This window comes from Rutidosis leptorrhynchoides, chromosome 1 (genome assembly GCF_046630445.1).
Source record: "Rutidosis leptorrhynchoides isolate AG116_Rl617_1_P2 chromosome 1, CSIRO_AGI_Rlap_v1, whole genome shotgun sequence".
NCBI classification, from domain to species: Eukaryota; Viridiplantae; Streptophyta; class Magnoliopsida; order Asterales; family Asteraceae; genus Rutidosis; species Rutidosis leptorrhynchoides.
Window position 1 is genome coordinate 257,945,434 of NC_092333.1, and position 72,089 is coordinate 258,017,522.

The 72,089-nt window shown below is 34.3% G+C and overlaps 2 protein-coding genes across 2 annotated transcripts; both read left to right on the forward strand.

Moving 5' to 3' along the window:
• The first annotated feature begins 6,872 nt into the window (after nucleotides 1-6,872).
• LOC139897275 (probable serine/threonine-protein kinase At1g01540) lies at nucleotides 6,873-9,304 on the forward strand. Its single transcript, XM_071879974.1, has 3 exons — nucleotides 6,873-6,972; nucleotides 8,739-8,986; nucleotides 9,080-9,304. Exons 1-3 carry the CDS (start codon nucleotides 6,873-6,875, stop codon nucleotides 9,302-9,304), a joined length of 573 nt encoding a protein of 190 aa, XP_071736075.1.
• A 192-nt stretch (nucleotides 9,305-9,496) lies between these two features.
• LOC139897284 (receptor-like protein kinase FERONIA) lies at nucleotides 9,497-10,498 on the forward strand. The gene is made up of 2 exons (XM_071879983.1): nucleotides 9,497-9,926; nucleotides 10,146-10,498. Exons 1-2 carry the CDS (start codon nucleotides 9,497-9,499, stop codon nucleotides 10,496-10,498), a joined length of 783 nt encoding a protein of 260 aa, XP_071736084.1.
• The last annotated feature ends 61,591 nt before the right edge of the window (nucleotides 10,499-72,089 follow it).

A 72,089-nucleotide genomic window follows, 5' to 3' on the forward strand; every position in this document is an offset into this window, starting at 1 on the left:
CTTGTCGAAAACGTTAATCATACAAGATTAAGTTTAAATTTGGTCAGAATTTTCCGGGTCATCACACATAGTGAATAAAGAAGGTATTCAGGTGGATCCAGAAGGTTCATCCAAGATTTTTCCAGAATAGCAAAACCCTTGACTGCATTAACGCATAAAGGGAGGAAATTTGAATGGAAGGATGAACAAGAGAAAACGTTTCAATTGTTAAAGAAAAAGTTAACTACGGCACCTATATTTTCATTACCTGAAGGGAATGATGATTTTGTAATATATTGTGACATCTCAAAGCAAGGTCTCGATTGTGTATTAATGCAACGAACGAAGGTGATTGTTTATGCATCTAGACAATTGAAGATTCACGAGCAGAATTATACGACGCATGATTTAGAATTAGGCGCGGTTGTTTTTGCATTAAAGACTTGGAGGCACTACTTATATGGGGTCAAAAGTATTATATATACCGACCACGGAAGTCTTCAACACATATTTAATCAGAAACAACTGAACATGAGGCAGCGCAGGTGGATTGAATTGTTGAATGATTATGACCTTGAGATTCGTTACCACCCTGGGAAGGCAAATGTGGTAGCCGACGCCTTGAGCAGAAAGGACAGAGAACCCATTCGAGTAAAAGCTATGAATATAATGATTCACACTAACCTTACTACTCAAATAAAGGAGGCGCAACAAGGAGTTTTAAAAGAGGGAAATTTAAAGGATTAAATACCCAAAGGATCGGAGAAGCATTTTAATATTCGGGAAGACGGAACCCGGTATAGGGCTGAAAGAATTTGGGTACCAAAATTTGGAGATATGAGAGAAATGGTACTTAGAGAAGCTCATAAAACCAGATACTCAATACATCCTAGAGCGGGGAAGATGTACAAGGATCTCAAGAAACATTTTTGGTGGCCGGGTATGAAAGCCGATATTGCTAAATACGTAGGAGAATGTTTGATGTGTTCTAAGGTCAAAGCTGAGCATCAGAAACCATCAGGTCTACTTCAACAACCTGAAATCCCGGAATGGAAATGGGAAAACATTACCATGGATTTCATCACTAAATTGCAAAGGACTGCAAGTGGTTTTGATACTATTTGGGTAATAGTTGATCGTCTCACCAAATCAGCACACTTCCTGACAATAAGAGAAGATGACAAGATGGAGAAGTTATCACGACTGTATTTGAAGGAAGTTGTCTCCAGACATTGAATACCAATCTCTATTATCTCTGATAGGGATGGCAGATTTATTTCAAGATTCTGGCAAACATTACAGCAAGCATTAGGAACTCGTCTAGACATGAGTACTGTCTATCATCCACAAACTAATGGGCAGAGCGAAAGGACGATACAAATTCTTAAAGACATGCTACGAGCATGTGTTATTGATTTCGGAAACAGTTGGGATCGACACTTACCGTTAGCAGAATTTTTCTACAACAACAGCTACCATTCCAGCATTGAGATGGCGCCGTTTGAAGCACTTTATGGTAGAAAGTGTAGGTCTCTGATTTGTTGGAGTGAAGTGGGAGATAGACAGATTACGGGTCCGGAGATAATACAAGAAAATTCCGAGAAGATCATCCAAATTCAACAACGGTTGAAAACTGCCCAAAGTCGACAAAAGAGCTACGCTGACATTAAAAGAAAAGATATAGAGTTTGAAATTGGAGAGATGATCATGCTTAAAGTTGCACCTTGGAAAGGCATTGTTCGATTTGGTAAACGAGGGAAATTAAATCCAAGGTATATTGGACCATTCAAGATTATTGATCGTGTAGGGCCAGTAGCTTACCGACTTGAGTTACCTCAACAACTCGCTGCTGTACATAACACTTTCCACGTCTCGAATTTGAAGAAATGTTTTGCTAAAGAAGATCTCACTATTCCATTAGACGAAAACCAAATCAACGAAAAACTTCAATTCATCGAAGAACCCGTCGAAATAATGGATCGTGAGGTTAAAAGGCTTAAGCAAAACAAGATACCAATTGTTAAGGTTCGGTGGAATGCTCGTAGAGGACCCTAGTTCACCTGGGAATGAGAAGAACAGATGAAGAAGAAATACCCGCACATATTTCCAAAAGATACGTCAACACCTCCAACTGCTTAAAATTTCGGTACGAAATTTATTTAACGTGTAGGTACTGTAGTGACCCGAACTTTTCCATGTTTATATATATATATATATATATATATATATATATATATATATATATATATATATATATATATATTAAATTAAATTGATATTTGCATGATTAAGTGTTTCCAATATGTTAAGAAATCAAACTTGTTATGACTTGATTAATTGAAATAGGTTTCATATAGACATATATGTAACGATTACGAACGTTAAAACTAGTAAAAAAAACTATATGATGACATATATGTAACGATTATCGTTGTAACGACATTTAATTGTATATATATATCATATTAATATATATTAATACATCATAATATCATGATAATGTAATAATTTAACATCTCATTAGACATAATAAACAATGGGTTAACAACATTTAACAAGATCGTTAACTTAAATGTTTCAAAACAACACTTACATGTAACGACTAACGATGACTTAACGACTCAGTTAAAATGTATATACATGTAGTGTTTTAATATGTATTCATACACCTTTGAAAGACTTTAAGACACTTATCAAAGTACTTCTACTTAACAAAAATGCTTACAATTACATCCTCGTTCATTTTCATCAACAATTCTACTCATATGCACCCGTATTCGTACTCGTACAATACCCAGCTTCTAAATATATTTACTATTGGTATATACACTCCAATGATCATCTCTTAGCAGCCCTTATGAGTCACCTAACACATGTGGGAACCATTATTTGGCAACTAGCATGAAATATCTAACAAAACAACAAAGTAATGGAGCCTAGATTGACTCCATTTTCACGCCTAACTACACCTACCACAAACACACTTTGATTTCCATTTTTATGCATAAAATTACTCTTTATCAATTAATCTCTTAGTTTTCTAAGTGTTCTTCATCATTTCCTTCATAATCTAGCTCAATCTAGGTAACCTAGATCAACATACAAAACAACTACTCAAGAACACACCAACAACACTTCCAAGTTTGCTAGCTTACTTTTAATCTTGCAAATCCATTTCAAGTGATCATCCAATCTCAAGAAATATTTCTTATTTACAGTAAGATATCTTTCTAATTCAAGGTAATACTCATACTCAAACTTTGATTCAATTTCTATAACTATAACAATCTTAATTCGAGTGGAAATCTTACTTGAACTTGTTTTCGTGTCATGATTTTGCTTCAAGAACTCTCAAGCCATCCAAGGATCCTTTGAAGCTAGATCTATTTTTCTCATTTCCAGTAGATTTATCCACAAAACTTGAGGTATTAATAATGTTCATAACATCATTCGAATCATATATATAAAACTATCTTATTCGAAGGTTTAAACTTGTAATCACTAGAACATAGTTTAGTTAATTCTAAACTTGTTCGCAAACAAAAGTTAATCCTTCTAACTTGACTTTTAAAATCAACTAGACACATATTCTATATCGATATGATATGCTAACTTAATGATTTAAAATCTGAAAACACGAAAAACACTGTAAAACCGGATATACGCCGTCGTAGTAACACCGCGGGCTGTTTTGGGTTAGTTAATTAAAAACTATGATAAACTTTGATTTAAAAGTTGTTCGTCTGGGAAAATTATTTTTATTATGAACATGAAACTATATCCAAAAATCATGGTTAAACTCAAAGTGGAAGTATGTTTTTCAAAATGGTCATCAAGACGTCGTTCTTTCGACTGAAATGACTACCTCTTATAATATTGAATTGTAACCTGTATTATTGACTATAAACTTATACTTTTTCTATTTAGATTCATAAACTTAAGTTCAATATGAAACCATAGCAACTTGAATCACTCAAAACGGATTTAAAACGAAGAAGTTATTGGTAAAACAAGATTAGATAATTTTGCTTGTTGTAGCTACGTGAAAATTGGTAACAAATCTATATTAACCATATCCTAGCTAACTTATATTGTATAATACATGTATTCTAATATATTATGTAATCTTGGGATACCATAGACACGTATACAAATGTTTTGACATATCATATCGACCAATGTATATATATTATTTGGAACAACCATAGACACTCTATATGCAGTAATGTTTGAGTTAGCTATACAGGGTTGAGGTTGATTCCAAAAATGTATATACTTTGAGTTGTGATCTAGCCTGAGATGTGTATACACTGGGTCGTGGATTGATTCAAGATAATTGATATCAATTTATTTATGTACATCTAACCGTGGACAACTAGTTGTAGGTTACTAACGAGAACAGCTGACTTAATAAACTCAAATTATTAAAACATATAAAAAATATTGTAAATATATTTTGAACATACTTTGATATATATTTACATATTTTTTATAGGTTCGTGAATCGACCAGTGACCAAGCCTTACTCCTCGACTAAGTAAAAATCTGTGAAAGTGAGTTATAGTCCCATTTTTTTAAATCTAATATTTTTGGGATGAGAATACATGCAGGTTTATAAATGTTTTACAAAATAGACACAAGTACGTGAAACTACATTCTATGGTTAAATTATTAAACCGAATATGCCCCTTTTTAGTCTGGTAATCTAATAATTAGGGAACAGGCACCCTAATTGACGCGAATCCTAAAGATAGATCTATTGGGCCCAACAAGCCCCATCCAAAGTACCGGATGCTTTAGTACTTCGAATTTATTATATCCGAAGGGAGTCCCGGAATGATAGGGTATATTCTATATGCATCTTTTTAAGGTCGGTTACCAGGTGTTCACCATATGAATGATTTTTATCTCTATGTATGGGATGTATATTGAAATATGAAATCATGTGGTCTATTATTATGATTTGATAAATATATAGGTTAAACCTATAACTCACCAACATTTTTTTTGACGTTTAAAACATGTTTATTCTCAGGTGATTATTAAAAGCTTCCGCTGTTGCATGCTAAAATATGGACAAGACTTGGTGTCAGCATGCTTGTATAATATTGTTTAAAACTGCATTCGAGATTTACTTTGTTGTAACATATTAATATTTTAAACCAATATGTATTGGTAGTGTGTAAGTGTAATATTTTTAGATTATCATTTCTGGATAATCTAGGTGGTGTCCTTTTAACTTTGTCAATAAAATAAAGGTTATGGTTTGTTTTAAAAACGAATGCAGTTTTTGAAAAACGTCTCATATATAGGTCAAAACCTGACAACGAAATCAATTAATATGGAACGTTTATAATCAATATGAACGGGACATTTCACATTCGACGTGAATTCGGTTATTGTAAATGTTGAATTTGATTGATGAAATGTGTTTAGTTGTATTCCTCGTTAAATTACCTTTCCAACGATGTATAATTACCTTTCCAACGATGTATGGTATGCGTTTTAAGTGTTTACGGTTCATTAGTTATGCTTAAATGAAGTTTGGTTCGAGACTTGTCAAATTTTTAGCATTTCCACTGGATTCAGGTAGTGATGCAGCGCATCACTATTGGATGCGACGCATCATTGGATTGATGTGGCGCATCACTAAGGGATGCGGCGCATCAGAAGTGAGCTGTCCAAAAATTTCTCTTTTTTTTTCGTTTAATTTCCGCTATGCTATACATGTCCGATTAACATGAAACTTGGCCAACATACTTATATATGCTTATCTTTCATAGAAAAATTGTCGAATACCCGACCCGAACCCGTTGACTTTGACTTTGACTTTGACTTTGACCAAGTTTGACTTTTAGTCAAACTTAACCAAATACTTATGCAATCATTCTAACGTGCTTTTATACTTGTATCTTGCATGAAACCAGACAACCTGACTAACATGCTATATAATCGAGTCGTAGCGAGCCATATGACTAATTGAACAACTTTGACCGACTTCATGCTTTACCGATATTGATACAACCTATTGTTTAGGTCGAGACTAGCATTCTTTCTTGCACACGTTTACTTTGTGAAGTACTTTTACATACGTGCACTCAAGGTGAGATCATAGTCCCACTTTTACTCTTTTATACTTATACTTGGGATGAGAAAACATAAACGTTTTGTTTTACAAACTGAACACAAGTACGAAAACAAACATTTCACGTACGAGTTAGAACAAAAATCCTCAATTCAATTATCATTAGTTACACTTGCAGGGTGTAAGCGAGTAATTATGTTGTGTGGCCATACGGGTTTGACGAACCCTCATTTGGACGGTTCGCTACCGTTAGCGAATGAAATATAATTTTATCGCGTATAGTGTAAGTTCTAACACTATGGATTCAGATGTACTATTCAGTTAAGCTTTGATAATTGGGTGCTCGTGATACAAATAACATCTTTTGGAATGTAAACAATTCAGATAATCAATTTATACTAAATATTGTGGTTCAATGCAATATACTTACTAAACCTATGATTTCACCAACGTTTTTCGTTGACAGATTTTCTATGTTTTTCTCAGGTCCTTGAATACTAAGTGATACATGCTTCCGCACTCTTTTTTGATACTTGTTTGGATGTCGAGTATACTTGCATACATGGAGCGTCTTTTGGCTTTACTTAAATTGTGTCGCATAGGTTTCATTTGTAATTAAAACGTTGTAATGTAACTAGCCGTTGAACTACTTTTGTAAACCTTGAAACATCCTCACATTTGAAATGAATGCGACATATTTTGGTCAAATTGTTTTAAAGACTTATGACCACGTAACGGGACCTAAGTAGACGGCGCCGTCAATGATGATTTTGTCGGGTTACTACAATTGAAGCGTTGATTTGTGCTCATGTCACTAGTAGAAGAAGGAGAGAAGAAGAATGCTTGGTCCTCGGCAATTGTAAAGGTTTTGGAGTTCATTCTAGCCAATGAAGTGCTCATTCTTGGAGGTATCACTTGTTGCCTAATCATTGCACTTTGGCTTTAATCTTTGAACGTTAATTTTCTCCAAGCCTTGTTCTATTGTTTTGCTTGCTTGAGGACAAGCAAGGTTCAAATGTAGGGGGTTTGATATTGCTCCATTTATATATCTTTTACTACACAATATCGACCTCATTTCATTCGGTTTTGATGTTCGTTGGGCCCCAAAAGTTGTTTTCCTGTGCCAAAGTGTCAACTCAAGGCAAAATACCTAACTTGGTGTAAAATTGACCAAGAAATGCTCAAAAAGTGCAAAGAAAATGACAAGTGCAGAAAACAGCTCAAAAAGCACCGCTCCTGTAGAGGAACGCCGCTCTTGAAGGCCCAAAAGCGCCGCTCCAAAAGAAAAAGCGGCGCTCTTATGCATGATTTGTCTCCATTTTTCATCAGTGAGCAGAAGCGCCGTTCTTCAAGCCAAAAGCGTCGCTCCTTTCAAGCCAAAAGCATCGCTCCTTTCAAGCCAAAAGCGACGTACCAAAGTCAAAAGCGTCGCTCCTGTATTAAGCCAAAAGCACCGCTCCTGAAGGAAAAGCGTCGCTCCTGACGCTGTTTTAGCCCGAATTTTCACCACTATAAAAGGAAAGAGATAGGTCATTTTTCAAGAGAGCTGCAGTTTTTACTCCGAATTTCACACACAAAACCCTAATTTCATCATCCATTATAGTTTTAAGTTGAATTGAAAAGCAAGCTCAAGTTTCATCATCATTAGCTCTAGATATTTCTCTTTTATTCATTTTGGGTTGTAATCCCTACTTTACTTTATCTATTTTGCACTAATTAGTTGTAATCTTCACTTTATCTTCATCTAGCTTTGAATCTTTGCTTGTAATCACTCAAGATGATGTTTATTGATGCTTTTATGATTATTGCTAGTGTAATCTTTGCTATGTTTGGCTAAATCACTTGTGTTTGCTTATCTATGAATCTCTAATGCATAAGATGTGCCCTTAATCTATTGAATGAAGTTGTTTTGAATGAAAATGCATGAGCTAGTGTTATTGAGTTAGCTATGAGGTCCATTGCTATGTTTGTTATTGGTTTTACTTTGATTACATAGGTTGAGTAGCTCTCTAAGTGATTTGAGAAGTGAATCAATTTGTGCTTCAACACTTTAGGTGATCTAGACAACTAGAATAGGGATTTCAAGTGATTTTCTTTCTAGTCTAGTTTGGTTTTCAATTGACATTTGTTCATCATAGTGGTGTTTGACTATCTTAGGTGACTTTGATAGTTGAAGGGTTTTAAGTGATTTCAACCCAAGCATAATCTCAATAATCAACTCCTACATTACTTGATCTTAGGATACCATGCTTATGTGAATTTGCTAAAGTATAATTTGATTAAGAATATTTACTAGTTCAAACAACTTAAGTGATATCAAATTGGGCAAAACAGGGGCCATCCAAGCATAGAGATGATTAGATAAGTAAACACTCTTTGTCTTATTGATTAAATCTCATTTTGTAATCACTTGTTACTTGTTGCTAGTTAAGTTTTAGTTTCTTTAATTGCAAAGTTTAGTTGTTAGTTAAAATCTCTCGCAAAACCCCACAATCAAACAAAACCCTAGGATAACTATTAGTTTCAAGTATTCAACTTACACCGCTCTCACGGGACGAACTTGATAAGAATACTTACATTAAGTGCTATAATAACCGGGTTTTAAGTGCTCGATAGTTGTGCGTGCTTATTTGTAATATTTGCATCTTGTATAAATTTTGAGAGTTATGTATAGTATCCCCACGTCACATCAGCTACCTACACGATTACAACGACACACATCAAAGAATCCTTCATCGAGATATAAAAAGTGTAAACATCATATTGGATGATGAATGGAATGCGAAAGTTGATGACATGGGACTGTCTAAAGTGGGACCCGCCAATCAGCAACACACTGCTTTTGTCACAGGGGTTGTAGGTACCATTAAGTACCTAAATCCGGTGTATTTGCAAATGGGTATACTAACAAAAGAGTCGGACGTATAATCATTCGGTGTTGTTTTAATGGAAGTATTGAGTGGAAAGCTATGCTTTCAGAAAGATATAAACGGTAAGTTCTTAACTTTGGTGCAGACGTGGAAAAAGATTTGTAAAACGGGACGTTTACACGAGATTGTGTTTCAAGATGTCATGCAACCTTTGGATCTGGATTCTTTGGAAATATTTTCAAGAATTTCCTTCAAGTGTTTGAACAAGGACCGTGAAAACAGACCATTAATGTATCATGTTGTTAAAGAACTTGAGGCCGCACTTGAGCTTCAGGAGCCTCATGATCTCAAACCGCCAAAGGATTATTAAGAGATCAAACACAACTCCATTGAAGACTCCGAAGAGCATCAGTGGAGAGACAGTGGCACAACGGTAATTAGTCACATCATGTTCTTTTATCTTTTGTGAAAAAGTTTTTTTTTTTTTTTTTATTTTCATCCTGTGAACAGGAAGAAGTGATCAATATCTCTCATAATCTGTTTTTCTCTTTCCCAAATTAAAATGCAGTACTCTGGTATAAATATCCAAGGCTCGTTGACATCATCATCTTACAAGTGTTTCACACTTGAAGAGATGAAAATGGCAACCAACGCATTTTCAGATCAAACACTTTTAGAAGGGCTAATTGGGAAAATCTTCTGTGGCCACATTTCCGGGAGTAGGTACAATGGACTAGTTGTGGTGAAGCAATGGAAGGAAAGTTTTAATCCACGACAACACGAGTTCCAAAAGGAAATTGAAATATTATCTGCCTGCAATCACCCTAACATTATTTCTCTAATTGGATGTTGTGAAGAAGAATCTGAAAAGATTCTCATATACGACTTCATGAAAAATGGTTCACTTTATGATTGTCTTCACAGTAATAGTGAAGTCACACCTCGATTAAGTGTTGAGCAACGCCTAGAGATATGCCTAGGAGTGGCTAAAGGTCTAAGTTACCCTCATTATGGGAGCCAATCTTATATCATTCATATTGGATGGTGATTTGGTTCCAAAAATCTCAAACTTTCGTTTGTCCAAAACTCATGCTGCAGGGAAATCAAGTTCAGATATTGTAGTTACAAATTCTATTTCTATTGAAAGTATATATCGTCACCATCATTATGTCTTTAAATTTTACAAGTATCTAAAAACAAATTATTGACAGGTACAGAAGAATATAATATAGCTCCTGAATGTTACGAGCCCATCTACAAAGTAAGTAGAAAAGCCGAAGTATACGCTTTTGGTGTGGTGTTGTTGGAAGTTTTATGTGAGAGGCCAGCCTGGGAGAGACTAGTTATGTTGGCACTTCCATACATTTGGAGAAGACAACTTCCAGACTTCACCCCTGAATATGTTGCAACGAATATCTCTCTAGGGTGCTCACGAGTATGTGTATATGTTATTAAGGATTGCTTGGACAATAACCCCGATAATCGTCCTACCATTAATCAAGTTGTCAATAACCTAAAATCTGCGTTGAAACTGCAAAAACAGGAAAGGCAAGCTAATAGTTAGCAGACTCCAAAAATTAGATTCATCATTGCAGCTGATCCTTTCCAGCCCTAATTTTAATCGTTTCAAGAGCTCATCTACATCACCAAATATGTATGTGCCTCCTGCACCCTGAAGGCAGCCTCGACTTTTCTTTTTAACCTTCCTTCTCCTGCATGAAATGTTCGAGTATTAACAATGAACCACCAAAACAAACCATAAAACACATAATAATACAACAATAGTTCCTAAAGGATATGTCCTTGATATTGTGTCTGATGGTTTCCAGCCATACACCAACTTCACCTTCTAGATGCCGTAATCAAGATTTGTTTCTAGATATTCAAAGTAGGCAACCTTAACAAGTCATATGGAAGTAGCAAATTTGATAACGATGACGGGCGCCAACCTTCTCCGCTCACACGACACCTTCCTCATTCACACCATTCCACCGCCACTAAAGTTTTAGTATAAATAGAGATTGAAACCTCAATTGTAAATCATCCCAAAATCACTCAGAGAAGTGTAATCACAACCTAGATAGTGTGTGTGAGTTTGAGAGTTTTTTTTTTAGTTTTGTAATACTCTGTAATCTATTCTTGTGAGTAATAGAGTTATTTTCTCTCAAATTTATATCTCCCAACGTCCAGGCGATCCTCTCTTCCTAACAAGTGGTATCAAGAGCTTGTTAGAGACGTTGGTTGAGTTTTTGGGTCTTCTGAAGTTTCCTCAAAATCCAATTTTGAGTGTACCATTGGATTCCTCTCGTCGAACCGAGTCCAACGCAAAAAACAGTGACTTAAACGGAGTTATAACGAGCCCAGAAAACACGGTCAAAGTTTGGTCAACTCGCGGGAATCTCGCCGGAGAAGACGACCGGTGCCGGAATTTTCGCCGGAGAAGAAAGTCCTGTAGCAATTCACTGTAGCAGTCCTGTAGCAATTCACTGTAGCAGCTGGCGGCACTGTAGCAAGTTCATGTATCAGTAATGTAGCAAGTTCCTGTAGCAGTACTGTAGCGGTACTGTAGCAATTCTGAAATTTTACAATTTGGTCCCTGAAATTTTCAGAATTTCATTTTTAGTCCCTGAAGTTTATAACAAATTATAATTTTGCCCCGTAAGTGAAATTTGAGCCGCGAAGTGTCTATTCCACCATTTTCAAACGTTCCGGACGTAATGGTGATATTTGTTTTCTAAAATTCAACCCCGTTAGTGTTGAAAAATCATTTGTAAGGTGATAATGTCCACAGAAGAGTCAACATCATCTTCCGGAGCTATGATTATGCTCACAGCCACAAACTACACGCTGTGAAAACCTCGAATGGAAGATCTCCTCAGCTGTAAAGATTTGTGCGATCCTATTGAATTGAAGGGTATAAACCCTGATTCCTCCAAAGAGATAGATTGGAAGAAATCAAACCGAAAAACTATTAGTCAGATCTGTCAATGGATTGATCATAGTGTCTTCCACCATGTTGCACAAGATACAGACGCATATGTCCTCTGGAAAAAGTTGAAGGACATGTACCAGGCCAAGACTGCTCGGAATAAAGCCCTGTTGATGAGGCGTTTAGTCAACATGAAGCTTAAAAGTGGAACTTCAGTTGCCGAGCATACCAGTGAGTTCCAGAGCTTGGTCAACCAGTTATCGTCTGTAGAGATGCCGCTTGGCGCTGAAGTTCAGGCGCTATTGCTACTTAGTTCTCTTCCTGATAGTTGGGAAACGCTGGTAGTAACACTCAACAACTCAGCCCCGAATGGCAAACTTACCATGTCAATGGTCAAGGATGCCCTATTCAGTGAAGAGGCAAGGAGAAAGGACATGGGCACAGATCAGACCCATGCCTTTGTCACAGAGAATCGGGAGAGACAGCGAATGAGTAGCAAAAATAAATGGAGAGGCAGAAGCAAGAGCAGGGGCAGGTATGCTGATGATAGAAAACCATTATATAAATGTCATCATTGTGGATTAGAGGGACATATGAAGAAGAACTGCTACAAATTGAAAGAGGAACAACATCAGAGCAGTTCACAGCCGAAGAATAAGAGTGGAGAAACATTAGTGACTGTCTCTGGTGAGGTAGCTTATTGTTCAACCCATGATGAGACATGCCTTCACGTCTCACGAGAAGAAACGGAATGGGTGGTAGATACTGCAGCTTCCTACCACGTGACTCCATATAAGGAATACTTCACAAAATACAAAGCTGGTGACTTTGGAGCGGTGAAGATGAGAAATTCCAGTTTCGCTGAGATTGTTGGAATTGGTGATGTCAAGATAAAGACAAGTTCTGGAAGCACAATCACTCTGAAGGATGTCCGCCATGTGCCAGATCTTCGGCTGAATTTACTTTCTGGAGTAGCTCTCGACAAACAGGGCTATGATAGTCATTTTAGTAAAGGCACATGGAAATTGTCAAGAGGCGCTATGATAGTCGCTCGAGGACACATTTGTGGCACACTATACAAAACTCATGTGAAGATCTGCACAGACAGCCTTAATGTTGCAGAAAAGGAGGCTTCACAAAATTTATGGCACCAGAGACTCGGTCACAGGAGTGAGAAAGGGTTGTCTACCCTAATAAAGAAGGAGCTTATCAATGTAGACAAGGATGCTGCACTAGATCCATGCAATCATTGTTTTTTTGGTAAGCAGCATAGAGTCTCGTTTAATTCCTCTTCAACGAAAAGATCAGAGTTACTCAGTCTGGTACACTCTGATGTTTGCGGTCCCTTGAAGGTTGAATCAATTGGCGGCAACCGATACTTTCTAACGTTTATCGATGATGCTTCTCGAAAGGTGTGGGTATATTTCTTGCGGATGAAGGACCAGGTTTTCGATTACTTCCAACAGTTCCATGTCATGGTAGATCATGAGACAGGAAAGAAGTTAAAGTGTCTTCGATCCGACAACGGCGGTGAATACTCTTCCTGGCAGTTCGATGCCTATTGCAGATCATATGGCATCCGACATGAGAAGACAGTTCCACGTACCCCTCAACACAATGGTACATCAGAAATAATGAACCGAACAATCATGGAACGTGTTCGGAGCATGCTCAGTATGGCTATGCTGCCAAAGCCATTCTGGGGAGAAGCAGTCAGAGCCGCATGTTACTTGATCAACCGATCTCCATCAGTACCACTGAATTTTGAATTTCCGGAGAAACTTTGGTCTGGAAAGGATCCATCATACTCTCACTTAAGAGTATTTGGATGTTTGGCGTACGCACATGTATCCAAGGAGCTCAGGCAGAAGCTAGATGCAAGGACCACTCCATGCATATTCATAGGCTATGGAGATGAAGAATTTGGATACAAATTATGAGATCTAAAGGAGAAAAAGGTGATTAGAAGTAGGGACGTGGTGTTCCATGAAAACCAGACAATAGAAGATATTGAAAAGCCCTCAATATCTCAGAAGTCAAATGTTGCTGCTCAGGTGCCAGAGGCAACAACGGAATCATTTATGAGAAATGAACATACAGTGCAAGATGAAATACCGGAAGTAGAAGATAATGAGGAAAATGACGGTGCTGAGCAGGGGGAGCCACAACCCCATCTGCCAGATGTTCCAGAACCATCACAAGGCGAAGATGATGGTGGATCTCCTCAGTATATTACAGAAGTTCGTAGATCTGAACGAGGACGGATTCCATCGAGATATCCGGAATCCGAGTACCTTCTACTTACTGAAGATAGAGAACCAGAGAGTTTTCACGAAGCAGTATCTCATAAGGACAAAGAAAAATGGTTACTCGCAATGCAGGATGAGATGGATTCTCTGCAGAAAAATCAAACTTATGAGATTTTAGAACTTCCACGTGGGAAGAAGGCACTGAAAAATAAATGAGTGTTCAAGCTGAAAAAGGATGGCAGCGGAAAAGTGGTGAAATAAAAAGCACGACTTGTAGTCAAAGGATTCCAACAGAAGAAAGGGATTGATTTTGACGAGATATTTTCACCAGTAGTCAAGATGACTTCAATTACAGTCATACTTGGATTGGTCGCAAGTATGAACTTGGAGCTTGAACAGATGGATGTAAAGACAGCTTTTCTTCATGGAGATTTACATGAAGAAATTTACATGGAGCAGCCGGAAGGTTTTGAGATTTCAGGAGATAACCTCGTATGCAAGCTGAAGAAAAGTTTATATAGTTTAAAGCAGGCACCTAGGCAGTGGTACAAGAAGTTTGACTCGTGCATGGTGAGTCAAGGGTACAAGAAAACTACAGCAGATGAGTGTGTCTACATTCAGAAGTTTTCTGAAGGAGATTTCGTTGCTCTTCTACTATATGTAGACGATATTTTGATCGTAGGGAAAGACGCAACGAAGATCAACCATCTGAAGAAGGAACTCTCGAAGTGTTTTGACATGAAAGACTTAGGACAGGCTCAACAGATTTTGGGAATGCATATAACTCGAGACAGGAAGAATAGAAGGTTGTGGTTATCTCAGGAGAAGTATATTGAACGAGTGCTTGAACGATTCAATATGAGCAATGCCAAACCTGTTAGCATTCCATTAGCTAACCATTTCAAGTTAAGCAAGAGTTCTTGTCCCTCATCCAAGGAAGAGATCGGGGAAATGTCTTCAGTACCATATTCTTCAGTAGTTGAAAGTTTGATGTATGCAATGGTGTGTACAAGGCCCGATATTGCTCACGCAGTGGAAACAGTGAGTCGTTTTCTCTCCAACCCGGGAAAGAGCATTGGAATGCGGTAAAATGGATTCTCAGATATTTTAAAGGTACAACGAAGATATGTCTTTGTTACGGGGTAGCTGATCCAATCTTGGAAGGCTATACGGATGCAGATATGGCTGGAGATCTTGATAGTAGGAAATCTACTTCAGGATTCATTTACACTTTTGCAGGGGGAGCTGTTTCATGGCAGTCAAGACTACAGAAGTGTGTTGCATTATCCACAACTGAAGTAGAGTTATCTCCAAGAATTTGGAATCAAGTAAAAGGAGTACAAGGTACATTGTGACAGTCAGAGTGCTCTAGATTTGAGCAAGAACTCCATGTACCATTCCCGTACAAAACATATTGATATTCGCTATCATTGGATACGCGAGGTAATTGATCGACAACTGTAGAGACTAGTGAAGATCCATACAAAGGAGAATCCTGCGGATATGTTGACAAAGGTGGTAACTCGAGAGAAATTGGAGTTATGCAGAGACATAACTGGAATGTTCATGGATTCGGCTGGAGGGGGAGAATTGATGGTTTTCAGCCATACACCAACTTCACCTTCTAGATGTCATAATCAAGATTTGTTTCTAGATATTCAAAGTAGGCAACCTTGACAAGTCATATGAAAGTAGCAAATTTGATAACGATGACGGCCGCCAACCTTCTCCGTTCACACGACACTTTCCTCGTTCACACCATTCCACCGCCACCAAAGTTTTAGTATATATAGAGGTTGAAACCTCAATTGTAAATCATCCCAAAATCACTCAGAGAAGTGTAATCACAACCTAGATAGTGTGTGTGAGTTTGAGAGTTTCTTTGTAAGAGTTTTGTAATACTCTGTAATCTATTCTTATGAGTAATAGAGTTATTTTCTCTCAAATTTATATCTCCCAACGTCCAGGCGATCCTCTCTTCCTAACATTGTCCGTAATCTTTTCTATATCTAAACCAGTTGAGCTAGTTCAGTCAGCCAACTGATGCATGCAACTAACCTCCAATGGCTTCATAACAGTAACTGAAGATGATGTGTAAATATATATACTTCAGATTAGTACATAAATTCGGTATATTTAAATATTTGCTCACTTATCATTGACTTCTTATACTATCTTATTTTTCTTCTTTGGTATCCGGGCTAGTTTCACGATCACCAGTAGGCATCGTATTCAGTAGGCATCGTATTCAGAGGCGCCTTCTTTATAGGCGTCGTAGTAACAGAAATTCTTTTCTGCTGCTTATCAGGGCTTTTATCGGTCGTTGTCATCCTAGATCAAACCTGTTATGACTTTCACTCGCTTAAGCTTATACCACCTGAAGTTTTTCCTCGGAACTTTGTTTCCTGATTCCCCAACAAACTAGATTTATTATTTCAACCTACTTGAAACATGCTGGCTTTACACATGTACATTCAACGTAATACAAAACATAAATAAACCAGGCTTCTTTTGTTCTCAACATTATTTCTGTGCGTAGTATTAAATTCATAAATAAACAAATCTGAATGTTATCATGGCGTCAAGGTTTTATTTATAAAATATGATAGATGGATGATGATGTTAGTTAATCATCATACTCTGATTTGTAATAATAATATTTTATATTATACTACATCTGTCTCACTACAAATATCCATGTTGACTTTTCAAAGTCTTTCTTTGTCAACGTTGACTTTAGATATTTTTATGTGTTATATAATATTTGATGAAAATTATATGAATGAAGTGAGTTTTCAATGTGTTTTCGTTCATAATTTTCATCAAATATTATATAGAAGGTATAAAAATATTTACAGTCAAAAGTTAACAAAATAAGACTTTAAAAGTCAACAGATAACACTTGTAGTGAGACGGAGGGATTATATATATATATATATATATATATATATATATATATATATTGGTACGATTAAGGGGGAAGTAACAATTCGGGGGAAAGCGGGGGAAGCAAAAATAAATAAAAAAATTTTATTTTTGAAAAAAATTTATTCACGAACATTATAGATTGATGAAAATATGAACATTTAGGTGTTTGTTTTCCTGTCTGCAGACCTTATTATGTCTTATGTTTGCGCGCCCGCGGACGTTTTTACTGCAGACAGTTTGTTTTTCTGAAGACATAAGATAAAATTATGTCTTATTATGTCTGCAGCCTCGCAGACTTAGAAATGTGCTTCTAAGTGCTGCAGACAGAATTAAGTTATATTGCAAACCTAAAAACAAACAGTCTTCATTATTCTTAATACAGACCTTCAGACCACATCTTCTTTACAGACATGGTCCGCAGATCTTCAGACAAAAACATCTTAAAAAACAAACAGCACCTTAATAAAGACACTTTGTGATATATGTTTTTATTTTGGCGGGAAAATGCTCGAAAAAGTAATATATAACAGTTATCGTGTTTTTCGAGCGTATGTTGAGGTTTTAGATATTAGGGTTTACATATTAGGGTTTATAGGGTTTAGATATTAGGGTTTAGAAATTTAGGGTTTAGGGTTTATATTTAGGGTTTAGATTTAGGATTTAGATTGAATTTTTAACACGAACGGTTTAGAGTTTAGGGTATAGGGTTTTGGGTTTAGGGTTTAGGATTTAAGGTTTAGGGTTTGGGGTTTTGGGTTTTGGGACTAAACCCAAAACCCTAAACTCTAAATCGGGCTAAATTTTACTTCATAAAACATAAAAAAAACAAAAAAAACGTTAACATTCTTCACGATCAATATTATCTTGAATGTTATTTTTGTCGATCGTTTTCCCGCCTAAATAATAACATTCATCACGAAATGTGTTTTTTAAATGTTCATATTTTCGTGTGATCTTGATGCCTGAAAAAAAATTTCCAAAAAACGAAAAAAAATAAAAAAATTTGCTTCCCCCCCGCTTCTCCCCGATTGGTTACTTCCCCATTGATCATGCCCATATATATATATATATATATATATATATATATATATATATATATATATATATATATATATATATATATATATATATATATATATATATATATATATATATATGTATATATATATATGTATATATATATATATATACTGTGACGACCCGGAGATTTTCGACCAAATTTAAACTTAATCTTTATATGATTTCGAAATGATAAACAAAGTCTGTTAAACCGAGTCTTAAAATTCTTGAACTGTTTACATGAATTCATTTAACCTTTGACTATTCCGGATGACTCACGATACGAATATTTGAAAATAGAGATGCACGTATTTAAATATATATAAATGTAAATACATATATAATAAGATAAAATATTATATATTGTAATTGATAGAATTAATTATGTAAAATAATAATAATATATAATAAATATTATTCAAAAAGTATATATATGACTTATGACTTTTGTGACTTACGACTTTTGTAACTAACCATTGCAACTATTTGCAACAACCATTCATAAGAGTTATGACTTTTTCCCTAAATAACTAACAATTAATAACCAACAATAACTACCGTTTTTTAACTTATAACTTCTTGCATATTGAGCTTGTAACCCATCTAACGAATTTAATACATTACGTGTATCCATCTAAGTTTAATTCCAACAGGTAATATATAGTATATCTTATTTGCAAATAGTATAATATGTTTGTATGTGTATGTGTTCCCACTTTCGGTACTGTGGAGTGTGGTTGAGTACGAGATCAACTAAGCCAACTTGATTTTTAATATTGTTTATGATTAAGATCGATGAACTAATACACAACAAGATGAGTTTGAAAATTTTGTATTTGGTTAATAGTGATTACATCTTTGATATTTTGTCGACAAAAGTAGAGAGTGAGCTGTAAAGGTGGGACACATCAAATTGAAATTTGACTATAAACTCCAATGATTTCTGCTGCTACGTTAAATTATTTTCTTCTTTCTTTTGTCAAACTCCAACATCCACAAATGGAAACCATCTTCTACAACCATCGTGAACCACTTATCACACTTCTTCCTTGTTATCTTGTTATAACGACTTCCACCGCCATATTTGTTATTTTCTTCTAGTTCGAACCACAACATAACATTCGAGATTTGCTGCTACTATATTCTGTTTTCTATTTCAATCTTCATCGAACCTCACTGTTGATTCCACCACTCTCACCATAATTGTTGCTGTAAATGATTTCTGTTTGTAAACCTAAGATCCCACGATATTTTTACAGCTTCTATTACTCCTTGTTCCAAACGAAATCACAAACCAACTCCAATTGAACACCCATTTATCTCGATACCGAATTCATCGTTTATTCCTCTTATCACCACTCGAAACCTGCTTCTAAACTGATTCTATTTTTTTTTGTCTCAATTAAATTCCAACCCAAGACCATTGAACATCAACCCGACACTGCATCCCTATTGCTATGCTCGAACTGTACTGCAACAGCAGCTTATTTTTCTGTTTTTATAAAAATGCTGAGTTCGATTTAATAAGGATGGTAGTAGAACAGGTTATGATCATACTTAATTATTAATTGCTATATAAAGCATTCCAATATGCTTGTGGGGCAAGGAGGAAAGTCATGGCCGACCAAAAGGAAGTGTATATATTGATAAGGTGATAGTGGCACAATAAACTACCGCTTTTATTTATTTAATTGTGTTTTCGATCGAGCATATCGTGGGAATAGAACAAGGCCACACGTAAATAACCATCAAATATATTATTATTATTTTTTTTGTCGTGGCCACAGCCTTCAACCACAACCCCACAATCTTGTTTGAGCTTTTGTTTTCGGATATAAAGACACAGATCCATTTAATCTTGCATGTTGGACCAGCTCTTGACTGTTGGGCCATTAATGTACCAGATGGGCTTGTAAGACAACTTGGATTTGTGAAGGAATATTGGGCCACGAGTTTACAGTTCCTTTATTCTGTTTTCCTGGTTCACGATCAACAACTCAAAACACATACATCATTTAATTGTGATGATAATGGCTATGTTGTTGGGAGAGTAATCGAATGATATGATAATATTACTATTATGATGATGTATCATGATAATGATACGATGACGTTTTAAATAATGATCGATTAGATTATAATCATGATGATCACAATGAGCGTGATGATCATGATGAATGATTAGGATGTTAAATTCATGAAGTTTAGATGATGACTAGGTTTTGGTTAGATGTTAATTAAATGAGGATGATTATGATTAAAAATGGTGCGAGAAAGATAATAAATATGATGTTAGGAGATGATAAAGATGATAATGATATAATATTGGAATGATGAAGATCATGATACAATGATGATGATGTTTGGGTTTTGGTTTTTGAAAAAGGAAAAAGAAAACAGTTATTAACGGTTTATCTAGTTTTAGTCCGCAAATAAATCATGTAAACATGATCAGAGAAATGGTTTAGGAATGATTCGGGTTAGCGGGACGTCGCGGGTTCAAACCCGGACTAGGGCATTTTTTTTAAGAGTTACTTCTTTAAGGTAGTTATTTATTTATTTATTTATTATCATTATTATTATCATTATTATTATTATTATTATTATTATTATTATTATTATTATTATTATTATTATTATTATTATTATTATTATTATTATTATTAGTATCATTTTTATTAAAAACTATCATTTTTATTAAAAGTATCATTTTTTTATTATTCTTATCATTATTAGAAAAATTATCATTTTTATCAAAATTATTATTATTACTATCATTATTATTATTTTAACATTAATAATATTATATCATTATTACTATTATTAATACTAGTATCAATATTATTATCATAATAACCAGTATTATTATTGTAAAATAAAACAACATTTTTTATTATTATTTATGATTATCAATATTATTTTATCAAATAACTATCAGTTATATAAAACCATATTTACTACATATAACATAACTATGTTAATACTTTTAATAAATATTAATAAATATAATTAATTAGATTATTAATGAAACACCTAATTAAGATAACATTTATATCACTGATAAATTATAAATCTGTTCGATTACAATTATATGTGTTAATATATATATAAATGATATAGGTTTGTGAATCTGAGGCCAACCTTACATTTGTTTAATGTCGTCATATGTATTTTTACTACAAAATACAGTATGGTGAGTTTCATTTGCTCCCTTTTTAATTGCTTTTGCAATATATTTTTTTGGGCTGAGAATACATGCGCTGCTTTTATGTTTGATGAAATAGACATAAGTACTTAAAATATATTCTACGTTGAGTTGTACCACCTTGCATATCTTCCCTAATAGCTTGGTAACTAATATTTACATGTTGGAAGAACATGTAAGCGCGAATCCTATTGATAGATCTATCGGGTTTGACCACCCCAACCGGGCTAGTCGCTCTAGTATCGTAAACGGTTGCATAGTACTTCGTTTTTACTACACTTGGTACAATGTAGGTAGATTTCATAATAAAGGGAATATGCCACATTAATTGTTAAGTATGGTTACCGAAGCGCTCAACATCTTATAGAATACTTTTATACACTTGCGAGTGTACATATATTTATAAACGGAAATCTTGTGCTCTATTAACATATTGAAATGATTGCTATGATAAACCTATGAACTCACCAACCTTTTGGTTGACACGTTTAAGCATGTTTATTCTCAGGTATGAAAGAAATCTTCCGCTGTGCATTTGCTCATTTTAAAGATATTACTTGGAGTCATTCATGGCATAATTAGGTCAGTACCTCGCAATGAGACCAGATGTTAATGACTTCGTCCAGGTGGATTAGGACAGGTCGTTTCATATATTCCCTCCGTTCCAAATCTATTGTCCTCGGACAAAAAACACGCAGTTTTAGGAAATCCCACTAACTTCATTCTCCACCAATAATATATCTTCTCTCTCCAGAATAACCTTTTTTGATTGGTTGAAAAGGAATCTGGACAATTAATTTGAGACATCCTAAAATGGAACAATGGACAATAGATTTTGGACGGAGGGAGTATATATATATATATACACACACACACACACACATGTATGTATGTATATTATATAATCAAATTCATAAATAAACAAATTCATAAATAATATTGTTGGTTAGTGATCCAATGACAATATTCAAATGTTAACCACTTTATTTTCATGATGACATCAAGTCGTATGTGCTTAAAAAGCGTATAGAACAACATAAGTTTACGAGCCTACACAATCTTTAGCAAACGACCAATGCACATAATAAACAAGTCAAAATGGTCATTTGATAAACTTTGGATGAGCACGGCTGGGTCCACGGCCGGCCGCAGGTCTGATCGTTGATGTCTTGTACCTTGGTTCTGAGGAACAAGGTGCACGGTTGACTCCACAGTCAACCGTGGACCGACCGCAGTTTGTTCTGTGCAAATTTTCTTGACCAAATAAAGTTTGACTACTTCGGGGCATCTATAATTTACGAAACCTTTTTCAACATGCTTAGAATATGTGCCATCTTCATATCCAAAAGAGTTTTCGTCACTAGAATGCTAATCTTGGTTAATCACACCTAATGACATCTTAATGAAGTTTTAACCTTGGCCAAGAATAACACATAAGTGTTATAAAATATTTTATGGTCTTAAAATACGTTTTGGTCACTAGAACACTAATCTTGATTAATCTCATGTAATGATGTCATTTAGCTTAGAATTAAGTTCAAACACATAAGTGTTGCTAGAATATATTTTTGAACTTAAAATATATCTAGACACATTAAGGATGGTCATTAAGTCCCAAATAAAGAGATGCTCTCCTCTTAACCCTGAAGCATTACTTACATGCTTAAGTATGATTAATCTTGGTAATTAGTGCAACTTTCAAAAAGTCTTTGCAAGGTTCAAATTAGTCTCATTTGGCTTGTTGCAAGTAACCAATGACGTTAGATGCTTCCATCCAAGCATAGACAAATTGTATGAAGACATGGAATTTGGGGTTTGGCTTGTTGTGGCTTGTCAATGGACAAAAATTAGCATTTTCCATTATAGGAAATCAATGATACAATACAAGGACAAGAGACTTTCTCCTTTTGCAAGCATCTATGAATGCATCTAGAATATAAGATGAAGGTTAAGGACTTCCAGGTGTATTAAGTATCTTTTGAAGACTCTATATTGAGTAAAGAAGCCAAAAATTCAAAGTCAAAAGAGCTTCAACGGATATATTGAAAAGTTGTCCAGAGGCTGCACGGTCTAGGTCTCGGTCGACTGTGGATCGACCGCAATTTTGTCTGTCAAGTTTTTCTTGGAATATAAATACACCAATTTGCCAAACTAGAAGACCACATCTTTCCAACACACTTTCAAAGCCATATCAACTAATATCTCAAGCCTCAAGCACATATCTATGAAGAGATTATAAGAGAGAAAGAGATATTCGACTTACACTAAGTAGAATTACATTGTAAACTTTATGCTTATCATTTGTATCTAAAAGTTTACTTTGTGAGATACTTCCTTAGGGGGTCAAGGAAGTTAAATAGTTCTTGTGATAAGAAACACCATCTTACTTAGTGATTCAACTTCCTTAAAGGGATCTAAGAAGTTGATTAATTCCATTGAGAATTACTACTTGTCCAAGATGAAGACAAGTTTGAACTAAATAAGGTTGGTGTGACCTATTAAAGAACTATGAGAGATTGAGTTACTAGAATTGATCTTGTGGTTAGAGCATCACTTGACTTAGTGATTCTTCTTCCTTAAAGGGATCTAGGAAGATGATTAATTTCATTAGGAATTAATACTTGTTCAAGATGAAGACAAGTCTAATCTAAGTAAGTTGGTGTGGCTTATTAAAGATCTTTTGGTGTAAACGGATCTCCACCGGGTTTGGAGAAATGCTTAATGAAGCTAACTCCCGATTAGTGAATCGGGGAGTGGATTAGTTAACATCCACCCAAACCACTATAAATCCTTGTGTTTTTGCACTTAACATTGTTTAAGTACTTGCATTAACAAACACAAATGCTTCCACAGTTAAAACTTATGATTTGATTTCGAAAAAGTTTTAAAAAACCATTAAGTAACTATTAACCCCTTTAGTTACTTACAAATATATATATATATATATATATACGTGTATATAAATATAAATTCTATAAAATCTTATTATTACATATATCTGAATTTGATGATTAAGTAATGTCATCATCTATCATATTTTATAAATAAAACCTAGACGTCATGATAATATTTAAATATGTTAAGTTTTAAATTTGATTCTACGCACATGAATAACTTTGAGAACAAAATTAGTCTAGTTGACTCTGAGAAAAAGAAGAGGTATGTTTTGGATTACATTTAATGTTCATATGCAAAGCCAACATGTTTTAAATATGTTGAGAAAATAAATCAGTTTGTTGTGCGTAGTATTGAATTATCTGTACCTTGTACCTTCTAACAGCAGTCCCCTTATGCCTCTTTTTTTATGGAAAAAAAATATAAACACTGCTAACATCAATAGGCATACAAGTATTACAGTTGCGGTAACAATGTTCTGTTAGGAAATTACGGTCTCACTAATTTCCACCACCCAGCCCAACAATAATAGTAAAGAAATAAGAACAATACACAACACAAGATTTAACGTGAAAACTCCAAAACAGGAGAAAAACCACCGGCCCCCAAAGAGAGAAAATACACTATATCACAAATTGTTACAATGATATAGACGACTCTCTTAAGCCAACTACACTCTCCAAAATATTTAACTAATACAACTCTCAAACAAGGGTAAGAAAGAAAGAAATAATCAAATACTTAAAGTGTATTGATTGGTGCGATTTGGAATGAAGACTTAGCCCCTCTTATATAACCAAGTCACTCACCCCTCACATCTTCCTCCCACCAATGTGGGATAAACATATCTTCTACTAGCCAAAATAAACCAACAAATCTCCACCTTTTGGATAGAAGAAGATAACCATGCTTCCACATTGCAAGGATAACCGATGTAGACGCTTCCTCGACGACAACTTCAAGATCCTCATCTTCATGCCGTTGACATTATCTCCCAAGAGACAAAACTTGCATCTTCATCGAACATTGTCTAAACCGACAATCATTGTCATCACAGACAATCATAACTCTTAACAAGAATTATCATACTTCACCATTAAGAGTATAGCACTTAGAATATCACATTCCAAGCATTTCACCTCGGCACATGTTGTATAACCAGCTGAACAGTTATGGTGCAACTTCCTGTTTGGCTTTCCCTGAAAGTTTCATCAGCTACAACATCAGTTTCCACCACACACCTTGCATCAACGCCAAACCAATGCCCATGTACAATTTGTGGAACCGCTAACGAATATCCCTTTCCATGGTGGCGCGGACACACCATGAGGATGACGTGACTTCAGAGGAATTCGTCACTCTCCGTAACAACGGAGACAATGTTAGCGTCTTTGGAGCCATTTGCCGGATTAGCTCCACCGGGACAATTAACCCTTACATGTCCAGTCTTCCCGCACCTCCAGCATACCAGATTCTTCCCAGAGTTTCTCTTTCGCCTATCCGAACACAACACTATCGTATCTCCTGATGACGAGACCCCGTTACCTTCCAGTCTTTTCTCCTCGGATAGGAGCTTGCTAGTAACGTCTTCAAACTTCAGAGTTTCTTTCCCATACATCAAAATAGGTTTCATGTGTTCATAAGACGATGATAAAGATAATATCAACCTCAAAGCTTTATCTTCATCATCCGTTTTAACTCCAATAGCCTCCAGTTCCGAAACAATACCGTTAAGAATACTTAGATGATCTGAAATCTTTGAACCCCCATCCATACGCAGAGTATGAAATTGTTCTTTAAGACACAACTGATTTGAGATGCCCTTGCCCTGGTACAACTGTTCTAGTTTAACCCAAAGCTCCTTTGCCGTTGATAACACGTGCACATTTGCAAGCACGTTCTTTGCAAGACACAAACGAATCGCACTTGCTGCCCTCAAATCCATATCATCCCATTCTTCTTCATCGAACTTACTGCTAGAATCACTGCCGGAAACAAAGATGGGTTTACCTTTCAATGCCTTGTGTAACCCGGACTGAATCAACACATCCTTGACTTGAACCTGCCATAAGCCAAAATTGATCCTCCCATCAAATTTCTCTACATCAAACCTCATTGGACTGAACTTTGACATCGTATACGTATCCTATAAACAACACTTTCTCTGATTTTGTTCACGTTTCGAATAGCCAAAAGATGTAGCAGGTAGCCAGGACCCTTTAAATCGGAAATTCACAACTCGCCACTAACAAATCCAACTATTACTACGAATCAGAAAAAATATTGTCTAACCAGATACCCTATACGATCAATAGAACTCGTTTCTGATGTGGACGATCCACTCCCGTGGCAACCACAGAGCATACTCCGACTCCTATAACCGAGACCCCCGTCAAACCTGATGCTCTGATACCAGTTGTTAGGAAATTACGGTCTCACTAATTCCCACCACCCAGCCCAACAATAATAGTAAAGAAATAAGAACAATACACAACACAAGATTTAACGTGGAAACTCCAAAACAGGAGAAAAACCACCGGCCCCCAAAGAGAGAAAATACACTATATCACAAATTGTTACAATGATATAGACGACTCTCTTAAGCCAACTACACTCTCCAAAATATTTAACTAATACAACTCTCAAACAAGGGTAAGAAAGAAAGAAATAATCAAATACTTAAAGTGTATTGATTGGTGTGATTTGGAATGAAGACTTAGTCCCTCTTATATAACCAAGTCACTCACCCCTCACATCTTCCTCCCACCAATGTGGGATAAACATATCTTCTACTAGCCAAAATAAACCAACATGTTCTAATTCCATCTCCCCGAAAATGCAGCTTTGATGACTTTCTAACCCTTCTTGATGACCACGTATGTCAAACAGATCATATTCCCGTAATAGTTCTTAGAAAGTAGGTTCATCTTGATATTGCGTTCGTAATCTTTTCCATATCAGCATGAAACAGCTTAGCTAGTCTGATCAGCAAACCGATGTAGGCAATTAAACTCTAACGGCTTCATAACAATAATAGAGGATGCTAATGATGTGTGAATATATACTTCAGGTTAATACAAAAATTCGGTATATTTAAATATTTGCTCACTTATCATTAACCTTTTTTACTATCTTCTTTATTTCTTTCTTCTTTGGTACTAGAGATTCCGGATCAAGATCCGGGCAAGATCCACGATCACTGGAAGGCCCCGTATTCACATGCGCCGTCTTTGTGATTTTGAAACTTTTCCGGGATAATTGATCCGGAGTTTTAGTACTAAAGAAAAAAAGTCAATAATAAACGAGAAAATATTTAAATATAGCGAATTTTTGTACTAACTTAAAGTATATATTCACATATCATCGTCATCCTTTCTTATGTAGAAAAAGTTATTTGCTATAAATGAGAAGTGTAGGAAATGACATGAGATGATGTAACCTTAAAATGTAATGTGTAATGTGTAATGTGTAATCAATCAAAGGTACATAAATGGTTACAAGTAGTCTTGCTTAAATACAAGATGAAACACAAACATAATGATCAAGACACTAACTAGGCACACTAGTAAAGCTAGTACACCTAACACACTCATAAAAGCAAACCTTAGAACATGAATAAAGGTTTGCCACCAAATCAATAATACACAAAATAATAATACAAGTTCAATCATTTTGCATTACTTTATTGTAACATGTTATTGTTATGAAACCATTGGAGTTTGGTTGCCCGCATCGGTTTGCTGATTGAACTAGCACGGCTACTTTAGATGAAAGCAATATCAAGAACAACCTACCTTATAGAAATTATTGCAATAATGATCACTTTGACATATGTTGTCATCAAGAAAGGATGGAAAGTCATTAAAGCTACATTTTTGAAGGATGATATTGGGAAACTGTTACTGAAACTGTAATAGTTGTATGCCTCTTGATATTAGCAGTGTTTATACCTTTATTTCACAAAAAAAATAAATAAATAAATAAATAAAAAATAAAAAAAGACGGAGGCATAAGGGGACTGTTGTTAGAAGGTATATATAATTAATAGTTAAATGGGTCAATTACATTACGTGGACACACTAACATGTAATGTGTGTATTCAAATTGGATCGAAAATAAAAATGGATCAAAATTTAATACAGGGGAACACCAAATATATATAGTAATATAGTAATTTGGGTACACCATACCTTTCAACCCAACTTACTAATATCAAGAAATAGAGCAGAATCGATCAGTTTTAACATATTGTTTAAACTAACTATTCTGATCCCAATTTAACGATATAAATCGAAATTTCAAATTAGGCTAATATTATTGTAATAGAGAAATTAAACATCTACTACATTCCCATTATGGCCATTTTACCAGCTTTCTGTGCCATTACTTATTACAATTATAGGGTGTTTGTTAACATATGCAACTAGCATATACATCAACGTAGTATGTTGATGTTGATAGTTTTAGTTGAAGCATATAATATTTAACAGTTTCCAACTATATGTAAAGTATGTGATCTTTATATGTGAACTGAATGTACCTCTGTATTCATGAACTCGAGGAGGTTGAATAGCACTCTCGCTTTTCAAGTGAGGCATACATCTCCATCTCAAAATTTATTGCTTTTTCATTCTATAGAGTTAGTTGTACGACATTGTCACTGCATATGAAGAATATTTGTTCATTGAAACTCTAGTAATGATTGATTACGAGTTGCGAGGTGTAATATCACTTTATGGTATTATCAAATAGAAGTGTGAATGTTTATAGATTATACTTTGTTACTAATTATACAGAGCTTACGTATTCGTCAAGTAATATGCAACAAATATGCAGTGGTTTCTGGATTGGAAGGGTCTTTAGCTATCGATCTTTGATAAACTCTGGCTTCAATTGCTTTGTATCTGATGCTCGACGGTGGAAAGAGGGACTACTTGTTTTATCCTGTAGAATATAAAACACATCAAATTTCAAATATCATTTCTATATCTATTCTATATGTTCTATCTTGTTTCAGGATAATCTTCACACAGTTCAGTACCCATAACATACCCTCGAGGTCAATCTGGAGCTCCATATTTTAGGAAGATTAATTAAGAGGGTGAGCTGAGCGAGGCTCGTACTCATGACCTTAACCTGAGCCCCAAACACAAGGACTGGGGATACCACTTAGCTAGAAACGTGGTGGCATAGTTTTTACTAATTAAGAATATAATATCAAAGCATATAACAAATGAACAAACTAACCATGGGGTTGACGTTCAAGCTCAATAATTTCATCAAGAACAGCTGTATAGCCAAACCATAAATTCTGCAGATTATCAAAAGTGAATTACCAAAAAACATAGTCAGTAGTCGGTGTGTGCAAAGTTAGTACGATCCCTAAACCATCTCGAGGGGAAGGCCGACCGAGTTTGAATCCTGAATAGATCCTGGAGAAAACCCCCTCGAGGTCAATCTGGAGCTCCATATTTTAGGCAGATTAATTAAGAGGGTGAGCAGAGTGAGGCTCGTACTCATTACCTTAACCTGAGCCCCAAACACAAGGACTGGAGATACCACTTAGCTCGGTGGCATAGTTTTTACTAATTACGAATAGACAAAATTGCATGGGGGTCCATGTGGTATGTTTGAAATAACAAGCGGGGTCCAAAAGAATTTTTTCACCTTGGGGGTTACTGTGGTTTGCAATAGTTTCATGGGGGGTCCATTATGCTAACGTCCGTCTAATCCTAACGTTTTAGTGCCTCACATGCTTTGCACACGAGGGTAAAATTGTCATTTTAAGAAAATCTCATCCAATTCTTTCCCCTTTTCTTTTCTTTCTCTTTTATACACCCTAACCTTAATTCAAGATCTATAACATTTCTTCAGATACTTCATCACATCACGATCACATACACAAAAATAAACAAATACATATAGATTTAAGAAAAGATTCGAAATCATATAACTCTCAGTTCTTCAATTAGAACAAAATCCCATATAGACATCAAACCCTAACTCTCAATTTTCTCCAGTATTCTCCACCACTGCAGTCACCATAACTGTAACATCCCGCATTTTTCCGTTAAATTTATTTTAACGCACGTCTTTTTATTTTAAATAATATCCTTCGTATCTAGATTCGTACCCTCCGTTAGCTAACGTTCTTAATATTTTCATTATCGGATTATAACATCTTCCGTACTCTCGTATAATTCAAATAATTCGTTCGGTTAATTCCCGCCCCCGATTCAAACTTGAGGGACTAAGGTTGTCAAATGGGCAAAGAGGTGACTAGGTCAAAGAGTCAACACTCTTCCTCATCCATTCATTTCATCTCCTTCTCTTTCAATACTTTAACTTTTCTCTCAAACTCAAATTCATACATTCATCATCCAAATCCGATTTAGCAAGTGTTTTACAAAACAAATTACATATTTGGAATCCCCTCTTCATCCTCTACAACTTGATACCAATTTCATCTCATTTGGGTAACTTTCTAAAATCACTAGATTTTGTGTTCTTGATGTTTTTAACTTATAGAAGTGTTAATTAGTGTCTACGGCTCATGTCTAACATGAATATATGATTTGTATGCTCAATCTTGTTGTTTTGAAGTTACTAGCATGAACTTAAATTTTGGTGTGTTGTTCTTGAGATTTAGTTGCTTAAAAGTTGTTAGATGTTAAAAGTTCATGTTTTAATTGTGTTACTAGTATCACTAGCTTCAATTTGATGTGTAGGTTGCTTTAGAAAACATGATTATTGATTTGGTAAACTTTGGGTTAGGGTTTGATGAACTTGAAATGAACTTTTGATGCCTTGAATGACATGAGATGATGTTAACAAGTGTTTAGTTGGATTGTATGCTTGATTACCTTCGAAACGGCATATCATACATGTAAATTGGTTGCCCGAATCATGAAATGAGATTTATGAACTTGGATACAATTAAGGATGAGCATTTAATGCGGATTTGGTTGTTGTAAGTGGTAGATTGATTGATGAAATATGCTTAGTTGTTTTCCTCGTCAAAATACCTTTCCGATGATATAAGATACATGTTTTGATTGCTTGCGGGTTATAAATTGGGATTGTTTGGGTTTTGGTTCGTGCATTTGTGGGTTGCAGCAAAACAGGACCTGCATACTGATCTGGACGCCGTCCAGATTCTTGGACACCGTCCAGTCCTTCAATGCTGGACGCCGTCCAGCAAATTTGGACGCCGTCCAGATGAACTACCAGGGACTGTTTTGCTTGGTCGTTTTACGAAAAATGTTTTCTATGCTATGGACCTCTGATTCACATGTGACTTGTTCTAACATACTTATATATGATTAAAAACCTCATAAAAATAGTTCGGGACCCGACCCGAACGTGTTGACTTTTTCGTTGACTTTGACCCGACCCAAGTTGACTTTTAATCAAACTTAACCAAATATTTGTGCAATCGTTCTAACATGCTTTTATAATTGTATCTTGCATGAAACGTGACAACTTGACTCACATGCTATAGTAATCGAGTCGTAACGAGCCATAGGACTAATTGAACAACTTTGACCAATCGTGTTTACCGTTATTGATATAACTTACTTGTTTAGGTCAAGACTAGCGTTTGTTCTTTGCACGTTACTTGTTGAAGTACCTTTTTACTCTTGCACTCAAGGTGAGATCATAGTCCCACTTTTACTCTTTTGAACTTACATTTGGGATGAGAAAACATAAACTGTAACGACCCTGGATTTTCCAACGTTTAATTAATAATAATTATTATTAATACTTGTGTTTTATTGAATGTATTGTTTATATACATTTACTTGTTATCGCGATTAACTTTTGAATGCCCGAAACGTCTTTGTGACACACGAAACTTTCACGAATAATATTTTTAGAATATTATTTACATTCATGATTAAGTTTTATTAATCATTTTAATTAACTAAGGTTATTAGTTAATTACTTGGGCTTTAATTGGATTAACTTCGGAATTACTTGAACTTGGGCTTTTATTAGTATTAATGGACTTAAGAGCCCACCCTACACACTAATTGGATTAATAAGCCCATTTTTAAATGCAAGTATTACTTAAGGTTTGACTAGATGAATTAACTTGGTGGAATCTAGTTACTTACACCTTTCTCATGCAAACACCCTTTTTAACCATCTTTTTAGCAAATACTTATAAGAAACTTGTGGGTAAATCTCCTCCCCCCTTCCCCTTGTTTGACCGTGGCCCTCCAAGGCCTTTAGAGGAGTATGGTTCATATTTTTTTTTACTTACTTGCTCACTTGCTTTCTCATTTCTCACACACACACAAATAATACTTGCAATTTTCTCTCATTTCTCTCTCTAATTGTAAGCAACAAGACTTTTTTTTCTTCCTTTTCTTTTGGCCAAAACCGTAGCACACTCTCATAATCATCATCATTACTTATTGTTATTGTTGATTAATTACTTACTTGTTAGTTGTTGTTATTTACTTACTAGTTTTCAAGAACCAAACTTGTTAGTTTGTTCTTCATTTATCTGGTATTTACAAGAACACACAAGAACATTAACTTTCTAGTTTATGTTCTACACTTAATATGTTAAAAGATTTTAAGTTCATGGTTGTAGAATCATTACTTGTAAGTCATGCTTGTAAACTTAAAGTTTACATTCTTAAAGATCAAACTTTAGTTTGAATCTTTAAAGTATGAACAACCCATGAACTAGTTACTTGTTTACTTAGTTTATTTCTTTATATTATGTACTTTAATTTCATATTTGTTGGTTAAAATGGTCAAGTATTACAAGTTAGTCTTGATCTCATACTTTCTTGAACTAAAATTAACTTTAAAAGTTCAAGAACATGTAAATAAGCTTTCTTTAATTATAACTTGGTACACTTATGTTAGATCTAGACTTTTGGGTCTAGGATCTTCAAGATCTAACTAAGAACCATGTTCTACAACTTAAGATCTTGATTTTATAAGTTTATTTTCAAGTTGTAACTTAATATTAGTTTTAAAGTTCATGAATGTGTTGGATCTAAGACTTTGATGTAACTTTGGTTCATCAAACTTCATACAACTCTTAAGTGAGTTGTGCTACATGTCTTAGACCTACACTTGTGTCATAATAGTCAAAACTTGGTTAATATAACTTCTATATTTCATGTATGCGTTAAATCTAAGACTTTGATGTAACTTTGGTTCATCAAAACACTTGCAACACTTAAATGAGTTGTGCTATATGTCTTGGACTTACACAAGTGTTATTATGGTGAAACATTGGTTAATATGATGCAAACACATCAACGAGTTGTACACTTGAAGCTATATGCATCAAGGATGAGAACCGTGATAAGCATCGAACCCAAGAACCCAGCGGAACCTACTGTTTTATTGTTTATGTGTCTGACCCGTATGACCTGGGCTACTGTAAAGATGATTTTCAGATATCTCTGTTCGAGTAGATAACTTTTCATATAGGACTCGTCTTAATCCGAGTTACGGTTTAGGACTTATGGCCCTCCGATCGTCACTATGTCCATTTAACGTTGTGCTGAAAATTCTGACCTACTCGCACATAGACCGTCGCCACGGTCAAACGAAGACGAGTTTGCTTCTGGAATTTTTACCACAACTAGAGGACTCATTTACGGATCCATGGCCACTGGTTTCACCTTATTTCAGTAGGTATAGAGGCCGTGGTGACTGACCGAACTCAGCCTTTTTTTAAAACTCTTTTCATGAACGAAACTTACTTTACACCTTTTGTTTGATGATGAATGATGATGACCTTTAAGACCTTATTTACATACTTTTAAACCTATTCGGACGATTTACTGACTTAGTACTATTTGACTTAGGTTGAGGACTTCCCGAGCCTACGTACTTGCTTATTTCCCGACTCGACTTTACCGCTACTTTATCATTGTGAGTTATAGCATTCCCTTTTTACTTTAACTTATTTTGGGAACTGAGAATACATGCGGATTTTATGTTTTACATACTAGGCACGAGTACTTAAACTTATATATGTGTGGGTTATACAACGGCATAAACATTCCCTTTAGCTCGGTAACGTTTAATCATTGGTTTTTGAACCGTGAACGCAAATCTTAGATATGGATCCATAGGGTTTGACATCCCCACTCGGGCTAGTCAAGCTAGCATTTAACGAGTGTTTAATACTTCGTATACATACGCACTTGCCAAGTGTACTTTCAGGGGGGTGATATATTATTAAACGTTAAGTTAGTTACCGAGTGCCCACGGTTGAGCATATACTTAAACATACTGATTTGGATTACTGTTTTGAAACGCTCTTTGTAGCACTGAAATCTCGTGGCCTACCTTACATTACTGCTATACTTAAACTATAGCTCACCAACCTTTGTGTTGACGTTTTTAAGCATATTTTTCTCAGGTGCTTAAGGTTGCTTTCGCTGTTGTACTAGTCTTGCTGTAGACAACCCGCTGCTTTAGAGATGTCCTGCATGAACGTTTACTTTTGCATACAAACTTTATTACAATTAATATTTGCTTCTACTTAGTGGAGCATGCTTTTGGGTTGTAAAACATTCGATGTTGGTTATGACATCACTTTTAATATGAATGCAAACTTCTTTTGAAATCTCATATAGTACTTAACCTTGTAATGATCCTGTTGTTGATGGTCCGTACATGATGATTTAGTACGGGGCATCACATTTGGTATCAGAGCATTGGTTGTAGGGAATTAGGTTGCATTAGTGAGTCTAAGACCGACCCGAGTAGGATTCACTAATAGGACTAATCTACAACTTGCTAGTTTACTTGTTTTCGCTGAACTTACTGCATACTGCTGCTTGCTTTTACTACTATATATCGTATGCTGCTACTTGTTTACACTACTGCATGATATTACCTACTTTCGATTGCATGCTACTGTGTTATATTACTGCATGCTACTATCTGCCTTTAGCATGTTACCTCGGTATGATACTGTTACTATTGCCGTGCTACGTGCTGCTGTAAACGATCTAGGCTGCTGTAGTTGTTATGCCTGATTACGCTCTTGCTACCTGCCTACTATCCGCTATACCGACTTGGAGAACTTATCCTTCCCAGTTCAGATGTTTTCCTGAACTACTTTCCTACTCGTCTAACCCTAGGAACTAGTAGTGTAACCCACCTGTTACTACTGTTCCACCGTTCCAGAGATCGAAACATTACTTCACGCAATCTAGAAGATTGTTCACATACACTGTACGCTTTCATGACCATCACTTAACTCTCTCATTCTTCACGACTACTCAACGATCTAACGACACTTCTGCACTTAGGTCCCTACCACTCCTAGACATTGGAGAAGTCGGGAAGGCATTCCCTTTAATGAGGTCATAGTGTCTTCTACTAATACTCAGCCATACCCAAAGACTTGCGAGTCGCCTCGAGACATATCGTATCACTACTTGCTACACGTACAACCCGACGCGAAACCCGAAATGAATATCTAAAAGGAACCTAACAACGTTACCTGAATCTGAACCTTTGAAGAAACTTCAGGACACTTAGGCATTAATACATAATCTACGGAACCTACGCACCCACATCGAGAAACTGTGAGATTAATTATATAGATTTTATTTTGAGACAACACAGATAAAGCACCGTTAGATGAAATTGAGGAGAACTTGAAGTGATCACGTTACATTGACCATATGAAGTGATATTGGAATGAACGTACGATTTGGTACAATATAATGACGCCAGGCCAGTGTGATTATATTGAAGTAAATCATGCAGAAGTTCCATTGTTACTACATGAGGAATATGGGGTGATCCAGGGAAAATTTTGGCAGGGATCATTTGAGCATACACATTATAGCCTGTTAAAGGTAGGGAAGGGATAACCACGTAGCCCAGATACTGTACAAGAAGGGCCTTGATTGCAGAACTGATAACCCGAAAATTTGTTATAGATATCGACACCCTGGACATTTAAGGAAAAAGTTCCCATATAGGGAAAACTTAAAACTTACCTGCGGTAAAGCAATCGTTATCTTAGTTATGGAAACTCACATGGATCCTGATTTTAGTTAGGGTACGTTTCATCACAACGTTTTATTGTCTCAAGGCTGTTTAATACTGGAGCGATAGAAACCTTATATTTAAGCACTTTAGTGTTATGACTGATAAGCCATTAACAACCATGAGAGTTAAGTATTTTATAGGACCAGCAACTGGTAAGCTGGCAGAGATAGAGGAATAATTTAAGGTAGTACTTTAAGATTAACAGGTGGGTCATTTGGAGATGACCTCATATTAACCAAACTTGGGAGTTTTAATGTAGTAGTTGAAAAGGATTAGTTACCTACGTACAGGCATATGTTATTTGAGAAGATTGATAGAACTTTTCACAGTAGTACAGTAAGATTTGATTTGGGATGAACTTTAAGATTAACCTAATACTCATCAAGCTAGGAAGCTTTGATGAAATTGTTGGAACGAACTGACTTTCAAGGATGAAAGCGGAATTTATTTATAATGGGAAAATTTATTTGTATACCTCGCAAGAATGGTGAAACTATTATGGGGAGAGATGTAGCCTGAAAACTGAACCTTATTAGTTACATGACAACAACCCGAAATCCCACAATGGAAATGAGAAGAAATTCATCATTAACTACCAGAGACGGTATGCGGTTAGGACATCATCTGGGTTATTATTGACCATCTCGCCAAAACTGCTCACTTTCTAGCCAAAAAAAAAAAAAACCGATACAATGGACAAACTTGCACAACGATACTTAAAGGAAATTGTATCCCGTCACTTCAGCAATTCAAATTCTACATTGAGGATTACCCAAGAATCTCATTTGATACTCATTCTTACGCAACTCTAAATCCTAACTTATTACGAGGAATTTCTTATTCAATGATAACCACACTGCCATCCTTTTTACTTCGATATTAGTCATAACAGTTCAAAATTCTCCAAAAATCAATGGGTGGTTCATTCTCATCCTCATACTCTCCCATTCGTATCTCACTTATAAGCAACAACTTCACACTTAAGCGTTTTTGTTCAAAGGACTTACGCCCTACTAATAGTCGTCAATCACATATAAATTCAATGGTTTTTATTACCTCAAATATCACTCGAAATTTTCAAAAGTCTTTTACTCGATTCTCATCAATATTTTCCAACTTGTAACCTCCGAAATATGAAAATTTTGTTTGCCAAAATCTTACACACATTATTTTACTGTGCTATCCTCTCAGAGCTTTATAAAAATAAATATATTTTGTTCGCCATTAATTTTGAAATCATATACGTTATATAAAATAAAGTAAATGATTACTTACCTTTGACAAATACGTGTAAAATTTTACTTTCACTCTTACAAATCAAATATTTTGTTCAAAATATATTTTACTTTGAATGGTACGGGTTGTACATAGCCCTAGTTTACTAAAACTTCATTTCTTTCCATACATTGTCACCTTAAACAATTTCTATAAAAATTTTCGTTGCTTGCTATATAAAATTCTCCGTTACTCATTCGTACCCAAGTCATCGTGAAGACTTTATAACCGTTGAAATTGAGAACTTCATGTGTGCGTGTGTTGAAGACGCTTCTGCCACGTTATAAAGAGCCTTTGGGCATCTACTGACACTTAAACCATTTAAAAGTCATTGCGTTATCCCAAGAACCTTATTTGCCACGCCTGTTGGAACAATGCTCTTTCTTACATAACTCTAAGTCCTGACTCATTTCAAGGGATCCTCATTTAGTGGTATTAATACCATCATTATTCTGACTTTAACACTAGCCATAACCTGTTTGGCACTTTGCAAATTCAAGAAGCAATTAACTTCTCATCCTCGTGCTTTATCCTTCGTACCCCACTTTTAGCAACGACTTCACACGTAAATATTTTTGGCCCAAAGACTTGTGTCCTGATAATTACCAAAACTGCATTTATGTCATTAGTTTTCATTACCTAGTAACTGGTCACCCAAGGATTCCAAGCTTTTTCACTCAATCTTTTTTAACTCGTAACCTTTGGAATACGAAAAACTATGTTTATCAAAATTTTTACACGTTGTTTATTTGTGCGGTCCTCACAAGATTTACAGACAATGAAAGTACCAAAAACTTTTCTGTCCCTTATACGATTTATAAAAACCTATATGTATAAATTTATACTTACTTATTTTGATACTAAGTTATATCTTCAAATTATTTAAAAATTTCTCCTTTATCGAGTTATTCAACTTAAGTCGAAAAGTTTTGTGCAAAATGGTACACGTTGTACATACTTCTAAATTTACTAGGAACTTCGTTCCGTTTATGTTGACACATCAAACGTTTAAAGGTCTTTCATAACTTTCTTGGTTGATTCTATTAAAGGTTTTCGTATTAGACTACACCATGTATGGAACACACTTTTTCTCGCCCTCTGTTAGAGATGAAACTTACTATTAAGAACTTTGTTAAAAACTCTTGAGCCACTTTGGATGGCGGTTTTATAAAATTTGTTAGAAAATCTTTACACCCATAAAGTGTTCTTTTTAAAGCTAGACATGACAAAAACGCGGGCCGATAAATCAGCTTTCTGAGGTACACTCATTGGTCACCCTATTGTAGGAAAGGTACTAGGTGGGTTACTGTTCTCAATACTTCACGGCAAATCACAACACCCTCGTAAACCTCATCTCTATAAATCTGTATGTTGAGACACAAGAATCATTTTTGGAGATTCTTTTCACTCAGAGTAAACCATTCGTTAGGACCAAGGGTTCACGTATCTTCTCATCCGCATATCCCCTTAAGTACACAGATAAATTCAGAACGAACCACTCGAAGAGTTCACCCTCGTTCAAAGACCACACCTTTCGTGCGACTTTCTTTCGGAAATGTAATATAAGATACTCTGAGAACCTATGAATCTTGTTATCCCTTAGGAGGGGACTGCTTAAAACATTTACGACACTGATATGGATACTCTATATGTTCCTTCCTTCATTGGTTGCAATTGTGTGTTGCTCTAGTTAACGTTAATCCTAACTTCAACATGTAACTGAAAGGATGAAGTTACATTACGGAACTGTGTTTTCATTTCATCCAAGGATAGGTTCACCTGCAGTATGGTAAACTAGGTGATATCCCTCATTATTCGTTCAGACCATTCTGAAGACACTATGAATAATTATGGCTTGCAAGTCCGATTGGTCACTTTTAGCTAAAATTTCAATTCACTTATTCAAATGAAACGTTCTTAAATATCGGGTTCCTTATGCCTATTGCCTCCTTCCGAAATCAAGGGGTTTTGTAAAATCTGTGGCAAACATTATCCAGACATCAAAGCGCATGGTTGTGATCACCATGTTTTCCATTCTACCTGTCAGCCTATATTACGACATACACGCTCAATGTTTTAGATGAGCTTAGAATCATTCATGATGCATTTCACGCATCCAGCTTACTGAAGGTGCCTGTAAGACCAAACACACCATCTTTCCTTTTGGGGATATATGTTCAGATGATATACTCATGATTAACAGAAACGAAATCAATTTGTCGATCTCTTAGGACAAGAGACTTAATTAATGGCATATACCTATTTTTACTTTCATACGCCGAAGTACCTTTCAAGGTAAATAACTCACTTCTGAGCCATGAGACTCACGGAACTTTGATACGCTCCTCCTTATTTATATACAGTACCATTGTTGGTCACTCCTCAAAATTTCGGGACGAAATTTTCTTTAACAGGTGGGTAATGTAAAGACCCTGGATTTTCCAACGTTTAATTAATAATAATTATTATTAATACTTGTTTTTTATTGACTGTATTGTTTATATACATTTACTTGTTATCGCGATTAACTTTTGAATGCCCGAAACGTCTTTGTGACACACAAAACTTTCACGAATAATATTTTAAGAATATTATTTACATTCATGATTAAGTTTTATTAATCATTTTAATTAACTAAGGTTATTAGTTAATTACTTGGGCTTTAATTGGATTAACTTGGGAATTACTTGAACTTGGGCTTTTATTAGTATTAATGGACTTAAGAGCCCACCCTACACACTAATTGGATTAATATGCCCATTTTTAAATGCAAGTATTACTTAATGTTTAACTAGATGAATTAACTTGGTGGAATCTAGTTACTTACACCTTTCCCATGCAAACACCCTTTGTAACCATCTTTTTAGCAAATACTTGTAAGAAACTTGTGGGTAAATCTCCTCCCCCCTTCCCCTTGTTTGACCGTGGCCCTCCAAGGCCTTTAGAGGAGTATGGTTCATTTTTTTTTTTTACTTACTTGCTCACTTGCTTTCTCATTTCTCACACACACACAAATAATACTTGCAACTTTCTCTCATTTCTCTCTCAAATTGTAAGCAACAAGACTTTTTTTTCTTCCTTTTCTTTTGGCCAAAACCGTAGCACACTCTCATAATCATCATCATTACTTGTTGTTATTGTTGATTAATTACTTACTTGTTAGTTGTTGTTATTTACTTACTAGTTTTCAAGAACCAAACTTGTTAGTTTGTTCTTCATTTATCTTGTATTTACAAGAACACACAAGAACATAAACTTTCTAGTTTATGTTCTACACTTAATATGTTAAAAGATTTTAAGTTCATGGTTGTAGAATCATTACTTGTAAGTCATGTTTGTAAACTTAAAGTTTACATTCTTAAAGATCAAACTTTGGTTTGAATCTTTAAAGTATGAACAACCCATGAACTAGTTACTTGTTTACTTAGTTTATTTCTTTATATTATGTACTTTAATTTCATATTTGTTGGTTAAAATGGTCAAGTATTACAAGTTAGTCTTGATCTCATACTTTCTTGAACTAAAATTAACTTTAAAAGTTCAAGAACATGTAAGTAAGCTTTCTTTAATTATAACTTGGTACACTTTATGTTAGATCTAGACTTTTGGGTCTAGGATCTTCAAGATCTAACTAAGAACCATGTTCTACAACTTAAGATCTTGATTTTATAAGTTTATTTTCAAGTTGTAACTTAATATTAGTTTTAAAGTTCATGAATGTGTTGGTTCTAAGACTTTGATGTAACTTTGGTTCATCAAACTTCATAAAACTCTTAAGTGTGTTGTGCTACATGTCTTAGACCTACACTTGTGTCATAATAGTCAAAACTTGGTTAATATAACTTCTATATTTCATGTATGCGTTAAATCTAAGACTTTGATGTAACTTTGGTTCATCAAAACACTTGCAACACTTAAATGAGTTGTGCTACATGTCTTGGCCTTACACAAGTGTTATTATGGAGAAACATTGGTTAAGATGATGCAAACACATCAACGAGTTGTACACTTGAAGCTATATGCATCAAGAATGAGAACCGTGATAAGCATCGAACCCAAGAACCCACCAGAACCTACTGTTTTACTGTTTATGTGTCTGACCCGTACGACCTGGGCTACTGTAAAGATGATTTTCAGATATCTCTGTTCGAGTAGATAACTTTTCATATAGGACTTGTCTTAATCCGAGTTACGGTTTAGGATTTATGGCCCTCCGATCGTCACTATGTCCATTTAACGTTGTGCTGAAAATTCTGACCTACTCGCACTTAGACCGTCGCCAAGGTCAAACGAAGATGAGTTTGCTTCTGGAATTTTTACCACAACTAGAGGACTCATTTACGGATCTATGGCCACTGGTCTCACCTTATTTCAGTAGGTATAGAGGCCGTGGTGACTGACCGAACTCAGCCTTTGTTTAAAACTCTTTTCATGAACGAAACTTACTTTACACCTTTTGTTTGATGATGAATGATGATGAATTTTAAGACCTTATTTACATACTTTTAAACCTATTCAGACAATTTACTGACTTAGTACTATTTGACTTAGGTTGAGGACTTCCCGGACCTACGTACTTGCTTATTTCCCGACTCGACTTTACCGCTACTTTATTATTGTGAGTTATAGCATTCCCTTTTTACTTTAACTTATTTTGGGAACTGAGAATACATGCAGATTTTATGTTTTACATACTAGGCACGAGTACTTAAACTTATATATGTGTGGGTTATACAACAGCATAAACATTCCCTTTAGCTCGGTAACGTTTAATCATTGGTTTTTGAACCGTGAACGCGAATCTTAGATATGGATCCATAGGGTTTGACATCCCCACTCGGGCTAGTCGCGCTAGCATTTAACGAGTGTTTAATACTTCGTATACATACGCACTTGCCAAGTGTACTTTCAGGGGGTGATATATTATTAAACGTTAAGTTAGTTACCGAGTGCCCACGGTTGAGCATATACTTAAACATACTGATTTGGATTACTGTTTTGAAACGCTCTTTGTAGCACTGAAATCTCGTGGCCTACCTTACATTACTGTTATACTTAAACTATAGCTCACCAACCTTTGTGTTGACGTTTTTAAGCATGTTTTTCTCAGGTGCTTAAGGTTTCTTCCTCTGTTGTACTAGTCTTGCTGTAGACAACCCGCTGCTTTAGAGATGTCCTGCATGAACGTTTACTTTTGCATACAAACTTTATTACAATTAATATTTGCTTTTACTTAGTGGAGCATGCTTTTGGGTTGTAAAACATTCGATGTTGGTTATGACATCACTTTTAATATGAATGCAAACTTCTTTTGAAATCGCATATAGTACTTAACCTTGTAATGATCCTGTTGTTGATGGTCCGTACATGATGATTTAGTACGGGGCATCACATAAACGTTTCTTTTTTTAACTAAGTGAACACAAGTACAGGAAAACAAACATTCTGCATACGAGTTTAGATCAAAATCCTCAATTCGATTATCATTAGTTACACTTGCCGGGTGTAAGCGAGAACTTATGTTGTATGGATCCATATGGGTTTGACAAACCCTCATTCAGACGGTTCATTACCGTCTACGAATGAAATATATTTTCGAGAAACAGTGTATGTTCTAACACTATTGTGATGGGGTTCTATGGAAGGAATGTTAAGCCTTGATAATTGGGTGCTCGTGAATATTAACTTTTAGAATGTATTACTATTATATCAGTGTTGCAAATCTTGTGGTTCAACTTACCTTTTTACTCACTTACTTACTTAAACCTATGATTTCACCAACGTTTTCGTTGACAGATTTCTATGTTTTTCTCAGGTCTTTGAACGATATGTGATACATGCTTCCGCTCATTATTTTGATACTTGCATTGGATGTCGAGTATATGTGCATACATGGAGCGTCTTTTGACTTTATTTAAAACGTGTCGCATAGGTTTCATTTTTACTTATAACTTTGTAACGTAACTTTTGGTTGAACAATTCTTGTAAACTTGGAAACAATCTTTACTTTTGAAATGAAGGCGACATATTTTTTGGTCAAACGTTATTTTAAAGGCTTATGACCACGTAACGGGAGCTAAGTAGTCGGCGCCGTCAATGACGATTTTTTCGGGTCGCTACAGATGGTATCAGGGCATTGGTTGTAGGGATTTAGAGTTCATTGGTGCCGACCCCGAGTCATAGGGTGCATTAGTGAGTCTAGACTACAACCGGCATATAGACTTGAAGTATTAATTACTTGACTACTTGCGCATTTATACTCGAACTCTTTTATTCATACCTAACTCTTGTTCTATCTTAATCTCACGTTATTTAATTTGATTGACACGTCACCTTGACTTTGTGAAATAATGTCGAATGCACATATGAATTAGGGTAATATAATTTCCGGGATTATATTATGGTGATCCATGTGGACATTCTAACATTACGACATAAAGAATTTAAGGCGAGTCATGGAAAATTTTCTCTCTATCCTAATTCTGTATCACGATAGTATTATTGAGAATACTAATAACGATATCTTTGTGTCATGAAGGAACGATGGCTCACCAAGGTCAACACAATACTCTTCCCGAAACTCTCGAACAAGCTCTTCAACGAATGATAGCCACCGCCGTGGGAGAGGCCGTAGCCGGTCACTTCTCCAACAACAACAACAACAATCATGGGGCCGGTAATTCAAACGAGGGGTGCTCCTACAAAAACTTCATGAAGTACAACCCTCCCACTTTCGATGGAACCGGGGGACCGGTTGCTCTCACCCGATGGTTCGAACAAACGGAAGCCATTTTTAGCATAAGCGGTTGTCGAGACCAAGATAAGGTCAAGTTTTCCACCCTCACTCTCACCGGTATTGCTCTCTCATGGTGGAACACGTATGTACAATCGGTGGGTATCGATGAAGCCCTTACACTCTCTTAGGCCGAATTAGGAGAAAGAATGATCACTGAATACTTCCCGCGCAACGAGACTCGAAGGCTCGAACAGGGGCCGAGAGTTTTAAAAATGGCCCGAAATGACCTCGAAGCTTATAATCAACGGTTTGCCGAACTAACCTCAATTTGTCCAAACCTCTTGGCTCCCGGGTCCCAAGGAGTTAAATTTTACATGGATGGCCTCCCTAAGAGCATTCCACATGGGGTAATGCCATCAAGACCCACCGACCTACAAGAGGCTATGATGATAGCCCACCAATTTATAAAAACGTTGGACGAAATTGAAGTGCCGGCACAAACGACCGAGGACCAACCGGATAACAACAAAAAAAAATGGGAAGCCTCTCCATCAAGCAACCACAACCACCACAACTCCACCGAGAAGCCTTTCAACCCCGGCGGCAGGAAAAGTTATGCCGGAACTCGATCATTTTGCAACAAGTGTCAAAGAAGTGGCCATGTGGCCTATGGTTGTAAAGGTGCCGCCCCCGTCGCTAAAAATGTGCCCAGTTCACGCAGAAGGGGTGCTTGTTTTGAATGTGGCCAACTGGGTCATTTTAAGAATGCATGTCCAAAGAAGAAAGCAAACACCAATGTACGCGAATGAGCTTTCAACCTTAACACCTAGGATACCCGAGATGACAATGAACTAGTCACGGGTACATTTCTTCTCAACAACTCTTATGTTTCATATTTATTCGATTCGGGATCCGATAAAATGTTTTGTATCCAAGGCGTTGGAGCCTACCCTTTTCACTCCACCACTCCCCCTAGATATTACTTAGGCCATTCAAGTGACCAACGAAAAACTATTGCGTACCGATAAATTTTATCGGAGGGTGTACGTTAAACTTATTGGGTGAATAATTTAAATTTTGACTTGATACCTATAGAACTAGGGAGCTCAAAACCTATTCATTAAGAAGAAATGTTTCCCTACAATTTTGTATAGATTATTGCGAACTAAGTAATTTTCGGTTGAGAACTGAAATCCTCTTCCCCATACCGATGACCCCTGGGTCAATTGCAAGGATCATGTGTGTATTTCAAGTCGACCTCCATTCTGGTTATCATCAAATGAGGGTTAATGGAGAAGATGTCTCCAAAACTGCTTTTCGAACTCGTTGCGATAGTTATGAATTTCTTTTAGTAACCGTTCAATTTGTCCAAGGCTCTATCCGTATTCATAGACCTCCTGAACTGCGTATGCAAACGTATCTAGACAAATACGTTATCATGTTTATAGATGATGTCTAAATCTATTCAACAATATGGAAGTAAAGTGAACAACATCTCCGTCATACACTCGAACTCTTGAGAAAAGAGCAACTCTACGCCAAATTCTCCAAGTGTGAATTTGGCTAAACGAAGTCAATTTCCTAAACCACGTTGTTAGTGGTTCAGGTATTGAAGTAAACCTTGCAAAAATCGAAGTCCCACGTAATCGAGAAACCCTCACGACTCTGACTTGTATTCGTAAAATCTTAGAACTCGCCAGTCATTACCACAGATTCATTTCCGACTTTTCTCGTGTTGCTCGTCCTTTAACCCCGATTAACTCACTGAGGAAAGAATTAAACCTCACCGTGTCTGAACTTTGAACGTGATTTTTCACACCAACCTTACTAGCTAAATTCGTGTAGCACAAGATGGAACCAAAATATGGAAATATTTCTACTTGAACGCCTGAAAGGCATACTCTCTCGACTCGAAATCAAGGAAACTGAAATTCCTTATTTTGCACGAAGAATTTGAATACTTAATTATGAATCCGATCAATCTTTTCATCACCACGTACCACGTTACATAACTCTGTTATTTCACTATGATCGTCTGATATTACTGGGACCCAAGATAACACACAATCCAAGGATACCTCTTTCTTCTTTGACTTATCGTCCTTATGCTTTTGATAATTGGCCATCTACCACTCAACCCCGAACTATACAACTATGTGTGCTATCTCGTCTCCCACCAAGTCTCAACATTTGGACACTAGATGCGCGATATGGCTACCTCAAGGTATAAAACTCATCCTATTCTAAGTTCTCAATTCACTCCTATCTTTTCGCTCGTACTTCCGTATAAGGAAATCTTTTATATAATTTCTCAATGGAGAGAGAGACTCTTCACGTATTACTAGTGCTCTCCACGAGGGTGAATATCCCTGACGAACGTTTTCGGTAGCCGATAAGAAACTTGTACCAACAAACGCTTTCGAGCCCTAACTAACTTGTTCAAACATATCTTAAAGGATTCTATTCCAACCCGGTGTACATTTATCAATTATCCTGGATCGAAATACTCGTTATACATCTAGTTTACAAAAAGCCTTAGGAACACGTTTAAACATGAGTACCGCGTATCATCCACAAACCAACGAACCAAGCAAACGAATGATTTACATCTTGGAAAGAAATGTTACAAACTTGTATTGTCGCCTTTAGTTGAACCCTCTTACAACAGTAGTTACCACTCGCGTGTTAACGCACACTTTTCGAAACTTTTTATAACCGCAAATTTCGTTCTCCTATTCGATGGACCGAAGTAGGTGACAAGCAATTCACAGGATCCAAACTTATTCAAGAAACAACCGTTGAGATAGTTCAAGTCCGAGAAGGACCCAAGACGGCCCGTAGTCGCCAAAAGGACTATGCCGATGTTAGGCGTAAACCTTCCGAATTCCAAGTCAGTAACCGTGTAATATTGAAAAACCGCACCTTGGAAAAGTGTAATCCGTTTCGGGAAATCGAGGAAAGTTATATCCGCAATATTGATTCTTTTGAAATCTTGGGGCGTATTGGAACCGCTTCCTACCGTTTAGAACTTCCGACTCAATTAAGTTTCCGTTTACCCTACGTTCCATGTAACAAACTTAGAGATGTTTCCTGCAGAACAGGAACGTGCTACTCTTCTAGATAAACTTACTATCGATGACAAACTCCTCTTCGTAGAAAGACAGGTTGAAATTGTGAATCGTAAAATCAAGCCTTAATACAACGTAAAACCCCGACTATCCAGATTCGTGGAAATGCCCAAGGACGTATCTTCACTTATTCGTAGATTGGACAACACAAGATCTCGAGTAAGAGACATCAACTATTACTTCCAACTAAATTTCGGGACGAAATTTCTTTTAAGGTGTGGGTAATGAGATTTACGAACTTTGGGTTAGGGTTTGATGAACTTGAAATAAACTTTTGATGCCTTGAATGACATGAGATGTTGTTAACAAGTGTTTAGTTGGATTGTATGCTTGATTACCTTCGAAACGGCATATCATACATGTAAATTGGTTGTCTGAATCATGAAATAAGATTTATGAACTTGGATACAATTAAGGATGAGCATTTAATGCGGTTTTGGTTGTTGTAAGTGGTAGATTGATTGATGAAATATGCTTAGTTGTTTTTCTCGTTAAAATACCTTTCCGATGACATAAGATACATGTTTTGATTGCTTGCGGGTCATAAATTGGGATTGCTTGGGTTTTGGTTCGTGCATTTGTGGGTTGCAGCAAAACAGGACCTGCATACTGATCTGGACGCCGTCCAGATTCTTGGACGCCGTCCAGCAAATCTGGACGCCGTCCAGATGAACTACCATGGACTGTTTTGCTTGGTCGTTTTACGAAAAATGTTTGCTACGCTATGGACCTCCGATTCACATGTAACTTGTTCTAACATACTTATATATGATTAAAAACCTCAGAAAAATAGTTTGGGACCCGACCCGAACGTGCTGACTTTTTCGTTGACTTTGACCCGACCTAAGTTGACTTTTAATCAAACTTAACCAAATGTTTGTGCAATCGTTCTAACATGCTTTTATACTTGTATGTTGCATGAAATGTGACAACTTGACTCACATGCTATAGTAATCGAGTCGTAACGAGCCATAGGACTAATTGAACAACTTTGACCAATCGTGTTTACCGTTATTGATACAACTTACTTGTTTAGGTCAAGACTAGCGTTTGCTCTTTGCACGTTACTTGTTGAAGTACCTTTTTACTCTTGCACTCAAGGTGAGATCATAGTCCCACTTTTACTCTTTTGAACTTACATTTGGGATGAGAAAACATAAACGTTTCTTTTTTTTTTTACTAAGTGAACACAAGTACAGGAAAACAAACATTCTACATACGAGTTTAGAACAAAATCCTCAATTCGATTATCATTGGTTACACTTGCCGGGTGTAAGCGAGAACTTATGTTGTATGGATCCATATGGGTTTGACAAACCCTCATTCAGACGGTTCGCTACCGTCTACGAATGAAATATATTTTCGAGAAACAGTGTATGTTCTAACACTATTGTGATGGGGTTCTATGGAAGGAATGTTAAGCCTTGATAATTAGGTGCTTGTGAATATTAACTTTTAGAATGTATTACTATTATATCAGTGTTGCAAATCTTGTGGTTCAACTTACCTTTTTACTCACTTACTTACTTAAACCTATGATTTCACCAACGTTTTCGTTGACAGATTTCTATGTTTTTCTCAGGTCTTTGAACGATATGTGATACATGCTTCCGCTCATTATTTTGATACTTGCATTGGATGTCGAGTATATGTGCATACATGGAGCGTCTTTTGACTTTATTTAAAACTGTGTCGCATAGGTTTCATTTGTACTTATAACTTTGTAACGTAACTTTTGGTTGAACAATTCTTGTAAACTTGGAAACAATCTTTACTTTTGAAATGAAGGCGACATATTTTTTGGTCAAACGTTATTTTAAAGACTTATGACCACGTTGAAAGGACCCGTCCTAATCCATCCGGACGAAGTCCATATCGATTATAAACGATTCACAACAGTTGATTACATCACGATGTACTTGACCTCTATATGATACATTTTACAAACATTGCATTCGTTTTTGAAAAGACAACCTTTCATTACATCGAAAGTTGACGGCATGCATACCATTTCATAATATATCCAACCATAATTGACTTAATAATAATCTTGATGAACTCAACGACTCGAATGCAACGTCTTTTGAAATATGCCATGAATGACTCCAAGTAATATTTCTAGAATGAGCAAATGCACAGTGGAAGATTTCTTTCGTACCTGAGAATAAACATGCTTTAAAGTGTCAACCAAAAGGTTGGTGAGTTCATTAGTATAACATAAATAATCATTTCCATCATTTTAATAGACCACAAGATTTTCATTTCTCATAAATATACGTCCCATGCATAGAGACAAAAAAATAATCATTCATATGGATTGAACACCTGGTAACCGACATTAACAAGATGCATATAAGAATATCCCCTATCATTCCGGGAAATACTTCGGACATGATATAAAAACAACATCGAAGTACTAAAGCATCCGGTACTTTGGATGGGGTTCATTAGGCCCAATAGATCTATCTTTAGGATTCGTGTCAATTAGTAGATCGGTTTACTAATTCTTAGGTTACCAAGCAAAAGGGGCATATTCGGCTTCGATCATTCAACCAAATAATGTAGTTTCAATTACTTGTGTCTATTTCGTAAAACATTTATAAAAGCAGCGCATGTATTCTCAGTCAAAAAAATATATATTGCAAAAGCATTTAAAAAGGGAGTAATGAAACTCACCTAATGTATTTTGTAGTAAAAATACATATGACTATATTGAACAATGCAGGGTTGGCCTCGGATTCACGAACCTATATCATTTATATATATTAAAACACATAGTGAACATATAATGTAATCAAACCAGTTTTTTTATATAAATATATATATTACTTACTTAAATTAATAATGTATTTATTATTCCATATGTTATGTTTGTATATATATATATATATATATATATATATATATATATATATATATATATATATATATATATATATATATATATATATATATATATATATATATATATATATATATATATATATATATTATCTTAAAATAGTAATTTAGATGTTCTTATGATATATGTAAAAATTATATTTTTATATAGATATCTTTTGCTTGTTAAAATAGTAACTGATAATTCATTTTAAATTGTAACTTAATCATTTCTATACACTTAATTGTAATCATAATAATAATAATAATGTTAATAATAATAAATATGATAATAATAAAAATAATGATAATAAAAATACTGTTAATATATAAAAATCATGGTAATGATAATAATAATAATTATTATTATTATAATTATAATAACAATACTAGTAATAATAATTATAGTCATAATAATAATGTTAATAATAATAATAATAATACTTATCACAACAAATACAATAATATTAATAATAATTAGTATTAACAATAACAATAATAATAATAATAATAATAATAATAATAATAATAATAATAATAATAATAATAATAATAATAATAATAATAATAATAAGGATGAAAATAAAAGAGTTCAACCTTTAAAAGGCTTTTCTAAAAAGAAAGTACTCCAGTCGAGACTCGAACCCACGACCTCTCTTTACTCACAAACACCACACAACCATCCCTCCACTTATGCTTTTCTGTAATCATTCCCGAATTATAGTTTTATAACCAATCGATCTGTTGGTTTCTTCTTCTCATCACTATCCCAATTGGGTAATAGCCCAATAACTAAAAATGTTTTTTTACAGCCCAATTCCTAATATGATTTAATCAAAGCCCGTTTACAATTTGAAGCCCAAAATTAAAATCATGGGGTGTCGGTTTTGATTAAGATCAACACAGCCGACCTATCCTTCTTTCATCATCCTCTTTATCTTACGCATCATCATATCATTTTACCATGATCATTGTCGCAGACCTATCATCACTCATCATCATCATCATCATCATCATTAGGTCAATCAAACAGAAATCATCGCTGGATAATAAGTTAATTGATTTATCAATCGATCGAGCAGGAGTAGATCGATTAAGGTACCAACACCATCAATCAATCTAACGGATGTTGTTAATTGAAACAGAAGAATCGACATAGCAGGTAATCGGTTCTTTATATCTTCTAAATTCTTCATTTCTATATATATATATATATATATATATATATATATATATATATATATATATATATATATATATATATATATATATATTATGTATTATTAATTAGATTGAATACGAGAAGTAATTAGTGGTGTTCTTGAAGGGTTTTAGGGATAATCGACTAAAGTAAATGACTTGTTTGTGATTTCGTTTACTAATTATAGCAATAGCAAGTGTACTTGTTTTGGTTTGTAGCTGTACACAAACACAATTAGCAAGCGATTTAGGGTTGGGTTTTGATGATCGATTGTAAAGTGTTGCAGGTTTATCGATGGAAAAAACTCGATTGTAAAGTTAACACAACGCAGCAGCAGTTTACAAAGGTTAGATGGTTTTTGTTTGATTGAATAAATTAGGAATTAATGATCTTAGTTGTGCTTATTAATAAGTAATCTGGTTGTGGTGGTGTGATTGTAAATCGAAAATGAATTTGGGTTGTTTTGATAGGAGAACAGGATAAACAAGTATAACAGCTTACAATGATGGTGGTGTTTTAAATTGGGTCGATCAAGATGGGTGTTGCAGGTGTGGTTTTTCTTTATGGTTCTAACGAAAAATAGAAACAAGTTATGGTAGTATGCAGCAGTTTGTTTTGTGTTTGTGTGAGTTCTTGGCGATTTACCAGACTGCAAACAGCATAACAAGAAAAGTTGAAGTGGGTTTACCTGTACTTGCTCATACAGAACCCAGGAACATAATATCAAACAATGATGGTGGTATGTAGTTATTTGGGGTGACAGTTTGATGGCAGTTTTCACGGTGGACAGCAGCAGGTAACACGACAGTATAGCAGCAGTGATACACGACACCATAGCAGCAGCAGGTAGTAGGAATAGGGTTGCAGGTGGTGATTCGGTTTCAAGGTGGTGGAGGGTAGCTGAAAGTGTGTTGCAAAAGGATGAAGGTTCCTCCTTCCACTAAAAGTAAATGTGTGTATATATATCTAATATCATATTTCTATTAATAAGTTAAATGTAAGCAGTAACATGATTTTTATATATAATTTGTTTGTTGTGATAATTGGGTTGAGTGGAATGTGAAACGGATAAAGGAGAAAAATATTCTGATAGTGATCCCTAACCAAATTCGTTTGTATCTGTCTGTTTAACATGACTCATCGAATCTCAAGAGGGATAGATATGGATAATGAAATGTAACATCTAGTGTCCCTTTTTCTATATTATAAATTTATTAATAATAATACTAATTAATAATAGTAATATTAATAATAATAATATTTTTATAAAGATACCATTAATAATAAATGGTAAAGATAATAATATGATAATATTAATAATAACAAAAAAATGATGATAAATGATAAGTTTAATAATAATTAATAATAATGATAACTATGATGCTTTTTTTTATACTAATAATGGTTATAATAATTATTAAAGTAATAATAATAATAATGTAGCAATTTACATGTATCAAACTTTATATCTATTAATGATCCTGATATTATTATTTATTTTAATGAAAGTGATAACTATCCTTTAAATTTGGTAATTACATATATTAATATTACAATTTATTAATTTTGTAGTATTTTATAACATATATTGAATATTTATATCTTGTATTATTTTATTTTACAAAGTTAATTCTAATAACTAAATAATATAATATTTCAAGTTATATTTCGAATTAATATATTTATTTATTATATTTTTAAATACATGTGTATCTATTTACAAATAGTTGTTCGTGAATCGCTGAGAGCATTCGAAGGTCAATTGAATATATGATCATAGTTCAAAGTTTTTGAGACTTTAACATTACAGACTTTACTTATCGTGTCGGAATCATATAAAGATTAAGTTTAAATTTGGTTGGAAATTTCCGGGTCATTACAGTACCTACCCGTTAAAGAAATTTCGTCCCGAAATTTGAGTGAGGTGGTCATGGCTAACAATAAAAATGTTTTCATGACGAATACGAGCTGATAAATAGAGTTTTATTACTGTTGAGTAATATGGATAAAATAATTCGACTACTTGAAGAGTACGAGCGAAGCTATCACAAAAGAGTGAAATGAGAAAATAAAGTTTCGTCATAACTTTTAATAGTCATGGTTGAATTTCAGAATTCAAGGGATATAAAGAAAATCTTAGAAATCTAAAAGATTTGATTCTTCGGCGAATAAGGATATTAAGATCTCTATAATTAAATACGGTGATCTGTCTCGATTACTCTGTCTGATATTTTCATTATAAATTAAGTTCTTCCGTTCCATTATTCTCATCCTTCCTATAATTTCTTTCTTAGTTCATACATCTAAAAGATTGCGAAAATGCTTAATCCCGTTCTAATCCTTGATATTTTCCTAATTATCATTTCTGTCATCCTTCTTTTCAATCTTCCTCCAGAAGAATCTGTGTACTTCTACTATTACCTTGGGGTGATACTATTCTTAATTATACCGTGTCTTTATATTGCTATTCGTATTAATATTCACGGTTTGTAACCTCCGTGTTGTTATTAAGCTTTATATTTTCTCTTATATTTTTGGAGCTCTTTTGCCTTTTTATTCTCTTCTCGACCTCTAGTAAAGCGAGCAATAGTCCAGAATTCATAAGTATGGAGTTTCAAATGAACTTAATGTTCAAAACAAGAAGGAACGTAATGGCACGCTTTGATTTGTCAAATTACCAGAATCACTGAGAATAGAACTATCAAGAATATATATATATATATATATATATATATATATATATATATATATATATATATATATATATATATATATATATATATATATATATATATATATATATATATATATATATATATATATATATATATATATATATATATATATATTTGATATGTTCAGAAGTTAATCAAAATGAAAGAGTTATGTAACATGACACATGATGACGTTATAATCTGTAAATCATCATGTTCCATTTAGAAACTCAGCATGACTTACTGTAATATAATCACATTGATCAAGTGTCATTATATTATACTAACTCATGCATCAGTTCCCAACATTACTTCAATAACATTCATATTTTAAGCTCGAAAGTTTACAAAATATAGAAACTAACAGTTTCTATATGATGTAACACTGATAGCACGAAGAGATTAATGATTTCAGATAGAAATAGTTATGAAAATATCTTCAGAAATATGGAGGATATTTATAATGAAAGATACTATGATATCTTGGAATTTCTAAGTTCGATGGTTGATGAAGAAAGATTTTTCGCAAGATTTTAACATGAGTACGGAGCAAGATATTCGTTGAAGGTTTCATCGGATCCAGAATTACCTGGTTTCTTTGAATATAGGGTATGGTCCTTGTATTTGTCCTTGGTCTTCTTCGTGGTTAGCTCAATCCGTTTTCCAGTTCCAACTTTTCTGAGCTTTTTCAACATACTGTTCTTTATCATCAAACTTCCGACGATTAAGGTCGTTTACGGTTGTCTACGGTTTCTGCTGCTTCATTCAGCTTTTTCAACATTCTGAGTATTGATTTCTAGACTAAGTGCTTTTCAGAATTTCAGAATGGAAGATCATAATTCTAAGAGGTAAATGTTATATGTATACATATAACTGTTGATGTAGACATGCTGTGAGTTTTCAAAGTACTGATTGTTGATTCCCCATATTTGGTATGGCAATTCTCGTTACAAGATGCGGATGAGTATATGATAGGGTTTCAATGGATAAATATAGTGATTTATCGGAGAGATTTAAGCCACGAAGCGATGAGGTTACTGATACGTCTGTGGTTATAAAGGTGGAATATAAAAGGTTCCCCGATAACAATAAAAGAGTACGCATGTATATCAAGGTTATGATATGGTTGTTTTGAACGAAAAGTCGAAGTTGACTTGATGGAGCTGTGACAAAATTGGCTACCTTGAAAAGGGATTGTAAGGTTATTTTGGGTAATAATAATGCTAAAGGATCTAGCACAGATACATGTTAAAAGTTTACTCAGTTTTCGAGTGTTTTCAGGTGCATAACTATATACATCAATCTTTTCTTCTGTAGATGAAGTGCGGTTGGTTCATCCTCTCGATTGAGGTGTTTTCAAGAATCACGAAAGGTTTGAAAGCGGATTGTAATCGTCAAGATACAAATGAGGTTTAAGATGAAATCAAGTGGCAAACTTGAAGAATTGTTTAGCTTCATATGTTATAATCAATATTTTAATTTATTTTAATTGTCCAATGTTGGTAGTTCTCAGTTTGATAGTCCACAGTTAGCAGTTCAATAATTTAATATATAATATTCGAATTAATTAATATGTATCGTGACTCGTATACATGTCTCAGACTCGATCACAACTCAAAGTATATATATTATTTGAGAATCAACCTCAACCCTGTATAGAGAACTCGATCATTAGTGCATATAGAGTGTCTATGGAGATTCCAAATAATATATATAGATGTGTCCATATGATATGTCAAAACCTTGTATACGTGTCCCGATATTTAAAGTGCGTAAAATAAATAACAGAAATTAAATGACGATAAATAAAATTGCGAGAATAAAAATTGCGATAAATAAATTGCAATAATTAAATTGCGATAATGTAATAGGGAATTAAAAGTTAGCTAGGAACAGTTAGCTCGGGTTTTGTTAGCGTAGATTGTCATAACCCGTCCTTAACCATAAGAACGTGTTAGATAACGTATGATTTCATTGCGAGGTATTGACCTCTATATGCGACATTTTTAAAAGAACAACTGCATATATTTTACATTACAAACCATAATTCTTATTTTGATACAAGCTTTAGACAAAATAAAGATGATTATCGTTTAGCGATAATCTTAGACTTACAAACTTTACATGTGATGATAACAATACGATTTCTAGCATATTTTATATTACAAATCCTCCGATATGCAGTTTTATTTTTGACACAAATATGCATACTCAAGATCTTGTTTAAATTCAACATGTTGCAGCGGAAGCTTTTAGTTATCACCTGAGAATAGACATGTTTAAAACGTCAACATAAAGTTGGTGAGATATAGGTTTAATGCCGGCAGCAATATATATATATAGACCACAAGATTTCATATATAAACGTTTTAATAAAAATATTCTAAGTGGTTGAGCACTTGGTAACCATACTTAACATTTAATCACGTCGCATATTCCCTTTATTATGAAATCTTACTACACCGTACCAAGTGTAGTCACGAAACGAAGTACTGTGCAACCGTTGAATACTGGTCGTCCAGTCCGGTTGGGGTTGTCAGGCCCGATAGATCTATCAACAGGATTCGCGTTTACAATACCGCTGTAAATAATAGTTACCAAGCTACAGGGAAGTATGCCAGTGGTACAACTCAACGTAGAATATATTTTTCAGTTACTTGTGTCCATATCGTAAAACATAAAATACATGTATTCTCATCCCGAAATATTTAGAGTTTAAAAGTGGGACTATATACTCACTTTTGTCTTGAAGATATGTAATTTCGACTTGGTCTCCGATTGATATCACGAACCTATCCATATATAATTTATCAATATATTTTCATTTTAAACAAACGTCACATATATATACTTTTAATACTTTTAATAATTCCTTAGTCCGTAGTTAGCAGTACGATGTTAGTAATTCAATTTTAATGGTTCATTTTTAGGTGTTTAATAAACCCCCAATGAAATAAATAAAACCCCCATCGTATATGTATTGGTCGAGATTAATCTTGACCCACGGTACCGGTGTTGTCAAATGACGTGTTGCGTACATAAAGTACCGGTGTTGTCAAATGACGTGTTGCGTACAATCATGGGATCTTATGATTAATCTTCTCGTATTGTTTACGGGTGATCCTGAACCATATAAAATTAAATTATGAGTACATATATATAAAATATCATGTTATTTTAAAAAGATGTGATTTATTTAATTTTCTCCAATTATTTTCGTAGCTAAACTAGTCTTAGATATCCGATCTCGTTTTGGTCATAGTTTCTTCGTTACAACTCCGTTTTCGTTGATTCAACTTGCCACTTCCTTGGATCGAGTCCCTCTTTAAGACTATGAACTGTAAATACCTTAGTTTGTATTCGAAATCACAGGTCATAGGTCAAACTTTAGTGAAACTTATGAAGTTAATCATTTTCCATCATGTAAACAACCTTAAATGATTATTTTTCTAAAAATACTTATACTTTGAGTTAAATCATGAAATTTTTATGTGTTATCATATTCATAGTAAAAATCATTTTTCCAGAAAATAAACCTCCAATTCAAAGTTTAAGATGGTTTTTAATTATCCAACCCAAAACAGCCACCGGTTGCACTCTGACGTCGTAAATTTAGTTTTTAAGGTGTTCTTTGAAAAACCAAGTTATACCTTGTTAAATTAGCATATATTTATGATATATTACAGGTATTGAAGTATTTTAAAAGTTAAGTGAGAAGGATCTATTTAGTTTGCAAACAAGTTTGAAAATATTCAAACTATGTTCTTGTTGTTAAAATCTTATACCACAAAATAAGATAGCTATATATATATGAATCGAATAAGGTTATGAACATAGTTACTACCTCAAGTTCCTTGGACAAGGTTGCTGTAAAAGAAGAGTAAAAAGCTAGAACCAAAAGGGTGATGGAATTGGATGAAAAATTGGAAGTAAGTTTGTGTTCTTGGAAGGATTTCTTGAAGTGTTGTTGTAAGAGTTTTCTTATGGTGATTAAGTAAGGTTTTTGAAGCTAGATCTTCATGGAACTTTGCTGAATGTTTATGGAGTTTAAAGGTTAAGAAAGAGTGTGTGTTTTAGCTAAGATAATTGAAGTGAAAATGAATCAAAATGATGATACTCCTACCTCCCTTAAAAACGTGATTTTAAGGTGATCATGGACAAAATTTTAGTTTGTAATCTTGTGTATTTGTCAAACAATCATACAAAAGCAATTACCTTATACATAAGGCATTGAACAAGGGCTGGTTGGTGGTGATTTGATGTGTATATACCAATAGTAAATACGTATAGAAGCTAGGTATGATACGAGTACTTATACTCTAGATATACGTATAGAAATTTTGTGAAAAATGGAATGAGGATTCAAATATAGCTATCTTTTGTGAATACACTTATATGGTTTTATGTATTTAAGTCCTTAAAAGTGATTAAATACATTACTTATACGATATATGTATAAACATTATAGATTATAAGTATTTATGTCAAATAACGTTACGTATGGTTATCGTTTTGAAAACTTAAGTTAGTAGTTTCAAAACATACTTATAACTTATTGTTATTAATACAAAATGAGGTATTAAAACATTCATTAATCATGTTAAATATGTATATATACATATATATACACAAACGTATAATTATCATATATTGTATAGTTCGTGATATCATCGGTCAAACTAGACGGTCAAACATTGTGTAAAACTCTTTTCGGAAACATAAATCTCAACAATTTGGATTTCTTATCATGTTGGTAAGGTTTAATTTATGTAAATATTAATCTTATAAGTATAGAACGATCGAAAAAGTGCGGGTCGTTACATTACCTCCCCGTTAAATAAATTTCGTCCCGAAATTTTAAAATTGTACCTATTTTGCGTCATCGAGAAACAAGTGTGGATACTTTTGTTTCATCTGATCCTCTCGTTCCCAAGTAAACTCGGGACCTCTTCTAGCACTCCAACGAACCTTAACGATCGGTATGTTGCTCTGCTTGAGCTGTTTACCTTCACGATCCATGATTTCGATTGGTTCTTCGATGAATTGTAGTTTCTCGTCGACATGGATTTCTTCAAGAGGAATGGTGAGGTCTTCCTTTGCAAGACACTTCTTAAGGTTTGAGACGTGAAAGGTATTGTGTACTCCGGCGAGTTGTTGCGGTAACTCGAGTCGATAAGCTACCGGTCCAATGCGTTCGATGATCTTGAACGGGCCTACATATCTTGGGTTCAGTTTACCCCTTTTTCCAAAACGTATTACACCTTTCCATGGTGACACCTTTAACATAACCATGTCACCGATCTAAAACTCTAATGGTTTCCTTCGGACATCGGCGTAGCTCTTTTGGCGACTACGGGCTGTTTTCAATCTCTCCTTGATTTGTACTATCTTTTCAGTAGTTTCATGTATGATCTCGGGACCAGTTAATTGTCGATCTCCTACTTCATTCCAACAGATAGGAGATCTACACTTCCTTCCGTACAATGCTTCGAATGGTGCAGCTTTAATGCTCGCATGATAACTATTATTATACGAGAATTCTGCTAATGGTAGATACTTATCCCATCCGTTTCCAAAATCGATCACACATGCCCTGAGCATGTCTTCAAGAGTCTGAATTGTTCTTTCACTCTGCCCGTCCGTTTGCGGATGATATGCGGTACTCATATCCAAACGAGTTCCTAGTGCCTCCTGTAGTGATTGCCAGAACTTTGAGGTAAATCTACTATCACGATCAGATATAATGGAAATAGGTATTCCATGCCTTGAAATAATTTCCTTTATATACAATCGTAATAGTTTCTCCATCCTATCCGTTTCCTTTATAGGCAAGAAATGTGCAGACTTGGTGAGACGATCAACAATCACCCAAATGGTGTCGTATCCCCAGGCAGTCTTTGGTAACTTCGTGATGAAATCCATGGTAATACCATCCCATTTCCATTCTGGGATTTCTGGTTGTTGAAGTAACCCTGACGGCTTCTGGTGTTCTGCTTTGACCTTAGAACAAGTTAAACACTCCCCAACATATGTTGCAACGTCTGTCTTTAAATTAGGCCACCAATAACGTGTCTTAAGATCTTGGTACATCTTTCCAACTCCAGGATGTATCGAGTATCTTGTCTTATGTGCCTCGTTCAATATCAACTTCCTTAATCCACCCAACTTCGGTACCCAAATACGATTTGCAAAATATCGAATTCCATCTTCCCGTATAACGAGTTGCTTCTCATACTTCTTCATTATTTCATTTCTTATGTTTTCTTTAGTAAGTGCTTCTCGTTGAACTTCTTTGATTTGTGAGTTGAGATTCATGCGAATTTTTATGTTCATCGCTCGTACTCGAATTGGTTCTCGTTCCTTTCTGCTTAATGCGTCAGCCACCACATTCGCTTTCCCGGGATGATAACGAATTTCACAATCATAGTCGTTTATTAACTCGACCCACCTACGTTGCCTCATGTTCAGCTATTTCTGATCAAAAATATGTTGAAGGCTTTTATGATCAGTAAACACAGTGCATTTAACTCCATACAAGTAGTGTCTCCACATCTTCAATGCAAACACGACTGCTCCTAATTCTAGATCATGTGTTGTATAATTTCGCTCGTGAATCTTCAATTGTCGGGATGCGTATGCAATAACTTTCTTCCGTTGCATAAGAACGCAACCAAAACCTTGTCACGAAGCGTCACAATATATTTCAAAATTATCGTTCCCTTCTGGTAACGATAAAATAGGTGCCGTAGTTAACTTCTTCTTCAGTAATTGAAATGCACTCTCCTGCTCAGAGGTCCATTCATATTTCTTCCCTTTTTGCGTTAACGCTGTCAACGGCTTAGCTATTCGGGAAAAATCTTGAATAAACCTTCTATAATAACCGGCTAAACCCAAAAATTGGCGTATCTGCGTTGGTGTCTTAGGAGTCTCCCATTTTTCAATGGCTTCAATTTTTGCTGGATCAACCTGAATTCCTTTGCTACTAACAACGTGGCCAAGAAATTGCACTTCTTTCAACCAGAAAGCACATTTAGAAAATTTAGCATATAGCTGTTCTTTTCTCAACAACTCTAATATCAACCTTAAATGTTGTTCATGCTCTTGCTCACTCTTGGAATAGATAAGAATATCATCAATGAAAACGATAACAAACTTATCTAAATATGGACTACAAACTCGATTCATGAGGTCCATGAATACAGCTGGCGCATTCGTCAATCCAAACGGCATGACCAAAAATTCGTAATGACCATAACGTGTCCGAAAAGCAGTTTTCGGTATATCTTCTTCTTTGACGCGTAATTGATGATAGCCCGATCTTAGGTCAATTTTCGAGTACACACATGATCCTTGCAGTTGATCAAATAAGTCGTCAATTCTCGGTAATGGATACCGATTCTTGATAGTTAACTTATTTAATTCACGATAATCTATACACATCCTAAAATATCCATCTTTCTTTTTAACAAATAGAATCAGAGCTCCCCACGGTGAAGTACTTGGTCGTATGAATCCACGATCCAGTAATTCTTTTAACTGACTCTGAAGTTCTTTTAACTCGGACGGTGCAAGTCTATATGGAGCACGAGCCACTGGTGCAGCTCCTGGTACTAAATCTATTTGAAATTCTACAGATCTAAATGGAGGTAATCCCGGCAACTCTTCCGGAAAAACTTCAGGAAAATCTCTTGCCACAGGTACATCGTTGATGCACTTCTATTTTTCTTTCTTTTCGACTTTATTAACATGTGCTAGAATAGCATAACATCCCTTTTCTAAACACTTCTTGGCTTTCAAACAGCTAATGAGTGTTAGCTTTGAATTACCCTTCTCTCCATAAATCATCACCGGCATTTTATCCTTACTAGGAATGCGAATTGCCTTCTTGGCACACACAACTTCAGCTCCTACTTTGGACATCCAGTCCATGCCGACTATTACATCAAAACTTCCTAATTCTACGGGTATTAAGTCAATTTTAAACATTTCTCCGGCTAAATTTATTTCACAATCACGACAAATTTTATCGGCTTTAATTAGTTTACCATTAGCTAACTCAATCATGTACTTAGCATCTAGAGGTAATGATGAACAATTCAATTTAGTGTAAAAATTTCTACACACGTAACTTCTATCGGCATCAGTATCAAATATAATAGACGCTGATAAGTTATTAATGGTAAACGTACCCGTAACAAGCTCCGGGTCTTCACACGCCTCTCTAGCATTAATAACAAATGCTCTCCCTCGTGCAGGTCCGATATTCTTCTCTGGATTCGGGCACTGGCTCTTATAGTGACCTTGTTTTCCACACCCAAAACAAGTAACGGTAGCCAAAGCAGTTCTATTTGCATTGGTGGCAGGAGTCTTGGTACCATTTGTATTTGTAACGAGAGCCCTACAATCTTCAGCAAGATGACCCTGTCGATTACACTTGTTGCATACCACACTACAGTAACCAAAATGATGTTTGTGGCATCGGTTGCATAAAGGACTTTGTCCTTTGTAACCAAAACCTGAACCACTACCCGCACCTTTCGTGGTTTCTTGTTTCTTAAAAGATTGTTGTTGGTTACCTCGATCATAATTTCCATTCCACTTTCTTTTGTTACCCAATACCTTCACATCAGTATTGGATGATTTCTTATCCAAGATGACCTGATCCATTAGCTCGTTTGCCATGGTTATAGCTTCATGAATTGTCTTAGGTTTCGATGCTGTAACATTTGCCTTGACCTTTGTGGGCAAACCATCTTTGTACATTTCAATCTTCCGTTCTTCGGTTGGAACCAATTCAGGACATAGCAAAACTAATTCCATGAATCGCTGATTGTAGTTGGTGATTTCAGTACCAACAACCTTTAGACTTCGTAATTCATCTTCCAACTTCCTAACCTCGTTCCTTGGACAATATTCGTTGATTAACATTGTTTTGAATTCTTCCCATGGAGTATCATAAGCTACATCTCCTCCTACAGCCTTCACATAATTTTTCCACCACGTGAGTGCACTATCTTGTAAAGTGCACGATGCATACTTGGTCATGTCCTTTTCAACACAACCACTGATTTTAAACACAGTCTCCATCTTTTCTATCCACCGGGTTAAACCGATCGGTCCTTCTGTTCCACTGAATGATGAGGGCTTGCAAGCTTGAAAAGTTTTGTAAGTGCACCCCACACGAGGATTTGGGTTAACTGCAGCACCTCTTGCAGCCTCGACCCATAACATTCTGTCGTTCACTCGCTGATTGATGAGTTCCTGGATTTCTTATTCCGTCATTCGGTTCAATCGCGCCATATTCTTCTATAAGAATGAAAAGAAAATAATTATTCACATGGAATATTATAGATGTAGTGTATATTTACAGTACATTATAGCTTATTAATAATATGAACCAGGTATTATTATAAAAGCCTTTTCTTCTTATTAGCGTTTTATAATTATATCTAGGGTAGTACCTACCCGTTAATGTCCATACTTAATAGCTTAGTACAGAATCAATTACTACCATCTAAATAATACTTAACCATGGAAAATTATTGCATTTCACACTTCACTATTTTACATATGCTTATCTTACATCGAACATTAAGCAAACCACACTAATAATATTATACAAAACATTATATGATCCCATGGTTTAATACGGCAGCGCATCGTTTGGTCTATTTTCTAGGACGTTTAGGTTCAAAGAATCGCTTAACGCTTATCCTGGCTGTCTGCCTATATTTTGGCTGTGGGACTGAAGAACTGGATGCCAGGATAGAACGAATAGGAATAGCGGGAATAGGGGTGGTAGTGTCTAGTGGAGTTGGTGCCACATCATCCTCACTAAACTCGGGATTTGAATTTTCTAATTCATTAGCCTTTCGTTTCTTTCCTAGTTCGAACTTGTCTTTTGTAATTTCCTGTATTTCTTCCTCGGGTTCACTTTCCTCCTCGGGTTCACTTTCCGGGTTCTCTATAGTCGGTTCATCCAGAATTTGTGAGTCTTCCCCAAAGATATTATTTTCGTCATCGGATAGGTTAATGACTGGAACACCATCTGAAGATTCTGGTTCGGAGTCGCTGAATGTGATAACAAGTTTTGAGCCCGACATCTATCACACAACAACTAACCCATTAGTACTACATAATATTTACATATAAATTTTAACCAACAATGATAAGCAATGGTTTTTAAATCAGACCCGGTCAAAGTCCAGACTTACTAATGTATCCTAACGACTTATCAGTTAGACACACTAATGCAAACCTGGTTCGCTAAGACCACCGCTCTGATACCACATGTCATAACCCGTCCTTAACCATAAGAACGTGTTAGATAACGTATGATTTCATTGCGAGGTATTGACCTCTATATGCGACATTTTTAAAAGAACAACTGCATATATTTTACATTACAAACCATAATTCTTATTTTGATACAAGCTTTAGACAAAATAAAGATGATTATCGTTTAGCGATAATCTTAGACTTACAAACTTTACATGTGATGATAACAATACGATTTCTAGCATATTTTATATTACAAATCCTCCGATATGCAGTTTTATTTTTGACACAAATATGCATACTCAAGATCTTGTTTAAATTCAACATGTTGCAGCGGAAGCTTTTAGTTATCACCTGAGAATAGACATGTTTAAAACGTCAACATAAAGTTGGTGAGATATAGGTTTAATGCCGGCAGCAATATATATATATAGACCACAAGATTTCATATATAAACGTTTTAATAAAAATATTCTAAGTGGTTGAGCACTTGGTAACCATACTTAACATTTAATCACGTCGCATATTCCCTTTATTATGAAATCTTACTACACCGTACCAAGTGTAGTCACGAAACGAAGTACTGTGCAACCGTTGAATACTGGTCGTCCAGTCCGGTTGGGGTTGTCAGGCCCGATAGATCTATCAACAGGATTCGCGTTTACAATACCGCTGTAAATAATAGTTACCAAGCTACAGGGAAGTATGCCAGTGGTACAACTCAACGTAGAATATATTTTTCAGTTACTTGTGTCCATATCGTAAAACATAAAATACATGTATTCTCATCCCGAAATATTTAGAGTTTAAAAGTGGGACTATATACTCACTTTTGTCTTGAAGATATGTAATTTCGACTTGGTCTCCGATTGATATCACGAACCTATCCATATATAATTTATCAATATATTTTCATTTTAAACAAACGTCACATATATATACTTATAATACTTTTAATACTTTTAATAATTCCTTAGTCTGTAGTTAGCAGTCCGATGTTAGTAATTCAATTTTAATGGTTCATTTTTAGGTGTTTAATAAACCCCCAATGAAATAAATAAAACCCCCATCGTATATGTATTGGTCGAGATTAATCTTGACCCACGGTACCGGTGTTGTCAAATGACGTGTTGCGTACATAAAGTACCGGTGTTGTCAAATGACGTGTTGCGTACAATCATGGGATCTTATGATTAATCTTCTCGTATTGTTTACGGGTGATCCTGAACCATATAAAATTAAATTATGAGTACATATATATAAAATATCATGTTATTTTAAAAAGATGTGATTTATTTAATTTTCTCCAATTATTTTCGTAGCTAAACTAGTCTTAGATATCCGATCTCGTTTTGGTCATAGTTTCTTCGTTACAACTCCGTTTTCGTTGATTCAACTTGCCACTTCCTTGGATCGAGTCCCTCTTTAAGACTATGAACTGTAAATACCTTAGTTTGTATTCGAAATCACAGGTCATAGGTCAAACTTTAGTGAAACTTATGAAGTTAATCATTTTCCATCATGTAAACAACCTTAAATGATTATTTTTCTAAAAATACTTATACTTTGAGTTAAATCATGAAATTTTTATGTGTTATCATATTCATAGTAAAAATCATTTTTCCAGAAAATAAACCTCCAATTCAAAGTTTAAGATGGTTTTTAATTATCCAACCCAAAACAGCCCCCGGTTGCACTCCGACGTCGTAAATTCAGTTTTTAAGGTGTTCTTTGAAAAACCAAGTTATACCTTGTTAAATTAGCATATATTTATGATATATTACAGGTATTGAAGTATTTTAAAAGTTAAGTGAGAAGGATCTATTTAGTTTGCAAACAAGTTTGAAAATATTCAAACTATGTTCTTGTTGTTAAAATCTTATACCACAAAATAAGATAGCTATATATATATGAATCGAATAAGGTTATGAACATAGTTACTACCTCAAATTCCTTGGACAATGTTGCTGTAAAAGAGGAGTAAAAAGCTAGAACCAAAAGGGTGATGGAATTGGATGAAAAATTGGAAGTAAGTTTGTGTTCTTGGAAGGATTTCTTGAAGTGTTGTTGTAAGAGTTTTCTTATGGTGATTAAGTAAGGTTTTTGAAGCTAGATCTTCATGGAACTTTGCTGAATGTTTATGGAGTTTAAAGGTTAAGAAAGAGTGTGTGTTTTAGCTAAGATAATTGAAGTGAAAATGAATCAAAATGATGATACTCCTACCTCCCTTAAAAACGTGATTTTAAGGTGATCATGGACAAAATTTTAGTTTGTAATCTTGTGTATTTGTCAAACAATCATACAAAAGCAATTACCTTATACATAAGGCATTGAACAAGGGCTGGTTGGTGGTGATTTGATGTGTATATACTAATAGTAAATACGTATAGAAGCTAGGTATGATACGAGTACTTATACTCTAGATATACGTATAGAAATTTTGTGAAAAATGGAATGAGGATTCAAATATAGCTATCTTTTGTGAATACACTTATATGGTTTTATGTATTTAAGTCCTTAAAAGTGATTAAATACATTACTTATACGATATATGTATAAACATTATAGATTATAAGTATTTATGTCAAATAACGTTACGTATGGTTATCGTTTTGAAAACTTAAGTTAGTAGTTTCAAAACATACTTATAACTTATTGTTATTAATACAAAATGAGGTATTAAAACATTCATTAATCATGTTAAATATGTATATATACATATATATACACAAACGTATAATTATCATATATTGTATAGTTCGTGATATCATCGGTCAAACTAGACGGTCAAACATTGTGTAAAACTCTTTTCGGAAACATAAATCTCAACAATTTGGATTGCTTATCATGTTGGTAAGGTTTAATTTATGTAAATATTAATCTTATAAGTATAGAACGATCGAAAAAGTGCGGGTCGTTACATAGATTCTTAACAAAATTTCTCATGGTTAATTTGTTTGTTTCTAACAAATTTTATTTTTGTCCAATGTTTTCTTCATTATGCCATTTGTTGGATTCTGATAGAATCAAAATCCAAATATGAAATTGAATGAAAAGGGTTATTCTGCGGTGAACGGATATGTATATCGGTTAATGTAAGTAGGATAGTAAACGACTGTTGAATCAGATTCGAAGAATGTACAGTGTAACTTACTAATGTGAAATTTAAATATTTCTAGGGCATTACCTACCCATTAAAATATTTTCACCATTAACAGTTTGTATGAAGGAATTTTTAATTACAATCTTTATGAAAATATATATACATATATATTTTCTTCAGATATAATCATGGATTTAATGAGTTAATGTGATATTAATCTCATTTGATTTACCGTTAGAACTAGGATATATAATTTCTAAAACATTGAAGATTACATAATCGTCATGTCGAACGAAGATAAATGATGTAGAACGATTCGTAGAACGATGATTATACTCGAGGTACATAATGAGATGTTGAGGCGTGTTTTGTTGAAACTTGAATTGTTGGTGGTACTGCTATTGATGTTGGTGGTACTGTTAGTGCTGGTGATGTTGCTGAAGCTGATACATTTTGTACCATATTTTCCAAGGCTACAACTCTGAAAGGACCCGTTCATATACATTATAAACGATTCACAATAGTTGATTACATTGCGAGGTATTTGACCTCTATATGATACATTTTACAAACATTGCATTCGTTTTTAAAAGACAATCTTTCTTTACATCGAAAATTGACAAGCATGCATACCATTTCATAATATCCACTATCCAACTATAAATTGATTTAATAATAATCTTTGATGAACTCAATGACTCGAATGCAACGTTCTTCGAAATATGCTATGAAAGACTCCAAGTAATATCTTTAAAATGAGCAAATGCACAGCGGAAGATTTCTTTAACACCTGAGAATAAACATGCTTTAAAGTGTCAACCAAAAGGTTGGTGAGTTCATTAGTTTATTATAATCATTTATTTCCATCATTTTAATAGGCCACAAGAATTTCATTTCCAGTTCTCATAAATATACGTCCCATGCATAGAGACAAATATAATCATTCATATGGTGAACACCTGGTAGCCGACATTAACTAGATACATATAAGAATATCCCCTATCATTCCGGGATCCTCCTTCGGACATGATATAAATTTCGAAGTACTAAAGCATCTGGTACTTTGGATGGGGTTTGTTAGGCCCAATAGATCTATCTTTAGGATTCGCGTCAATTAGGGTGTATGTTCCCTAATTCTTAGATTGCCAGACTTTAATAAAAAGGGGCATATTCGATTTCGATAATTCAACCATAGAATGTAGTTTCAATTACTTGTGTCTATTTCGTCAAACATTTATAAAAGCGCATGTATTCTCAGTCCCAAAAATATAAAGGGTAAAAAGGCAAATGAAACTCACCATACTGTATTTCGTAGTAAAAATACATATAACGTCATTGAATAAGTGCAAGGTTGGCCTCGGATTCACGAACCTAAATTAATTATATATTTATGTGTTGGTCAATATTTGTCTAACAAATTAGGTCAAGTCATAGTGTACCACAATCCTAATGCTCGAAACTAATATGAAAAAGTCAACAAAAGTAAATTTGACTCAAAATAATTTCCAAAAATCTATACATGATTAATATATAGTTTAAATATCGTCGTTTTATATTTTTAAATATTTTTAAAAGATTTATTAGAGTAAATAATATAATTTATTTATTAATAAATAAAATTTTATATTAAATTTATATAATAAAATATACTTTTATATATATTAAGTAATAAAATTTATAGGGTTCATTTAATATCATAAAGATAATATGATAGGTATTATTAAAGTAAGTTATTACACGTAGTAAAATATGTTTGTATCACATATTTATTTGATAAAATAATATCTATAATGATAGTAAGTAAAAGTTGCATTATTTTGTAATAATAATTATTATTATAAAAATATCAATATTTATAATTACTAAGATAACATTATGATAAAACGATAATTCTAATTATGATAACTTTAATATTTACGATAATTTTTAATATTATCTTTAAAATAATAATTCTATTTAAAATAATAATAATAATAATAATAATGATATTTTATAGTAACAATGACATTTCTATTAAAATGATAATTTTTGTTAAAATGATAGTTTTAATACTAACGATACTTTTAATAATAATAGTAATGATAAAAATTATAAGAACGATAATTTTATCTAAATCAATATCTTATAATATTATAATTTCATCATGATACTCTTACCCATTATTTCCTAATCGTTTCGTTTAATAGCTTTTAATCGTCTTTTATATCGTGTTCATAATAATGATAATAATAGTAATCAAAATAATTAGGTGTTACAAATATTTGTTTTAATTACATTAATATTAATAATGATAGTTACTATAACATTATTAATGATAATACTAATAATTATCTTAATGATAATATAGTAATAATAATAATAACAATAACAATAACTATTTTTAAATAATGATATATATATTAATAATGATAATAATAATAATAATACCAATAATAATAATAATAATAATAATAATTGGATAATAATAATAATACTAATTATAACTTTAACGATAATAACGATAGTAATAATAAAAAAAATAACAATTTTTAATGATAAATCCCTTTTATTGATAAAGATAATAATAATGATAATAATAAGATAAAACTAGAACGACGATAAAAACGACGATAATAATAATCATTTTTAATAAAAATATCAAAAATTCAATTGATTATAATTTCTAATCCGTTCATCGAAACCATTCGATATCTAAAGGAAAAGTTCTTAATTTTTCGGTAGCTTTCCAAGGACATGCATATCTTATACCTTATCTCAACCGCAAATGTAACTAATTCAAGATTCAACCTAACCTGTCTAAGGGCAATATCAAAAGTACAAGCATGCATAATCCTAAATACTCGAGCACTAGTCAGGGATACACTATTAGTATGTAAAAGTTAAATTATGAGTGCTCACGTATCAATATTGAGATTCAATATTGCAGGAAAGGTACGTAGACGCAACGGAAATGATAAACACTATATTGACCTTACTAGCATACCCATGAACCATACTCAATCACCTCCATAGCTATAACCCATAATTTCCTTAATCCTATTCCACTCGAAAAACAATTTCGAAATCACTCGGACAGCACTCCGTCATAATATTTTATGTATACTAATAATATCTAGAAATAATATGGAGTAAATATATATATGTAAATCGATTGAGAGAGTTTAGAGAAAAATATTTTCAAGTTTCTATGAAATAATGAAACCTATTGAATTCTATTTATAATAGATTTTTAAATTATTAAAGTGAATTATTAAAGTATAAATTATTAAAGTGAATTATTAAAGTATGAATTATTAAAGTGAATTATTAAAGTATGAATTATTAAAGTGAATTATTAAAGTATGAATTATTAAAATGAATTATTAAAGTATGAATTATTAAAGTGGATTATTAAAGTAAAGTAAAAATAAAGTAAAGGTAAAGTTTAAGTATAGTAAAAGTATAAAACTATGTACGTATAATACGCGTATAAATATATATAATATTAATTTAAATCGTTATATATATTTAATAAATTAAAATATAAATATCGTTATCTTTATCATACTAGTTAAGTAATGAGTTGTAAAAAGTGGTTCTAGATATTTATAAAAGTTATATACGTTTTAATAATAAAGTTCTTTTTAAACTAAAAACGTTTTTGTACGTTTGAAACTAAATAGATCAATCGAGTCTTTATGAGATTCAATCTTCCACTATCCTTTGTCTAGTTCTCAATGATTGACAATTTGTTCTTATTTATAAATCACTTTACCATTTTCCGAATATTGTTAAAATGGAAAGATTTCTCAAATCAACGCGGGCCTTTCAACAGAGACTTGTAATCATAATTCAATATATCTGATAATTCAATCATTTGATCTTATCTTCTAATTTCATTGATAAACATTTTGAAACAGATACAATCATATAAAGTATTTAATCTAATATTTTGTTTACGTTTCAAGTTATAATATATATACACATATACATATATAATCATATTCGTTTAATGGTTCGTGAATCGTTGGAACTTGGTCGAGGTTGAATGAATGTATGAACATAGTTTAAAATTCTTGAAATTTAACTTAACAAATATTGCTTATCGTGTCGGAAACATATAAAGATTAAAGTTTAAATTTGGTTGGAAATTTCCGGGTTGTCACAGTACCTACCCGTTAAAGAAATTTCGTCCCGAAATTTGAGTGGAAAGGTCGTGAATGATAATAAGTATGTTTTTCATGATGCATACGGGCTGAAAATTAGAGTTTTATCATCAGCGAATAATTTGGATAAACAATCCATTTATATGAAGAGTACGAATGAAGCTAACATAGAAGAGTGAAATGAGTAAGTGTAGATTCATCTTATCATTTGACGTAGATATGATTGATTCCTAGATTTCAAGGGATTTGAAGAAAATCTTCTTAATAAGATTTGACTCTCCGGTAATCAAGGGAATTAGGATCCGCTTTAAATGCGATCGTCCATTTTAATTATTCTGTCGGAGATTTTCTTATAAATTCACCTCCTTCGTTTCCTTACAAC

Coding starts and splice junctions, on each gene's coding strand:
- LOC139897275 (XM_071879974.1), top strand. CDS start 6,873: ATGTCACTAGTAGAAGAAGGAGAGAAGAAGAATGCTTGGTCCTCGGCA. Junction 6,973..8,738: donor TGAAGTGCTCATTCTTGGAG/GTATCACTTGTT, acceptor AGTTATGTATAG/TATCCCCACGTCACATCAGC. Junction 8,987..9,079: donor TACTAACAAAAGAGTCGGAC/GTATAATCATTC, acceptor ACTTTGGTGCAG/ACGTGGAAAAAGATTTGTAA.
- LOC139897284 (XM_071879983.1), top strand. CDS start 9,497: ATGCAGTACTCTGGTATAAATATCCAAGGCTCGTTGACATCATCATCT. Junction 9,927..10,145: donor ATGCCTAGGAGTGGCTAAAG/GTCTAAGTTACC, acceptor AATTATTGACAG/GTACAGAAGAATATAATATA.